Consider the following 67,707-nt stretch of genomic DNA (forward strand, 5'->3'; position numbering starts at 1 on the left):
GGTGTCACTGGAGTCACTGTTTTCACTGGTGTCACTGGAGTCACTGGGGTCACTGGTGTAACTGGTGTCACTGCAGTCACTGGTGTCACTGGAGTCACTGGAGTCACTGGAGACACTGGAGACACTGGAGTCACTGCAGTCACTGGTGTCACTGCAGTCACTGGAGTCACTGGTGTCACTGGAGTCACTGCGTCACTGGAGTCACTGCACTCACTGGAGTCACTGCACTCACTGGAGTTACTGGTGTCACTGGTGTCACTGGAATCACTGGAGACACTGGAGACACTGGAGTCACTGTGTCACTGGAGTCACTGGTGTCACTGGAGACACTGGAGTCACTGCAGTCCCTGGAGACACTGGAAACACTGGAGACACTGGAGTCACTGCAGTCACTGGAGTCACTGGGGTCACTGGAGTCACTGGAGTCACTGGTGTCACTGGAGTCACTGCGTCAATGGAGTCACTGGAGTCACTGGAGTCACTGGTGTCACTGGTGTCACGGGAGTCACTGGTGTCACTGCAGTCACTGGAGTCACTGGTGTCACTGGAGTCACTGTTGTTCACTGGAGTCACTGGTGTCACTGGTGTCACTGGAGTCACTGTTATTCACTGGAGTCACTGGAGTCACTGGTGTCACTGCAGTCACTGGAGTCACTGGAGTCACTGGAGTCACTGGAGTCACTGGTGTCACTGGAGTCACTGGTGTCACCGGAGTCACTGGTGTCACTGGAGACACTGGGGTCACTGGTGTCACTGGAGTCACTGGTGTCAGTGCAGTGACTGGTGTCACTGGTGTCACTGGTGTCACTGGAGTCACTGGTGTCACTGGAGTCACTGGAGTCACTGGAGTCACTGGTGTCACTGCAGTCACTGGAGTCACTGGTGTCACTGGAGTCACGGGAGTCACGGGAGTCACTGGTGTCACTGGAGTCACTGGAGTCACTGGTGTCATTGCAGTCACTGGTGTCACTGGAGTCACTGGTGTCACTGGAGTCACTGGAGTCACTGGTGTCACTGGAGTCACTGCATCACTGCAGTCACTGGAGTCACTGGAGTCACTGGAGTCACTGGTGTCACTGGAGTCACTGGTGTCACTGGAGTCACTGTTGTCACTGGAGTCACTGGAGTCACTGGTGTCACTGGTGTCACTGGAGTCACTGGTGTCACTGGTGTCACTGCAGTCACTGGAGTCACTGGAGTCACTGGAGTCACTGGATTCACTGGAGTCACTGCAGTCACTGGAGTCACTGGAGTCACTGGTGTCATTGCAGTCACTGGAGTCACTGGAGTCACTGGAGTCACTACAGTCACTGGAGTCACTGGAGTCACTGGAGTCACTGGAGTCACTGGAGTAATGGTATCACTGGTGTCACTGGTGTCACTGGAGTCACTGGTGTCACTGGAGACACTGGAGTCACTGCAGTCACTGGAGACACTGGAAACACTGGAGACACTGGAGTCACTGCAGTCACTGGAGTCACTGGAGTCACTGGAGTCACTGGAGTCACTGGTGTCACTGGAGTCACTGCGTCAATGGAGTCACTGGAGTCACTGGAGTCACTGGTGTCACTGGTGTCACTGGAGTAACTGGTGTCACTGCAGTCACTGGTGTCACTGGTGTCACTGGAGTCACTGTTGTTCACTGGAGTCACTGGTGTCACTGGTGTCACTGGAGTCACTGTTGTTCACTGGAGTCACTGGACTCACTGGTGTCACTGCAGTCACTGGAGTCACTGCAGTCACTGGAGTCACTGGTGTCACTGGTGTCACTGGAGTCACTGGAGTCACTGGAGTCACCGGAGTCACTGGTGTCACTGGAGACACTGGGGTCACTGGTGTCACTGGTGTCACTGGTGTCAGTGCAGTGACTGGTGTCACTGGAGTCACTGGTGTCACTGGAGTCACTGGAGTCACTGGAGTCACTGGTGTCACTGGAGTCACTGGAGTCACTGGTGTCACTGCAGTCACTGCAGTCACTGGTGTCACTGGGGTCACTGGAGTCACTGGAGTCACTGGTGTCATTGTAGTCACTGGTGTCACTGGAGTCACTGGTGTCACTGGTGTCACTGGAGTCACTGGTGTCACTGGAGTCACTGCATCACTGCAGTCACTGCAGTCACTGGTGTCACTGGAGTCACTGCGTCACTGGAGTCACTGGTGTCACTGGAGTCACTGTTGTCACTGGAGTCACTGGAGTCACTGGTGTCACTGGTGTCACTGGAGTCACTGGTGTCACTGCAGTCACTGGAGTCACTGGTGTCACTGGAGTCACGGGAGTCACGGGAGTCACTGCAGTCACTGGAGTCACTGGAGTCACTGGTGTCATTGCAGTCACTGGTGTCACTGGAGTCACTGGAGTCACTGGAGTCACTGGAGTAATGGTATCACTGGTGTCACTGGTGTCACTGGAGTCACTGGTGTCACTGGTGTCACTGGTGTCACTGGTGTCACTGGAGTCACTGGAGTCACTGGTGTCACTGGTGTCACTGGAGTCACTGGTGTCATTGCAGTCACTGGTGTCACTGGTGTCACTGGAGTCACTGGAGTCACTGGTGTCACTGGTGTCACTGGAGTCACTGGTGTCATTGCAGTCACTGGAGTCACTGGTGTCACTGGAGTCACTGGAGTCACTGGAGTCACTGGAGTCACTGGTGTCACTGGAGTCACTGGGGTCACTGGAGTCACTGGGGTCACTGGAGTCACTGGTGCCAGTGAAGCAAGTGGAGTCGCTGCTGCCACTGGTGCCACTGGTGTCGCCTTAACGTTGCCGCCTCCGAGTGTGGCCGGGCCCCGCCCACCTGCCCCTCCCCCTCCGCCAGCCCTGCCCCTGTGTCTGCCCCTCCCCCCACGCCTGGGCCCACCGCAGTGTCCCTCCTCTCCCCCTGTCCCGCCCCCTCCCCATGCCCCGCCCCTGCCCCGCCCCCCGGATCCCTCGCACCGCCCCTTTCCCACCCCCTGGTTTTCCCACCCCTCCCCCTTTCCGAAACCATCCCCCATGCCCCGCCCCTCCCCGCCCCGCCCCCATGCCGCATTTCCCCCATGCCCCGCCCCTCCCCCGCCCCTCTCCCCGCCCCGCCCCTTCCCAACCTCCTCCCCTCCTTCCACCCCTCCCCCTTTCCCACCTCCTCCCCGTCTCTCCCCTCCCCGCCCCTCCCCCATGCCGCCCCTCCCCCATGCCCCGCCCCTCCCCCGCCCCTCCCCCGCCCCCCCGATCCCTCGCACCGCCCCTTTCCCACCCCCTCCCCTTTTTCCACCCCCTCCCACTTTCCCATCTTCTCCCTCTCTCCCTCCCTTCCCTGCCCCTCCCCCACACCGCCCCTCCCCCATGCCCCGCCCCTCTCCCATGCCCCGCCCCTCCCCCGCCCCTCGATACTTCGCACCGCCCCTTTCCCACCCCCTCCCCTTTTTCCACCCCCTCCCACTTTCCCAACTTCTCTCTCCCCCTCCCCTCCCCGCCCCTCCCCCATGCCGCCCCTCCCCCATGCCCCGCCCCTCCCCCCGCCCCTCCCCCCGCCCCCCTGGGTCCCTCGCGCCGCCCCTTTCCCACCCCCTCACCCTTTCCCACCCCTTTCCCACTCCCTCCCCGTGTCCCACCCTTCCCTCCCCCTGTCCCTCCCTTCCCCGCCCCTCCCCCACGCCGCCCCTCCCCCATGCCCCGCCCCTCCCCCCGCCCCTCCCCCCGCCCCCCTGGGTCCCTCGCGCCGCCCGTGCCGGCGCCCGGGGGAAGCAGCGGCGGAGGAACCATGTCCTATGTCCCCTTCCGAGGTACCGGTACCGGGGGGGGGGGGGGCTCCGGGAGGGGGGAGGGGCGGCACCGGGTGGGGGAGGGTCGGCAGCGGCCCGGCCTCGCCGCCGGTACCGGGGGAGGGGGGGGGAGGGGGGGGGAAACGGCCCCGGGTGGGGCCGGGATCAGCACCGGGAGGCGGGGGGGGGGGGGAGACGGGGACCGGGACTGGGGGATGCTGGGAGCGGGGGATGGCGGTACTGGGGCGTACTGGTACCGGGGGCGGTGGTACTGGGGGATACTGGTGCCCAGTAATGCCGGTGCTGGGGGAGGATGCTGCTACTGGGAGATGCTGGTACTGGGGGATGCTGGTACTGGGGGATGCCGGTACCGGGGGTGGCGATACTGGGGGGTTACTGGTGCCCAGTAATGCCGGTAGTGGGGGAGGATGCCGGTAGTGGGGGAGGATGCCGGTACTGGGGGATGCTGGTACCGGGGATGGTGATACTGGGGGACAGTGGTGCCGGGGGATGGCGGTACTGGGGGTTACTGGTGCCCAGTAATGCCGGTACTGGGGGAGGATGCCGGTATTGGGGGATGCTGGGAGCGGGGGATGGCGGTACTGGGGGATACTGGTGCCGGGGGATGGCGGTACTGGGGGTTACTGGTGCCCAGTAATGCCGGTGCTGGGGGAGGATGCTGGTATCGGGGGATGGCGGTACTGGGGGATACTGGTACCGGGGATGCCGGTACTGGGGGTTACTGGTGCCCAGTAATGCCGGTACTGGGGGAGGATGCTGCTACTGGGGGAGGATGCTGCTACTGGGGGATACTGGTACTGGGAGAGCCTTGTACTGGGGGATACTGGTACTGGGGGATACTGGTTCTGGGGGATGCCGGTACTGGGGGATACTGGTGCCCAGTAATGCCGGTGCCGAGGGATGCTGGTCCCAGCGGCGGGTTCACCCCCGCGGCCAGGGCCCGATCCTGGGGTGGGGGGTCCGGGGGTGTGGGCGGGGCCGGAGGGGGGGTGTCCCCGGGGACCGGCCTGACCCACTTCGGAAACGGGGCCGGGGCCGCGGGCTGGGGGGGGGGGGGGGGGGGGGCGGGGGGGGACCCCGATATCCGGGGGGGGAGGGGGGACTCAGGCCTCCGGGCCTTCCCCTCCCCCCCCCCGGTACCGGAGCCTTGGGGGGCGCCGGCAGCCGGACTGTGGGGGTGGGGGTGGGGCTGGTTGGTCAGGCCTCACCCCCGGGGGGACCCCAATATTCGCGGGGGGGTGGGGGGATCCCGATGTGGGGGGGGGGGGGCACCCCCAGGCGTCCAGGCCTCGCCCCTCCCCCACCCTCAGCGTGGGAGGCCGAAGGACCCCAATGTCAGCGATGGGGGAGGGGTGGAGGTGGGGGTGAACCCCCATATCCAGGAGGGGTCTCAGGAGTCCGGCTGGGGGGGGTGGGGGTGGGGGTCCTCGCCCACCCTTCCCCAACCCCCCGCCCCTCCCCCCTCTCCGTGGGCTGCGGTTGCCGGAGCAACGCGGGGATGCACCCGGTGGGGGGGGGGGGGGGGGAAGAGGGGGGGGGAAGCAGCGGGATGGGGGGAGGAGGGGTGACCCCAGCGGTGACCCCCCCACCCCTCCCCCACCCCCAGATGTGCGAGGAGCCCCCCTGGCGCGCGGGCCCTACGCCCCCTCCCCCTACGAGCGCCCACCCTGGAACCCCCGATTTTGCATCATCTCCGGGAACCAGCTGCTGATGCTGGATGAGGAGGAGGTGAGGGGGGTGGGGGGGGTTGGGGGGGCGGGGGGGGGGGTCTCCCATTATCTCACTTAACACCCCCACCCCCCCCCACCCCCCCCCCCCCACCCCCCCCAGATCCACCCGCTGCTCATCCGGGACCGCCGGAGCGAACCGTGCCGGAGCAAACTGCTGCGCCGCACCGTCAGCGTCCCGGTGGAGGGGCGCCCCCACCCCGAGCACGGTACGGGGGGGGCAGGGCGGGGGGGAGGCCGGCATCGCCCCCCACCCCCCCGCCTCTCGGGTTGCCATCCCGTAATGCTCGCCGGAGGCACGCAGGGCTGCGCGGCAACCGTTGCTAGGGAACACCCACCCCCCCCCCCCCCCAACACCAGCGGGGGAGGGAGGCGGCTGGTCCTACCCCTCCCCCACCCCGCCCCTCCCCCCACCCCCCCCGAATGTAAAAAAAAAAAAAAAAATTTTTAAAAATTTTAAAAATTAAAAATGGAATTTTTTAAAAAAGTAAAATTTTTTAAAAGGAGAAAAAATAAATTAAAAATGAAAGAGTGAAACTTGGAGGCAACTTTAAAAATGGAGGATCGAAAAGGAAAAAATTGGGACACTAAAAATGGAAAATTAAAGATGGAAAATTAAAGAGTTGAAAAGGAAAAATGGAAAATTAAAGAATTGAAAAGGAAAAAAGGGAAAATTAAAGAGTTGAAAAGGAAAAAATGGAAAATTAAAAATGGAAAATTAAAGATGGAAAATTAAAGAGTTGAAAAGGAAAAAATGGAAAATTAAAAATGGAAAATTAAAGAGTTGAAAAGGAAAAATGGAAAATTAAAAATGGAAAATTAAAGAGTTGAAAAGGAAAAATGGAAAATTTAAAATGGAAAATTAAAGAGTTGAAAAGGAAAAATGGAAAACTAAAAATGGAAAATTAAAGAGTTGAAAAGGAAAAATGGAAAATTAAAAATGGAAAATTAAAGAGTTGAAAAGGAAAAATGGAAAATTAAAAATGGAAAAGAAGAAAGGAAAAATTAAAGAGTTGTAAAGGGAAAAAATGGAAAATTCAAAACGGAAAATTAAAAATTGAAAAGGAAAAAAGGAAACTAAAAATGTGAAAAAGTTAAAAAATGGAAAATTAAAGAATTGAAGATTTAAAATTGAAGATTCAAAGCTGGAAAAAATGCAAAACTGAAAACTGAAAAAAATTGAAAATTAAAAATAAAACGGAAAAATTGGAAAATTAAGAAAGAGAAAAATTGAAAAATGAAAAACTGGAAAATAAAAAAGTAAAAATTTGAAAAGTTAAAAAGTGAAAAATAAAATATTGAAAATTAAGAATTAAAAAATTTTAAAAAATTTTAAAAATTAAAAAAGAAATTAAAAATTTAACAATTTTAAAATCCAAAAAGGGTGGGCTTGACCCTCCCCCCTCACTTCGCCCCTCCCCCCCGGGGTCACCTCTGCCCCTCCCCCCGTGGGGACCCAGGTGTCACCCCTCCCCCCCCAACACCTGGGTCCCCTCGGGGTGGGGGAGGGGCATGGAGGGGACCCAGGTGTGTCCGGGCGCTGCCCCTCCCCCCTCCCCGGCTCCGCGGGTGGGCTCGGGGGGTGGGGGTGGGGCGGGGACACGGGGGGACACGGGGGTGCCCCTCCCCCCCGCCCCTCCCCCACCCCCGGCTCCCTCCCGGCATTTTAAAAAAAGAAATTTTTTAATTTTTTTTTTTTTTTTTTTTTTTGGTTTCCCGGCAAAGTTGGGCTGAAAAACGCGTCGCCACGGCAACGGCGACAGCGCCCCTCCCCCGCCCCCGCCCCCGCCCCGCCCCCGCAGGCTCCGCCCACGCGTGGGGACCGGCCACCGCCACCGTGTCACCGCCACCGTGTCACCGTCGCTGTCACCGTGTCAGTGTCACCGTCACCGTCACCGTGTCACCGTCACCGTGTCACCGTCGCTGTCACCGTGTCATTGTCAGTGTCACCGTGTCACCGTTGCTGTCGCCGTCACCGTCACTGTGTCACTGTCACCGTGTCACCATCGCCGTCGCCATGTCACCATCACTGTCACGTCCGTGTCACCGTGTCACCATCACCGTCACCATGTCACCGTCCGTGCCACCGTGTCACCATTCGCTGTCACCATCGCTGCCACCGTCAGTGTCACCGTGCCACGGCCACCATCACCCTGTCACCATCACTGACACCCTCAGTGTCACTGTGTCACCATCACTGTCACCATGTCACTGTCACCATGTCACTGTCACCGTCACTGTCACTGTGTCACCATCGCCGTCACCGTTGCTGTCACCGTCAGTGTCACCATGTCACCGCCAGTGTCACCGTACCACAACCACTGTCACCACCCCTGTCACCATGTCACCGTCACCGTCAGTGTCACCGTGCCAACACCAGTGTCACCGCCACCGTCTCCAGTGTCACCATCACAGCCACTGTCCCCACCGCTGCCCCCAGCGTCACCACCAGTGCCACCAGTATCACCACGCCACAAACACTGCCACCACCAGTGTCACACCAGTGTCACCATCACTGTCACCAGTGTCACCGTGCCACCACCAGTGTCACACCAGTGTCACCATCACTGTCACCGTGCCACCACCAGTGTCACACCAGCACCACCATCACTGCCACTGTCACACCAGTGCCACCAGTGTCACCACTGCTGTCACCACCACCATTGTCACCACCAGTGCCACAGTGTCCCCATGCCACAGCCACCAGTGCCACCAGTGTCACCACAGCTGCTGCCAGGGTCACCATGCCACCACCAGTGTCACCAGTGTCACCACCAGTGTCACCAGTGCCACAACCACCATCACCCCCGCCACCGTCCCCGGCCACCATCGTCACTGTGACGTCACCAGCGTCACACCCCTCCCTCACTGCTCCTGTCCCTGGTGTCACCAGTGCCACCATCACCAGTGTCCCCGGTGCCACCATCACCAGTGCCACCAGTGTCACCATCCTCACTGCCATGACCACCAACAGTGCCACCAGTGCCACGTCACCAGTGCCACCAGTGTCACTGTCCCCACTGCCACCAGTGTCCCCATCACTGCCACCACCAGTGCCACCAGTGTCACTGTCCCCACTGCCACCAGTGTCCCCATCACCGCCATCACCAGTGCCACCAGTGTCACTGTCCCCACTGCCACCAGTGCCACCAGTGTCACTGTCCCCACTGCCACCAGTGTCCCCATCACCGCCATCACCAGTGCCACCAGTGTCACTGTCCCCACTGCCACCAGTGTCCCCATCACCGCCACCACCAGTGACACCAGTGTCACTGTCCCCACTGCCACCAGTGCCACCAGTGTCACTGTCCCCACTGCCACCAGTGTCCCCATCACCACCACCACCAGTGCCACCAGTGTCACTGTCCCCACTGCCACCAGTGTCCCCATCACCGCCATCACCAGTGCCACCAGTGTCACTGTCCCCACTGCCACCAGTGTCCCCATCACCGCCACCACCAGTGTCACTGCCCCCACTGCCACCAGTGTCCCCATCACCGCCATCACCAGTGCCACCAGTGTCACTGTCCCCACTGCCACCAGTGTCCCCATCACCGCCACCACCAGTGTCACCAGTGTCACCACCAGTGTCACCAGTGCCACAACCACCATCACCCCCGCCACCGTCCCCGGCCACCATCGTCACTGTGACGTCACCAGCGTCACACCCCTCCCTCACTGCTCCTGTCCCTGGTGTCACCAGTGCCACCATCACCAGTGTCCCCGGTGCCACCATCACCAGTGCCACCAGTGTCACCATCCTCACTGCCATGACCACCAACAGTGCCACCAGTGCCACGTCACCAGTGCCACCAGTGTCACTGTCCCCACTGCCACCAGTGTCCCCATCACTGCCACCACCAGTGCCACCAGTGTCACTGTCCCCACTGCCACCAGTGTCCCCATCACCGCCATCACCAGTGCCACCAGTGTCACTGTCCCCACTGCCACCAGTGCCACCAGTGTCACTGTCCCCACTGCCACCAGTGTCCCCATCACCGCCACCACCAGTGACACCAGTGTCACTGTCCCCACTGCCACCAGTGCCACCAGTGTCACTGTCCCCACTGCCACCAGTGTCCCCATCACCACCACCACCAGTGCCACCAGTGTCACTGTCCCCACTGCCACCAGTGTCCCCATCACCGCCATCACCAGTGCCACCAGTGTCACTGTCCCCACTGCCACCAGTGTCCCCATCACCGCCACCACCAGTGTCACTGCCCCCACTGCCACCAGTGTCCCCATCACCGCCATCACCAGTGCCACCAGTGTCACTGTCCCCACTGCCACCAGTGTCCCCATCACCGCCACCACCAGTGACACCAGTGTCACTGTCCCCACTGCCACCAGTGTCCCCATCACCACCACCACCAGTGCCACCAGTGTCACTGTCCCCACTGCCACCAGTGTCCCCATCACCGCCACCACCAGTGACACCAGTGTCACTGTCCCCACTGCCACCAGTGTCCCCATCACCGCCACCACCAGTGACACCAGTGTCACTGTCCCCACTGCCACCAGTGTCCCCATCACCACCACCACCAGTGCCACCAGTGTCACTGTCCCCACTGCCACCAGTGTCCCCATCACCACCACCACCAGTGCCACCAGTGTCACTGTCCCCACTGCCACCAGTGTCCCCATCACCGCCATCACCAGTGCCACCAGTGTCACTGTCCCCACTGCCACCAGTGTCCCCATCACCGCCACCACCAGTGACACCAGTGTCACTGTCCCCACTGCCACCAGTGCCACCAGTGTCACTGTCCCCACTGCCACCAGTGTCCCCATCACCACCACCACCAGTGTCACCAGTGTCACTGTCCCCACTGCCACCAGTGTCCCCATCACCGCCATCACCAGTGCCACCAGTGTCACTGTCCCCACTGCCACCAGTGTCCCCATCACCGCCATCACCAGTGTCACCCCCACCAGTGCCGCCAGTGTCCCCCTGTCCCCCCCACCCGCCACACCCACCAGTGCCACCAGTGCCACTGTCCCGTGATGACCCCGGTGACATCACACGGGTGTCACCGGGGGGGGGGGGGGTCCCCGCGTGTGTCCCCCCCCCGTGTCCCCTCCCCCCCCCATCCCGCAGGTTCCCACGGGGGTGGGGGCGGGGCGGGAGTGGGGGAGGGGGACACACGCGGACGCGAGACCCCGCGTGCGGCGGCGGCGGGGCGTGGCCACGTCTCCCGGGCAACGCCGCCCCGCCCCCTGCCCCGGACCCCGCCCCCCCATTTCCCCCCCACCCCCACCCCCGCTTCAGGGGCGGGGCGGGGCCGCGCGCGCCCGACGTGGGGGGGGGCGGGGCCGGAGGGGGGCGCGCGCGGCGGGGGCGGAGCGTGCGCGCGCGCGGGGCGGTGGCGGCGGCGGGAGCGGGAGCGGCGGGGGGTGAGTGTGCAACGGCGGGGGCGAGTGTGCAACGGGGGGGGCGAGCGTGCAACGGCGGGGGCGAGTGTGCAACGGGGGGGGCGAGTGTGCAACGGGGGGGGCGAGTGTGCAACGGGGGGGGGGGGGGCGTGCAAAGCCGGAGGCGAGTGTGCAGAGCCGGGGGTGAGTGTGCAGAGCCGGGGGTGAGTGTGCAACGGGGGGGCGAGTGTGCAAAGCCGGAGCGATCGTGCACGCTTGCAGGGGTGGGGGGGGGGGGGCGCAGGGCCGGCGGCGAGTGTGCAAGGGTTTTGGGGGGGGCAGAGAGCGTGCAAGGCTGGGGGGTGAGCGTGCAAGGCTCTGGGGGTGACAGCGGGCGTGCAAAGCTCAGGGGTGAGCGTGCAAGGGTTTGGGGGGGGCAGGGAGCAGGCACAGCTCGGAGGGGAGCGCGCAGGGCTTTGGGGGTGACGGGGAGCGTGCAAGGCTCTGGGAGCGACTAGCAAGCGTGCAAGGCTGGCAGTGAGTGTGCAAGGCTCGGGGGTGAGCGTGCAAAGCTCGGGGGGTGACAGGGAGTGTGCAAGGCTCTGGGGGTGAGCGTGCAAAGCTCTGGGGGTGACAGGGAGTGTGCAAGGCTCTGGGGGTGACAAGCAAGCGTGCAGGGCTGGCGGTGAGCATGCAAAGCTCTGGGGGTGAGTGTGCAAAGCTCTGGGGGTGACAGGGAGCGTGCAAAGCTTGGGGGTGAGTGTGCAAAGCTCTGGGGGTGACAGGGAGCGTGCAAAGCTTGGGGGTGAGTGTGCAAAGCTCTGGGGGTGACAGGGAGCATGCAAAGCTCTGGGGGTGAGTGTGCAAAGCTCTGGGGGTGAGGGGGGGCGTGCAGGGCCTGGGGGTGACAACGTGCACGGCTGGGAGTGAGCAGGAGGGCACGGGGGGGAGGTGTGAGTGTGCACGGCCAGAGCGTGCATGGCTTTGCAGGTGAGCGTGGCCGGCTCCGGGGGGGAGCGCGAGTGTGCAAAGCGCCGGCGGTGAGTGTGCAAAGCGCCCGGGGTGAGTGTGGGCATGGCTGGCCGGGCGTGAGCGTGCCCGGCTCGGGGGTAAGAGTGAGTGTGCAGGGCCTGGGGCGAGCGTGCACCGTGCGAGGGTGAGCGTGCATGGCTTGGGGGGCAGGCTATGGCTCAGGGGTGAGTGTGAGCGTGCACGGCCTGGGGTGAGCGTGCAAGGCTCCTGGTGCGAGTGTGCGAGGCTCCTGGTGCGAGTGCGAGCGTGCACAGCCCGGTGCGAGTGTGCACAGCTCCCAGTGTGAGCGTGCACAGCCTGGGGTGAGCGTGCACGGCTCTGGGGGGGTGAGTGTGCACAGCTCCTGGTGCAAGTGCGAGCGTGCAAAGACCAGGGTGAGCGTGCAAGGCCTGGAGTGAGCGTGCACGGCTCCAGGTGCGAGTGTGAGCATGCACGGCCCAGGGTGAGTGTGCAAGGCCTGGGGTGAGCGTGCAAGGCTTGGGGTGAGTGTGCAAGGCTCGGGGAGAGTGTGCAAGGCCCACAACTCCCTGAACCCCCCCCCCCGCCACCGCCGCTGCCCCTCGTGCCCCCCCCGGCCCCGGCGTGCGCCGCGCGGCACACGCGTGTGTGAGGCGTGCGGGGATGCGGCCGGGGGCCCGATCCCCGCCGGGCACCCGCGGGCCTCGCGGGGGGCCCCCGGGGCCGCTCTAGGGTGGGGGAGGCGCCATGTGGGGCCCCCCCCAGCCGGGCCCCCCCTGGGCGCTGAGGGGCACCCTGGGGCCCCCCCCCGGCACCCGCCTCAGCCTCGAGGGCGGCAGCAGGACCGTGGCCGGTAGGAACCGGGGTGGGGGGGTGAGGGGGGGGCTGGGGGGGACCCCAAGATTGGGGATGGAGTTTGGGGGGGGGGCTGGTGGGGGGGGCAGAGTTAAGGGGGTTTGGGGGGGCAAAGTTTTGGGGGGTCCCCAAGGTCAGGGGCAGAGTTAAGGGTACATTGGGGAGGGGTCTGGGGCGGGGGACAGAGTTTGGGGGACCCCAAGGTTGGGGGTGGAGTTTGGGGGGAGGTCTGGGGGGGGCAGAGTTAAGGGGGTTTGGAGGAGGAGAAAGTTTGGGGGACCCCAAGGCTGGGGGCAGAGTTAAGGGTATATTGGGGGGGGACTTGGGGGGGGCAGAGTTTGGGGGACCCCCAAGGTCAGAGTTAAGGGTATATTGTGGGGGGGAGTGTCAGGGTTAAGGCGGTTGGGGGGGGGCAAAGTTGGGGGACCCCAGGGCTGGGGGCAGAGTTGGGGGTATTTGGGCGGGGGGGAAGAGCTTGGGGGGGTCTCGGGGGGAAGATTTGGGGGACCCCAAGGCCAGGGGCAGAGTTAAGGGGCTGTTGGGGAGGGGGCAGAGTTTGGGGGACCCCCGGAGCACAGGGATGTCCCTTGTTTTGGGGGGGTGAGAGGGGGTGACGTCGGGGATGGGGGGAGGGACGGGGGGAGGGGCAGAGGGATGGGGGAGGGGGCGAAGGGACCCCGGGGGCTGCTGGGAGGTGGGGGGTGGGGGGAGGGAGGCCTTCAGGGGCCTCCCGGATACTGGGGTGACCCCATGGTCCCCCCCAAATCCCTCCCAGGTCACCTGGGCCCCCCCAAATCCTCCCTGGATGCCTGGGCTCCCCCAAATCCCACCCAGGTGACCTGGGTCCCCCTCAGGACACCTGGGTCCCCCCCAAATCCCTCCCAGGTCACCTGGATCCCCCTCAGGACACCTGGGTCCCCCCCAAATCCCACCCAGGTGACCTGGATCCCCCTCAGGACACCTGGGTCCCCCCCAAATCCCTCCCAGGTGACCTGGATCCACCCCAGGTCACCTGGGTCCCCCCCAAATACCTGGGTCCCCCCAAAACTTCCCCGGATGCCTGGGCCCGCCCCCCCATAACCTCACAACCCCCACCCCCCCCCACAGCAGATGGATGGGAGGGGGGGTATGTGGGGGTCCCCCTGGGGGGGGGGGGATGTGGGGGTCCCCTCCTTGTCCCCGGTGTCCCCTCAGGCTCGTGTCCCCCCCCCCTCGTCCCCCCCCCAGATTACCACGGCGGCCGCTCCCGCAGGAAGAGCGTCCCCGGGGGGAAGCAGTACAGCATCAACATGGACGCCCCGCCCGCCCCCCCCTTCCGGCCCTCGGTGAGCACACGCCTGTCGTCATGGCAACCGTCGCCCCGCGCGCGCCTGTCACCGCGGTTACCCTCATCCCGCACACGCCTGTCGTCATGGCGACCCTCATCCCGTGCACGCTTGTCGCCGCGGTTACCCTCATCCCGCACGCGCCTCTCGCCGCGGTTACCCTGGCCCGGTGCATGCTTGTTGCCATGGTTACCGTGGACCCGCATGCGCCTGTTGTCATGGCAGCCGTCATCCCGCACATGCCTGTTGTCATGGCAACCATTGCCCCGCACGCGCCTGTCACCGCGGTTACCCTCATCCCGCACACGCCTGTCGTCATGGTTACCCTGGCCCAGTGTGTGCTTGTTGCCGTGGTTACCGTGGTCCCGCACGCGCCTGTCGCCGCGGTCACCCTCATCCCAAACATGCCTGTCGCCGCGGTCACCCTGGTCCCACACGTGTTTGTTGCCATGGTTACCGTGGTCCCACACACGCCTGTCGTCATGGCAACCCTCATCCCGCACATGCTTGTTGCTGTGGTCACTCTGGTGCCGTGCATGCTTGTTGCCGTGGTTACCGTGGTCCCGCACACGCCTGTCGCCGCGGTGGCCCTCATCCCACACGTGTGTGTTGCCATGGTTACGCTCATCCCGTGCACGCCTGTTGCCGTGGTTACCGCGGTCCTGCCCACGCGTGTCCTCACGGTTACCCTGGTCCCGCGCGCGTGTGTTGCCGTGGTTACCCCCGTCCTGCACATGCCTGTTGCCGTGGTTACCCCGGCCCCGCCCCTGCGTGTCGTCACGGCTACCCTGGGCCCGCACACGCCTGTCGCCGCCGTTACCCCGACCCCCTCGTTGCCATGGTTACTGTCACCCCGCCCATGACCTGTCGCCGCGGTGACCTCGCTCCCGTGTCACCGCGCTCCCCTCCCCCCCCCGCACACGCCTGTTGCCATGGTAACCCCGCTCCCTCATCCCCATGGTTACCCCCTACTCCTCCACATTCCCGTTGCCGTGGTAACCCTGGTCCGATGCTCCCTGTTGCCATGGGAACCCCGGTCCTATGTTACCCGTTGCCGTGGTAACCCCGTCCCTACCCCCCCCCCCCATCACCACGGTAACCCCGCGGTCCTATATTACCCGTCGCCATGGTAACCCTGGTCCTATGTTACCTGTTGCCGTGGTAGCCCCGGTCCGATGCTCCCCGTTGCCATGGTAACCCGGCTCCCCATCACCGTGGTTACCCCATCCATCCCCATCGCCCCCGCGGTCCCCCGGTCCCCTTGGATCCCCGTGACCCACCGTGACCCCCCAGGACCACTCCCACCCCGGCCCCCCCCCGCCCCCCCCCGCCCCAGCCCCCCCCCCCCCCCCCCCCGGCCCCCCCGGCCCCCCCTCAGCCGCCTGTACCCCAGCAAGGCTTCCTGAGCCGCCGCCTGAAGAGCTCCATCAAGCGCACCAAGAGCCAGCCCAAGCTCGACCGCACCAGCAGCTTCCGGCAGATCCTGCCCCGCTTCCGCAGCGCCGACCACGACAGGTGGGGACGCGCGGGGACAGCCCGGGGACGCCCCAGGGACACCCTCAGGGCATGCGGGGACGCCCCGGGACACCCTCAGGATGCACGGGGACACCCCAAGGATGCCCCGGGACACCCTGGGGACACCCCAGGGACACCCTCAGGGCATGCAGGGACACTCCGGGACACCCTTGGGACACCCGGGACACCCCAAGGGACACACCGGGACGTGCAGGGACACCCTGGGACATGGCGGGGACACCCCAGGGACACCCTCAGGGCATGTGGGGACACCCCGGGACACCCTCAGGATGCGCGGGGACTCCCCAAGGACACCCTGGGACACCCTGGGGACACCCCAGGGACACCCTCAGGGCATGCGGGGACACGCCGGGACACCCTCAGGATGCGCGGGGACTCCACAAGGACGCCCCGGGACACCCTGGGGACACCCCAGGGACACCCTCAGGGCATGCGGGGACACCCCGGGACATCCTCAGGATGCGCGGGGACTCCCCAAGGACGCCCGGGGACACCCCAGGGACACCCTCAGGGCATGTGGGGACACACTCGGGATGCGCAGGGACACCCTGGGGACACATGTGACTCTCCAGGGACACCCCAGGGACACCCTCAGGGCATGTGGGGACACCCCGGGGTCACCCTTGGGACACCCGGGACACCCCAGGGACACACCGGGACGTGCAGGGACACCCCGGGACAGGCGGGGACACCCCAGGGACACCTGAGGGACACTAAGGGACACCCTGGGGACACCCAGGGACACCCAACTGCGGGGGTGGGCTGGGGTGACGCCGGCTGGGCGTGGGGGTGCTCTGGGTGTGGGGGTGACATGGGGACGGTCCTGCCTGGGTGACACTGGGGTGGGGCTGGGGACAGTCCTGGTCTCAGGGTGTCCCCAGGGTGGACACAGGGATGTCCCTGTTCCCTGAATGTCCCCGCGCTCGGTGTGGGGGTGGCCGGTAAGAGAGACACCGGGACAGCGCAGGTCCCCATGTTCCCAGTATCTCCAGTGTCCCCAGTATCCCCAGTGTCCCCACTGGGGCAGGTCCCCAGTGTCCCCAGTGTCCCCAGTATCCCCAGTGCCCCCACAGGGCTGAGGTCCCCAGTGTCCCCAGTATCCCCAGTATCCCCAGTGCCCCCACAGGGCTGAGGTCCCCAGCGTCCCCAGTATCCCCAGTGCCCCCACAGGGCTGAGGTCCCCAGTGTCCCCAGTATCCCCAGTGCTCCCACAGGGCTGAGGTCCCCAGTGTCCCCAGTATCCCGTGTCCCCAGTGCCCCACAGGGCTGAGGTCCCCAGCGTCCCCAGTATCCCCAGTGCCCCCAGAGGGGTGAGGTCCCCAGCGTCCCCAGTATCCCCAGTGCCCCCAGAGGGGTGAGGTCCCCAGCGTCCCCAGTATCCCCAGTGCCCCCACAGGGGTGAGGTCCCCAGCGTCCCCAGTATCCTCAGTATCCCCAGTGCCCCCACAGGGCTGAGGTCCCCAGTGTCCCCGGTATCCCCAGTGCCCCCACAGGGGTGAGGTCCCCAGCGTCCCCAGTATCCTCAGTATCCCCAGTGCCCCCACAGGGGTGAGGTCCCCAGCGTCCCCAGTATCCCCAGTGCCCCCACAGGGCTGAGGTCCCCAGTGTCCCCAGTATCCCCAGTGCCCCCACAGGGCTGAGGTCCCCAGTGTCCCCAGTGTCCCCAGTGCCCCCACAGGGGCTGAGGTCCCCAGCGTCCCCAGTATCCCCAGTGCCCCCACAGGGGTGAGGTCCCCAGCGTCCCCAGCGTCCCCAGTGTCCCCAGTATCCCCAGTGCCCCACAGGGGTGAGGTCCCCAGCGTCCCCAGCGTCCCCAGTGTCCCCAGTATCCCCAGTGCCCCACAGGGGTGAGGTCCCCAGCGTCCCCAGTATCCTCAGTATCCCCAGTGCCCCACAGGGCTGAGGTCCCCAGCGTCCCCAGTATCCTCAGTATCCCCAGTGCCCCACAGGGCTGAGGTCCCCAGCGTCCCCGGTATCCCCAGTGCCCCCACAGGGGTGAGGTCCCCAGCGTCCCCAGTATCCTCAGTATCCCCAGTGCCCCACAGGGCTGAGGTCCGCAGCGTCCCCAGTATCCCCAGTGCCCCCACAGGGCTGAGGTCCCCAGTGTCCCCAGTATCCCCAGTGCCCCCACAGGGCTGAGGTCCCCAGTGTCCCCAGTGTCCCCAGTGCCCCCACAGGGGCTGAGGTCCCCAGCGTCCCCAGTATCCCCAGTGCCCCCACAGGGCTGAGGTCCCCAGTGTCCCCAGTATCCCCAGTGCCCCCACAGGGCTGAGGTCCCCAGAGTCCCCAGTGCCCCCACAGGGCTGAGGTCCCCAGTATCCCCAGTGCACCCAGTATCCCCAGTGCCCCCACAGGGGCTGAGGTCCCCAGCGTCCCCAGTATCCCCAGTGCCCCCACAGGGGTGAGGTCCCCCCCTCCCCTCAAGCCCCCCCAGTGCCCCCCCCTCGCCCCACTTTGGGGACACGTTGGGGACACGGGCGGGGGGTGGGGGTGGGGTGTCGGGCGGTGCCCTGGCGGGTGGGGGTTGGGTGCGGCGTCACCCTCACGTCACCAGCAATGCCGGGGGGTGCGGCCCCCTGTCCCGAGGGGGGTGGGGTGGGGGTGTCCCCCCCCTTGGGGTGTCCCTGGGGGTGTCCCTTGTCCCCAGGGGTACAAGGTGGGGCACCCGCTCGCCGGGGGGGGGTATTTTTAGCCGCGCCGCCCCCGCCACGCTGGTGCCGGTGACACGGTGCCGGTGACGGGGATTGGGGGGGGCCGGGGGGGGGGGGGGGCTGGGGGGGGGCGGGGGGGGGGGTGGGCGCGACGTTGCTTACGCAGCCCCGGGGCTAAATATAGCGGCCGGGGGCGGCTCAGCTGCGGCGCTGCCGGGCGGGGCCCGACGCCTGCGGCCCCCCGGCTCGGGGGGGCTGGATGTCGGGGTCCCCCTGGTTTTGGGGGGCTGGGTATCTGGGTCCCCCTGGTTTGGGGGTGGCTTGATGTCTGGGTCCCCCTGGTTTTGGGGTCCTGGATGTTGGGGTCCCCCGACTTGGGGGGGACTGGATGTCTGGGTCCCCCCTGTTTTTGGGGGGCTGGGTATCTGGGTCCCCCTGGTTTGGGGGTGGCTTGATGACTGGGTCCCCCTGGTTTTGGGGTCCTGGCTGTTGGGGTCCCCCGACTTGGGGGGGACTGGATGTCTGGGTCCCCCCTGTTTCGGGGGGGCTGGATGTCGGGGTCCCCTGGCTCAGGGGGGGCTGGATGTCGGGGTCCCCCCTGGTTTTGGGACGGCTTGATGTCTGGGTCCCCCCTGTTTTTGGGGGGCTGGGTATCTGGGTCCCCCTGGTTTGGGGGTGGCTTGATGACTGGGTCCCCCTGGTTTTGGGGTCCTGGATGTTGGGGTCCCCCGGCTCGGGGGGGGGCTGGATGTCTGGGTCCCCCCTGTTTTTGAGGGGCTGAATGTCTGGGTCCCCCCTGGTTTTGGGGTGTGTCTGGATGCCTGGGTCGCCCTTGCCTGGGGGGAGCAGATGCCTGGGTGCCCCCTGGTTTTGGGGGGCTGGATGTCAGGGTCCCCTGGCTCGGGGGAGGCTGGATGTCGGGGTCCCCCCGTTTTTTGGGGGTCTGGATGTCTGGGTCCCCCCGTTTTTGGGGGGCTGGATGTCTGAGTCCTTGGGCTCGGGGGGGCTGGATGTTGGGGTCCCCTGGCTCGTGGGGCTGTATGTCTGAGTCTCCCCTGTTTTGGGGGGATGGATGTCTCAGTCCCCCTGTTTTTTGGGGGGCTGGATGTCTGGTTCCCCTCTCGTTTTGGGGGGGGCTGGATGCCTTCATCCCCCCAGTTTTGGGGGGGCTGGATGCCTTGGTCCCTCTATTTTAGGGGTGTCTGGATGAGTCCCCTGATTCTGGGGGTGTCTGGATGTTTCCCCCTGGTTTTGGGGTGTCTGTATGTCTGGGTCCCCCTGATTTTTGAGGGTCTGGATGCCTGTGTTCCCCTGTTTTGGGGGTGCCTGGATCCCCCCGATTTGGGGGGCTGGATGCCTGGGTCCCCCTCTTTTGGGGGACACTGGACGCCTGGGTCTCCCTTTCCTGGAGGGAGCAGATACCTGGGTCCCCCCTGATTTGGGGGGGGGGTTTGGATGCCTGGACCCCCTTGTTTGGTGGGGGGGATCTGACACCTCAGTGCCCTCTGTTTTGGGGGGCCCAGATGCCTGGGTCCCCCTGTTTTGGGGGGACTGGACACCTGCATCCCTCTTGCCTGGGTCCCCTCTGGCTTTGAGGGGGGCTTGGGGGACCCCAGATGCCTGGGTCCCCTCTGTCTTCGGGGTGGGGGGGGTTCCCCGGATGCCTGGGTCCCCTCTGGCTTTGAGGGGGGCTTGGGGGACCCCAGATGCCTGGGTCCCCTCTGTCTTCGGGGTGGGGGTGGGGGCTCCCTGGATGCCTGCTTCCCTCAGGGATGTGACAGTGGGGGTTTTTTGGGGGTGGGTGTGGTGGGTGTCGCTCCTGGGTGCCCCCTCCATGTGTCCACCCCCCTCGCCCCCCCCCCCCCCCGCCCCCCGCGCCCCCTGCCCCCCCCCCCCCCGCCCAGCCCTGACTCTGTCTCTCTCTGTCCGTCCCGACGCCGCGGACGCGTCCCCAGGTCCCGCGCGGATGCCCCAGGTACCCCCACCCCACCCCCCCTCCCCGCCCCCACCCAACCCCCTCCCCCCCGCCCCCCGCACCGCCACCATCACCCCCCGCTCGCATGCCACCACCCCACCTCGGGCACCTTCCCCACTCCCCCCACACCCCCGACCCCCCCACCCCGTCCCCCCACCCCGAGCGTCCCCTCCCCCCGTGTCCCCGCAGGGCCCGGCTGATGCAGAGCTTCAAGGAGTCGCATTCCCACGAGTCCCTGCTGAGCCCCAGCAGCGCGGCCGAGGCGCTGGAGCTCAACCTCGACGAAGACTCCATCATCAAGGCCGTCCACAGCAGCATCCTGGGCCAGGAGTTCTGCTTCGAGGTACGGTGAAAGATCACGGCGTCTCGCCGGCCGTCACCGGGGCGGCCGGTCACCGGTGGTCGTCACCCGCAGGTGACCACGGCCTCCGGGACCAAGTGCTTCGCCTGTCGCTCGGCCGCCGAGAGGGACAAGTGGATCGAGAATCTGCAGAGGGCGGTGAAGCCCAACAAGGTGAGGAGGGTGGTGGCGGTGGAGGGGGGTCAACTGGTGGGGATGGTCAGCTGGTATGGATGGGTCAACTGGTGGTGGTGAGGGTGGTCAACTGTTGGGGATGGAGGTGGTCAATGGGTGGAGATGGTCAGCTGGTATGGATGGGGGTGGTCAGCTGGTGGAGATGGAGGTGGTCAGCTGGTGGGGATGGAGGTGGTCAGCTGGTGGAGATGGTCAGGTGGTATGGATGGGGGTGGTCAACGGGTGGAGATGGAGGTGGTCAGCTGGTGGGGATGGAGGTGGTCAACTGGTGGAGATGGTCAGGTGGTATGGATGGGGGTGGTCAACGGATGGAGATGGTCAGGTGGTGTGGATGGGGGTGGTCAACTGGTGGAGATGGTCAGGTGGTATGGATGGGGGTGGTCAACTGGTGGAGATGGAGGTGGTCAGCTGGTGGGGATGGAGGTGGTCAAGTGGCCGGGATAGGAGTGGTCAACTAGTGGGGATGGGGACAGTCAACTGGTGGGGGTGGCCAGCTGGTAGGCGTGGGGATAGTCAACTGGTATGGTCAACTGGTGGAGGTCAGCTGGTATGGATATGGGTGGTCAAATGGTTGAGATGGAGATGGTCGGCTGCTGGGGGTGGGGGTGGTCAACTGGTGGGGATGGAGATGGACCACTGGTGGGGATGGGGATGGTCAGGTCAACTTGTGGGGTGGAGATGGTCAACTGGTGGAGGTGGTCAGCTGGTATGGATGGGGGTGGTCAACTGGTGGAGATGAAGATGGTCAGCTGGTGGAGGTGGTCAGTTGGTGTGGGTGGGGATGGTCAGGTCAACTGGTGGGGATGGACACGGTCAATTGGTGGAGGTGGTCAGCTGGTGGGGATGGGGATGGTCACCTGGTGCGGCTGCCCCTGGGGTCACCCTGGCCCTTGGGCTCACACTTCCCTGGGGTTGCTGGTCCTGGTGGCCACTCAGCTGGGGTCACCCCTGTGCTGGGGTCACCATCCCCGTCCATCCCCACCCCCAGCTCTCACTGCCCGTGTCCCTCCCACCGCCCTGGACCCCGCTACGCCCCACATCCCAGCTGTCCTCCCCCGCCCCGCCCCCCACCCCCCCCGCGAGCTGTCCCCACGTCCCCCGCTGACCTCCCACCCCTCCTCAGGACAACAGCCGGCGGGTGGACAACGTCCTGAAGCTGTGGGTGATCGAGGCGCGAGACCTTCCCCCCAAGAAACGCTACTACTGCGAGCTGTGCCTGGACGACATGCTCTACGCCCGCACCACCAGCAAGGCGCGCACCGACAACGTCTTCTGGGGAGAACATTTTGAGTTCAACAACCTGCCGGCTGTGCGAACCATCCGCCTACACCTCTACAAGGACACCGACAAGAAACGCAAGAAGGACAAGAGCAATTACGTAGGGATGGTGAGCATCCCCATCGCCAGCGTCACCGGTCGGCACTTCGCCGAGCAGTGGTACCCGCTCAGCCAACCCAGCGGCAGCAAGAGCAAGGCGGGTTGTCCGGCTCTACGCGTCAAAAGCCGCTTCCAGACCATGAGCATCCTCCCCATGGAGCTCTACAAGGAGTTCGCCGAGTACGTCACCAACAATTACCGGATGCTCTGCGCCGTCTTGGAACCCGTGCTCAGCGTCAAGAGCAAGGAGGAGGTGGCCTGCGCCTTGGTGCACATCCTGCAGAGCACCGGCAAGGCTAAGGTGGGGGGCTGGGGGGCAGGGGAAGGGCGCGGGGGGGGGGAGGGAGGGAGGGAGGGAGGGAGGATGGGTGGATGGGTGCAGAATGGATGGATGGATGGATGGAGGGATGGATGGATGGATGGAAGGAAGGATGGATGGATGGATGGATGGAAGGATGGATGGATGGATGGATGGATGGATGCAGGATGGATGGATGGATGGATGGAAGGATGGATGGATGGATGGATGGATGGATGGATGGATGGAAGGATGGATGGATGGATGGATGGATGGATGGATGGATGGATGGATGGATGCAGGATGGATGGATGGATGGATGGAGGGATGGATGGATGGATGGAAGGAAGGATGGATGGATGGGTGGATGCAGGATGGATGGATGGATGGATGGAAGGATGGATGGATGCAGGATGGATGGATGGATGGATGGATGGAAGGATGGATGGATGGATGGAAGGATGGATGGATGGATGGATGGATGGATGCAGGATGGATGGATGGATGGATGGAATGATGGATGGATGCAGGATGGATGGATGGATGGAAGGATGGATGGATGGATGGATGCATGGATGGATGGATGGATGGATGGATGGATGGATGGATGGATGGATGGAAGGATGGATGGATGGATGGATGCATGGATGGATGGATGGATGGATGGATGGATGGATGGATGGATGCAGGATGGATGGATGGATGGATGGAGGCTGGCTGGAAGATGGATGGATGGACGCAGGATGGATGGATGGATGGGTGCAGGATGGATGGATGGATGGATGGATGGATGGACGCAGGATGGATGGATGGATGGATGGATGCAGGATGGATGGATGGATGGATGCAGGATGGATGGATGGATGGATGGAGGCTGGCTGGAAGATGGATGGATGGACGCAGGATGGATGGATGGATGGATGGATGGATGGATGGATGGAGGCTGGCTGGAAGATGGATGGATGGACGCAGGATGGATGGATGCAGGATGGATGGATGGATGGAAGGAGGATGGATGGATGGATGGATGCTGGAGTGGTGGAGGAGAGATGGATGGATGGAGGGTGGAAGGAGGGAGGAAGGCTGGATGGAGCAGGATGGCCAGACAGATGGGAGACAGGTAGAAGATGGAGAATGGATGGAGGGTTGGAGAGAGGGTTGGGTGGAGGATTGGCTGGATGGAGGACAGACACATGGAGGACGGATGGATGAAGGGAAGGAGGATGGATGGAGAAGAACGGACAGGCAGAAGGGGGCAGATGGGTGGATGGCGAACAGATGGAGGAGGGTTGGAGGACAGATGGAGCATGCCTGGATGGGTGGAGGATGGATGGATGGATGGACGGACGGACAGACAGAAGATGGAGGCAGGACACAAGGATGCACGGAGGGTGGGCTGGGCCAGCGTGGCCGGGCTGCTGGGGCGCAGGCAAGGCATTGGGCTGCCCTGACGGCCGTGGGCAGGACTTCCTGTCGGACATGGCCATGACGGAGGTGGATCGCTTCATGGACCGGGAGCACCTGATCTTCCGGGAAAACACCCTCGCCACGAAAGCCATAGAGGAGTACCTGAAACTCATCGGCCAGAAATACCTCAAGGATGCCATTGGTGAGCTCCACCGGCACCAGGGGGTCCCCATCATGGCCAGGGGACCCCATTGCGGCCAGGACCCCCGTGGCGTGGCTGTGGGACAGTGGGTGGTCCCCACACGTGGTTGTGTCCCCGTTGGCGTGGCTGTGGGATGGTGGGTGGTGTCCTCACATGGATGTGTCCATGTTGGTATGGCCGTGGGATGTTGGGTGGTCCCTTCTTGTGGCCGTGGGACAGTTAGGTGGTCCCCTGTCATGGCTGTACCCACATTGTTATGGTCATGGGACGGTTGGGTGGTCCCTTCTCATGGCCATGTCCCCATTAGGGTACAATTGGGTGGTTCCCAGTCCCTGCTCATAGCCAGGCCCTCATGGTCATGGCCATGGGATGTTGGATGGTACCTTCTCGTGGCCGTGGGACAGTTAGGTGGTCCCCCTCATGGCTGTCCCCGCATTGTTATGGCCATGGGATGGTTGGGTGGTCCCTTCTCATGGCCATGGCCTCCTTTGGGTACAACTGGGTGGTCTCCAATAGCCAACTCCTCGTGGGCATGGCCACGGGATGGTTGGGTGGTCCCTTCTCATGGCCATGTCCCCACGGAGGTGGCCTGGCTATGGGACAGTTGGGTCGTCCCCAGCCCCGGTTCACTTCCAGGTCCCCATTGGCATGGTCATGAGGTGGTTGGGTGGTCCCTTCTCATGGCCACGTCCCCATCGTGTTGGCCTGGCCTTGGGAGAGGGGGGTGGTCCTCGGTGCCCTCTGACGTCCCTGTCCCCGCGCAGGCGAGTTCATCCGGGCGCTGTACGAGTCGGAGGAGAACTGCGAGGTCGACCCCATGAAGTGCTCGGCCTCCACCTTGGCTGATCACCAGGCCAACCTCCGCATGTGCTGCGAGCTCGCCCTCTGCAAGGTGGTCAACTCGCACTGGTGAGTCCTCGGGGCTGGGGACATCCCCCGGCGTCCCCACCGCGGGTCCCTGACCACGTGCGTGTGTGTCCCCCCACCACCACACGCAGCGTGTTCCCACGGGAGCTGAAGGAGGTCTTCGCCTCGTGGCGGCTGCGATGCGCCGAGCGGGGCCGCGAGGACATCGCCGACCGGTTGATCAGCGCCTCGCTCTTCCTGCGGTTCCTCTGCCCCGCCGTGATGTCCCCCAGCCTCTTCGGCCTCATGCAGGAGTACCCCGACGAGCAGACCGCCCGCACCCTCACCCTCATCGCCAAGGTCATCCAGAACCTGGCCAACTTCACCAAGTGAGCGCCCGGCCTGGAGGAGGGGGGTGGGGGGTGGTGGATGACGGTGGTTGGACGGAGGGATGGGGGGGGCCGGGGAGGAGAACGGGGGGATGGTGGAGGGAAGGCGGATCTGTAGGTGCATGGGTGGATGGAGTTTGGATGGATGGGTGGATTCACGTGAGGGTAGTTGGATGGGTGAGTTGATGGATGGACAGAAGATGGAAGGATGGAGAGAAAATGGATGAGTTGATGGGTGGAAGATGGAAGGATGGAGAGAAAATGGATGTGTTGATGGGCAGAAGGTGGAAGGATGGACAGAAAATGGATGGATGGACAGAAAATGGATGAGTTGATGGGCAGAAGATGGAAGGATGGACAGAAGGTGGAAGGATGAGTTGATGGGCAGAAGATGGAAGGATGGACAGAAAATGGATGGATGGACAGAAAATGGATGAGTTGATGGGCGGAAGATGGAAGGATGGACAGAAGGTGGAAGGATGAGTTGATGGGCAGAAGATGGAAGGATGGACAGAAAATGGATGAGTTGATGGGCAGAAGATGGAAGGACAGACAGAAGGTAGAAGGATGAGTTGATGGGCAGAAGATGGAAGGATGGACAGAAGGTGGAAGGATGAGTTGATGGGCAGAAGATGGAAGGATGGACAGAAAATGGATGAGTTGATGGGCAGAAGATGGAAGGATGGACAGAAAATGGATGAGTTGATGGGCAGAAGATGGATAGATGACCAGAAGGCAGGTGGATGATGGGTGGAAGATGGATGAATAAGTTGACATGGACATCCCCGGAAAGGTGATGGAGCAGTTCGTCCTGGAGGTCATCTCCAGGCACGGAGAGGACAAGAAGGTTACCAGAAGTAGCCAACATGGAGTCACCAAGGGGAGATCGGGCTTGACCAACCTGAGAGCCTTCTGTGGTGGCGTGACTGGCTGGGGAGATGAAGGGAGAGCGGTGGGTGTTGTTGCCCTCGACTTCAGGAAGGCTTTTGACGCTGTCTCCTGTAAGACCCTCACGGACAAGCCGAGGAAGCGTGGGGTGGACGAGAGGACCATGGCATGGCTTGAGAACTGGCCAACAACAGAGCTCAGAGGGTCGTGATCGGTGCATCCCCAGGAGGGAGAAGGTAGGCAGAGGAGCCAGGAGACCCGCGTGGACGAGCAAAGAGCTTCTAGAGGAACTCAAGTGGAAGAGGGAGGTTCACAGTACGTGGAAAAAGGGACTGGCCACGTGGGAGGAATACAGGAGCGTTGCCAGGGTGTGCGGAGACGCGACGAGGAAGGCCAAGGCCCACTTGGAATTGAATCTGGTGAGGGATGTCAACAAGAAGGGCTTCTCCAAACGCATCAGCAGTAAAAGGAAGAGTGGGGATGCGGTGAGCCCGCTGCTGAACGAGGTGGGTGCCCTGGTGTCGCAGAGCACAGAGAAGGCGGAGTTACTGAATGCCTTCTTCGTCCCGGTCTTTACTGCTCAGGCTGGCCCTCAGGCGTCCCAGCCCCCACAGAAAAGAGGACAAATTGCGACAAAGGAAGACTTATTGGCTGAGAAATACTGGGTCAGAGATCACCTGGGCAAGCTGGACCCTCGCAAATCCATGGGCCCCGATGGGGTGGACCCGCGAGTGCTGAGGGAGCTGGCGGATGTTCTTGCTGAGCCACTCGCCATCATCTCTGACAGGTTGTGGGGGACAGGAGAGGTGCCCGAGGGCTGGAGAACAGCAAATGTCACTCCAGTCTTCAAAAAGGGCAAGAAGGAGGACCTGGGGAACTATAGGCTAATCAGCCTCACCTCCATCCCCGGAAAGGTGATGGAGCAGTTCGTCCTGGAGGTCATCTCCAGGCATGGAGAGGACAAGAAGGTTAGAAGTAGTCAACATGGAGTCACCAGGGGAGATCGGGCTTCACCAACCTGAGAGCCTTCTACGATGTTGTGACTGGCTGGGTCGACGACGGGAGAGCAGGGGCTGTTGTTGCCCTCGACTCCAGGAAGGCGTTGGACACCGTCCCCCGTAACGCCCTCACGGACAAGCCGGGGAAGCGTGGGGTGGACGAGAGGAGGGTGACGTGGACAGAGAAGTGGCTCAACAACAGGGCTCAGAGGGTCGGGGGCAGCGGGGCAGGGCCTGGCGGAGCCCGTCCCTCGCGGTGCTCCCCAGGGGGGCTGCGCTGGGGCCAGCCCTGGCCAACGGCGTCACCGGAGTGAGTCGATAGGTGACGGGTGGAAGATGGACAGATGAGTTGATGGGTGAGGGGCAGAAGATGGATGGATGAGTTGGTGGGTACGTGGAAGATGGCTAGACGGACAGAAGATGGATGGATGAGTGGGTGGATGGGCAGAAGATAGGAAATGGATGGGTGAGTTGATGGATAGATGAGTGTAGAAGATGCACAGAAGATGGACGAGTTGATGGATGACGAGTGGAAGATGAGTGAGTTGATGGGTTGGTGAGGTGTTGGATGAAGATGGAGGAACAGATGGATGGAAGCTGGGGGGATGAGTTGACAGGTATAAGATGGATGGATGAGTTGGATGGACAGAAGATGGACAGAGAAGTTGGTGGGTGGATGAGTTGGGCAGAAGGATGGGTGGAAGGATGGAAGGAAGGAAGGTGGGTGGAAGGAAGGAAGATGGATGGATGAGTTGGCGGGTGGATGGATGGATGGAGAACGAATGGGTGGCAGAGCTGGATGAAGGCCAGAAGTGGCTTTATGAAGACACACCTGGAAGCTTGAGGAACAGAAGGTTCAAAGGGTGGCAGACGAGGTCCAGTGGGGTGGGGGTGGGGGGGCACAACAGCCAGTTGGGGGCCCAGTGGGGACCCCGCTGAGCACCCGCCCTCAGGTTTGGCAGCAAGGAGGAGTACATGGCCTTCATGAACGAGTTCCTGGAGCTGGAGTGGACCAGCATGCAGCAGTTCCTCTACGAGATCTCCAACCTGGACACCCTCACCAACAGCACCAGCTTCGAGGGCTACATCGACCTGGGCCGCGAGCTCTCCACCCTCCACGCCCTCCTCTGGGAGGTCATGTCCCAGCTCAGCAAGGTACCCCCGTCTCCTGGGACCCCCAGGGTGGGGGTGGGGTCACCTGGACCCCTGGGTCCTCTCCCAGGTGGTGATCAGAGGCCTGGATGTTCTCCCTGGGGGAGGTTTTGGCATCCTGGACATCTGGGTGCCCCTGGAGGGGCATTTTTGGGGTCCCGTCCACCCCAGTCCCCCAAGGGGAGGTCATTGGGGTCCCATCCCCACCATGTCTCACCGTGGGAGGTCACTGGGGTCCCGTCCACCCCAGTCCCCCAAGGGGAGGTCATTGGGGTCCCATCCCCACCATGTCTCACCGTGGGAGGTCACTGGGGTCCCATCCACCCCAGTCCCCCAATGGGAGGTCACTGGGGTCCCATCCACCCATATCCCATCAGGGGAGGTCATTGGGGTCCTGTCTACCCCTGACCCCTATGGGGGGGGTCATTGGGGTCCCATCCACCCATATCCCACCAGGGAAGGTCACTGGAGTCCCAGCCACCCCAGTCCCCCAAGGGGAGGTCATTGGGGTCCCATCCCCACCATGTCTCACCGTAGGAAGTCACTGGGGTCCCATCCACCCCAGTCCCCCAATGGGAGGTCACTGGGGTCCCATCCACCCATATCCCACCAGGGGAGGTCATTGGGGTCCTGTCTACCCCTGACCTTCACAGGGAGGTCATTGGGGTCCCAGCCCCTTGTGTCACACCGTGGGTGGTCATTGGGTCCCATCCACTCATGCGCCTCCAGGAGAGGTTACTGGGGTGCCAGGGGGGTGGTGGGGACACATGGCTGACCCACCCCACCCCCCTCAGGAGGCCCTGCTGAAGCTGGGCCCACTGCCCCGGCTGCTGACGGACATCAGCGTGGCCCTGCGCAACCCCCACCTGCAGCGGCAGCCGAGCCAGGGGGAGCGGCTGCCCCCCAAGGGGCTGGTGCTGCGGGGACCCTCGGCCGACCTCCAGCCCTACCTCGTCCGCGACCTCAACAGGTGGGGACCCCCGAGAACCCCCCTGTGTCACCCCCACGTCCCCGTGGTACCCCCTCATCCCCGTGGTACCCCCTCATCCCCGTGGTACCTCCATCCCTGTGGTACCTCCTGACGGTTTCCTACATCCCACCCCCATGTCTCCCCCACTGTGTGTCCCCCCCCATGTCACCGTGGTGCCCCCCCGTGTCACCCCGGTGGCCCTCGGTCTCACCTGGGGGCTCCCCCCGGGCCGCGGATCGCTGTGGTCACCCCCTTTTTTGCCCCCGCAGCTCCGTTGACCTCCAGTCCTACATGGTGCGGGGCCTCAACAGGTGGGTGACGGGGACGGGGTGAGGATGAGGATGGGTGGGATGGGGATGGGGATGGGGATGGTTTGGGGATGGAGATTGGGATGGGATGAGGATGAGGACGGAGACAGGACTGGGATGGAGGCGGAGGTTGGGATGGGATGGGGACAGAGATGGGGATGGAGGTTGGGATGAGGATGAGGATGAGGAGGATGAGGATGGGGAGGCGGATAAAGACAGGGACGGAGATGGGGATGGGATGGGAATGAGGATGGGGATGGGACTGGGATGGAGACAGAGACAGGGATGGGGATGGAGATTGGGATGAGGATGGGGATGGGGATGGGGATGAGGATGAGGATGGGACTGGGCTGGACACGGGGGTCAGGATGGGATGGGGATGGAGACCGGGGCGGGGATGGAGATGGGAATGGGATGAAGATGGGGCCGAGGCCAGCGTGGAGTCCAATCTCCGGCATCACCCTGCCGGAGATCCCCCACCCCACCCTGACCCCCACCCCCCGCAGCTCCATGGAGGTGCCCCGCCTGCCCTCCCCGCCGCAGGAGAAGGGGCCGCAGGAGGTGCTGGTGCTGAGCCGTCCCCCCCTGGCCCGCTCCTCCCCCGCCTACTGCACCAGCAGCTCCGACCTGACGGAGCCCGAGGGGGGCCGGGGGGCTCTGGGGGTGGGCAAGAGCGTCTCCATGCTGGACCTTCAAGACGGCCGTGTTGACAGCGTCCCTAGTTTGCCCGCCGAGCTGCTCGCCGCCGGCGGTCCAGCCCCGGGGGGGGCCGGAGGGGGGCTGCGTCCCGGCCGCCTCTCGCAGGGCAGCGCCTCCAGCCTGGCCCCCCCTCGCCTGGGGGTACCCGAGCCAGGGGGGCCGCAGTTGCGGGTCCCCCTCTCCTTCCAGAACCCCCTTTTTCATTTGGCGGCCGACGGACCCTTGCGGGGACCCGAGCCGGGGGGTGAGGGGCCCTTCGCCCCCCCCCTGCACGGGTACAGCAAGAGCGAGGAGCTGGCGGCGCCCCCCCCCAAGCACATCACCCACAGCCACAGCTACAGCGACGAGTTCGCCCGGCCGGGGGGGGACTTCGGCCGGCGGCAGCTCTCCCTGCAGGACACCCTGGCCCCCCCCCAGATCACCATCGGGGCCCCCCCTCCCCCCACCCCTCGGGGGGCTCGGGCGGGGAAAGGTGGGGGGCCGGGGCCGTCGGCCTTGGGGGTGCCCCCCAAACCGCGGCCGGCCAGCGGGAACCTGCTGGCGTCCCCCGAACCGTCTTACGGACCCCCCCGCTCCCGGCAACCCTCCCTGGCCAAGGAGGCGTCGGTGGCCGGGATGAAGCCGCCGGTCACCAAGCAGGTGGGGGGACACATGGGGGACGTGGGGGTGGGGGACATGGCGGGGGCGTGGTGGAGGTGGGGGACAGGGCGGGGACACGGGGCCTATGTGGGGGATGGAGGATATGGGGGGCATGGGGCGTGGCGGGGGCGGAGGGGCATGGTAGGGATGGAGGACGGGGTGGAGACGGAGAACTGGTGGAGATGGAGGATATCGTAGGATGGAGGATGTGGTGGAGATGGAGGACATGGTAGGGCTGGAGGATGTAGAGATGGAGGACGTGGTGGAGATGGAGGACATGGTAGGGCTGGAGGATGTAGAGATGGAGGACGTGGTGGAGATGGAGGACATGGTAGGGCTGGAGGATGTAGAGATGGAGGACGTGGTGGAGATGGAGGACGTCGTAGGGCTGGAGGATGTAGAGATGGAGGACGTGGTGGAGATGGAGGACGTCGTAGGGCTGGAGAATGTGGTGGAGATGGAGGACGTGGTGGAGATGGAGGACATGGTAGGGCTGGAGAATGTGGTGGAGATGGAGGACGTGGTGGAGATGGAGGACATGGTAGGGCTGGAGGATGTAGAGATGGAGGACGTGGTGGAGATGGAGGACGTGGTGGAGATGGAGGACGTCGTAGGGCTGGAGGATGTAGAGATGGAGGACGTGGTGGAGATGGAGGACATGGTGGAGATGGAGGACATGGTAGGGCTGGAGGATGTAGAGATGGAGGACGTGGTGGAGATGGAGGACGTGGTGGAGATGGAGGACGTCGTAGGGCTGGAGGATGTAGAGATGGAGGACGTGGTGGAGATGGAGGACGTGGTGGAGATGGAGGACGTGGTGGAGATGGAGGACGTCGTAGGGCTGGAGGATGTAGAGATGGAGGACGTGGTGGAGATGGAGGACGTCGTAGGGCTGGAGGATGTAGAGATGGAGGACGTGGTGGAGATGGAGGACGTGGTGGAGATGGAGGACATGGTAGGGCTGGAGGACATAGAGATGGAGGATGTGGTAGGGCTGAAGGACATGGTGGGGATGGGGGACATGGTAGAGATGGAGGATCTTGTGGAGGTGGAGAATGTGGGTGGAATGGAGATCATGTTGGAGATGGAGGATGTTGTAGGGCTGGAGGGCATGGGAGGGCTGGAGGATATGGGGACGTGGTGGGGATGGAGGACATGGGGGATATGGGGGGGCATGGTGGGGATGGGGACACAGAGGGCCATGGGTGGCGGGACACGGTGGAGATGGAAGGCCATGGCTTGACATGGTGGGGATGAGGGGACATGGGAACACGGGACACAGCAGGGCTGATGTGGGGACAACCTGTGGGGACGAGAGGGACCAAGCCCGGCCCTGTGCCCCTCCCCCCCGTCCCCGCAGGCCTCGCAGACGCCATCGACGCTGAACCCGGTGATGCCGGCGGCGGAGCGCACGGTGGCCTGGGTGTCCAACATGCCGCACCTCTCGGCCGACATCGAGAGCTCCCACATCGAGCGCGAGGAGTACAAGCTCAAGGAGTACTCCAAGTCCATGGACGAGAGCCGGCTGGACCGGGTAGGGACCACCGTCGGACCCAGATGTCTAGGGCTGGGGGGGACAGGGGTCCTCGGGACCCAGACCCCAGGAGATGACCCTGATGGAGCCCAGGTCCCACGGTCTCAGGTGTCCAGATCCAAGGAGGTGACCCTGATGGACTCCAGGTCCCAGGGTCTTGGGTGTCTAGGCCCAAGGAGATGACCACGATGGATGCAGCTCCTGATGGACCCAGGTGTCCAGACCCCAGCAGATGACCCTGATGGACCCAGGTGTCCAGACCCCAGCAGGTGACCCTGATGGAGCCCAGGTCCCAGGGTTTCAGGTGTCCATGCCCCAGGCGATGACCCTGATGGACCCAGGTGTCCAGACCCCAGCAGATGACCCTGATGGACCCAGGTGTCCAGACCCCAGGAGATGGCCCTGATGGACCCAGGTGTCCAGACCCCAGCAGGTGACCCTGATGGACCCAGGTGTCCAGACCCCAGCAGGTGACCCTGATGGAGCCCAGGTCCCAGGGTTTCAGGTGTCCATGCCCCAGGCGATGACCCTGATGGACCCAGGTGTCCAGACCCCAGCAGATGACCCTGATGGACCCAGGTGTCCAGACCCCAGGAGATGGCCCTGATGGACCCAGGTGTCCAGGCATCACTATGGTGGGAACCCAGGTGTTCGGGCATCACCGTGGCGGGCATCCAGGTGTCGGTGTCACCACAGGGGCGGGCATCCAGGTCTCTGGGCGCCACCACGGTGGGGTCCCCGGTCTCTGGGCACCACCATCGGGGGAACCGCGGTCGTGGTGGGGCCGGGGCGATGCCTCCGGCGCCCTGCAGTGTGGGCTGTGGCAGGTGAAGGAGTACGAGGAGGAGATCCACTCGCTGAAGGAGCGGCTGCACATGTCCAACCGCAAGCTGGAGGAGTACGAGCGGCGCCTGGTGTCGCAGGAGGAGCAGACGAGCCGCATCCTGCTGCAGTACCAGCACCGCCTGGAGCAGAGCGAGAAGCGCCTGCGGCAGCAGCAGGCGGAGAAGGACTCCCAGATCAAGAGCATCATCGGCAGGTGAGGGAGGGACCCGGCCCCGGGGACAGCGAGGGGACGCCGGGGACGCTGGGGGAGGGGTTAGGGAGGGAGGGGGGATGGAGGCGGGGTGAGGGGACTTGGGGGTGGGGGGGCGTGGAGGGATGTGGGGACAAGAAGGACATGAGGGACGTAGTGGGATGTGGGGACACGGAAGGACATGGGGACATAGAGGGGCATGGAGGACATAGAGGGACGTGGAGGACATGGGGACACGGCAGGACATGGGGACACAGAGGGACATGGAGGACATGGGGACACGGCAGGACATGGGGACACAGAGGGACATGGAGGACATGGGGACATAGAGGGACATGGGGACATAGAGGGACATGGAGGACATGGGGACACGGCAGGACATGGGGACATGGGGACATGGAGGACATGGGGACATAGAGGGACATGGGGACATGGAGGGACATGGGGACATAGAGGGACATGGAGGACATGGGGACGTGGAAGGACATGGGGACATAGAGGGACATGGGGACATAGAGGAACATGGGGACATAGAGGGACATGGAGGACATGGGGACGTGGAAGGACATGGGGACACGGCAGGACATGGGGACATGGAGGGACATGGGGACATAGAGGGACATGGAGGACATGGGGACACGGCAGGACATGGGGACACAGAGGGACGTGGAGGACATGGGATTGCGGCAGGACATGGGGACACAGAGGGACAGGGAGGACATGGGGACGCGGCAGGACATGGGGACACAGAGGGACATGGAGGACATGGGGACACAGCAGGACATGGGGACACGGCAGGACATGGGGACATAGAGGGACATGGAGGACATGGGGACACGGCAGGACATGGGGACACAGAGGGACATGGAGGACATGGGGACACAGCAGGACATGGGGACACGGCAGGACATGGGGACATAGAGGGACATGGGGACATAGAGGGACATGGGGACATGGGGACACGGCAGGACATGGGGACATAGAGGGACATGGGGATATGGCAGGACATGGGGACATGGAAGGACATGATGCAGAGGAACATGGAGGACATGGGGACATAGTGGGTCACGGGGACAGAAGGACATGGGGACATGGAGGAACACAGAGGACATGGGGACATAGAGGGACATGGAGGACATGGGGACATGGAGGACATGGGGACATAGAGGGACATGGAGGACATAAAAGGACATGGAAGATATGGGGATGGAGAAGGACATGGGGACATGGAGGGACATGGGGACATAAAGGGAGAGGGAGGACATGGGGACGTGAGGGACTTGGGGGCACAGAGGGACATGGAGGATAGAGGGACACAAAGGGGCACATGGGACATGGGGACGCAGAGGGACATGGGGACACAGGGGGACACGGGGACGTAGAGGGACATGGAGGTACCTGGGCATGGTGGGAGGTGGGGGTGTCCCCAGGGAAGGTGTCCCCATGGCACCCCTGCCAGTGGCAGTTTGTCCCTGTGGAGTGTCCCCGTGTCTGTGGGTGTCCCCAGGGGTGTCCGTGTGTCCCTGGGGGGTGTCCCTAGGGGTGTTCCCATGACCTGGGATGTCCCAGGGGTGTCCCTGTGGGTGTCCCCCTGTCCCTGGGTGTCCCCGGGATGTCCTGGGGTGTCCCCAGGGCTGGCCTCGTGACCTGGGGTGTCCCTGGGGGTCCCTGGGAGTGGCAGCATGTGCCTGAGTGACATCCCAGGGGGTGTCCCCATGACCTGGGGTGTCCCCATGACCCCAGTGAAATCTGGCCCCATGACCCGAGGTGTCCCTAGGGGTGTCAGGGTGTCCCTGGGGGCCATCTTCAGGGGCATCCCCATGACCTGGGGTGATCCTGGGTCCCTGAGGTGTCCCCAGGGTGTCCCCATGACCCAGGGTGTCCCTAGGGGCATCAGGGTGACCCTGGGGACCATCTTCAGGGGTGTCCCCATCACCTGGGGTGTCTCTGGAGGTGTCCCCTTGAGCTGGAGTGTCCTTGGGGGGTGTCCCCATAATCTGGGGCTGTCCCTGGGGTGCCCCTAGGGGTGTCCCCATACCCAGGGTGTCCCTAGAGTGTCCCTAGGGGTGTCAGGGTGACCCTGGGGCCCACCTTCAGGGGTGTCCCCATGACCTGGAGTGTCCTTTGGGGGGTGTCCCCATACCCAGGGTGTCCCTAGGGGTGTCAGGGTGACCCAGGGGACCATCTTCAGGGGTGTCCCCATGACCTGGAGTGTCCTTTGGGGGGTGTCCCCATACCCAGGGTGTCCCTAGGGTGTCCCTAGGGGTGTCAGGGTGACCCTGGGGACCACCTTCAGGGGTGTCCCCATGACCTGGAGTGTCCTTTGGGGGGTGTCCCCATACCCAGGGTGTCCCTAGGGTGTCCCTAGGGGTGTCAGGGCGACCCGGGGGACCACCTTCAGGGGTGTCCCCATGACCTGGAGTGTCCTTTGGGGGGTGTCCCCATACCCAGGGTGTCCCTAGGGTGTCCCTAGAGGTGTCAGGGCGACCCGGGGGACCACCTTCAGGGGTGTCCCCATGACCTGGAGTGTCCTTTGGGGGGTGTCCCCATACCCAGGGTGTCCCTAGGGTGTCCCTAGGGGTGTCAGGGCGACCCTGGGGACCATCTTCAGGGGTGTCCCCATGACCTGGAGTGCCCTTGGGAGGGTGTCCCCATAAGCCGGGGTTGTCCCTGGGGTGTCCCCGTACCCCCGGTGAAGCCTGGCCCCGGGATGGGGTGTCCCCGTGGGTGGCAGCGGGACCCCGGGGGGTGTCCCCGTGTCCCCGGGGTGCCCCCCCGGGGGTGGCAGCGTGACCCCGGTGAAGCCTGGCCCCGCAGGCTGATGCTGGTGGAGCAGGAGCTGCGCAGGGATCACTTGGGCGCCCACGACCCCCCCGAGGGCCGGCGGCGGCTGCTCGACGCTCAGGTGGAAATTACAATGTCATTGCTCTGCTCCGTGTGACATCGGCCATCCCACGCCGCGCTGGGGGCGGGGCCCGGGTGGGGGGGGAGGGGGCACCCTCTGGGGGGGGGGCGGCACCCATGGGTGGTGGTGTGGGAGGGCATGGGCACCCATGGGTGGGGGTATGGGCGCCCCTTGGGGGGGATACGGGCACCCTAGGGGAGCTATGGGCACCCTGGGGGGGGTGGGTATGGGCACCCATGGGGGGTTATTGCACCCCTGGAGGGGGGGGTGGGCACCCATGGGTTGGGGTATGGGCGCCCACTGCGGGGGGGGGGGGGGGGGGCTGGGCATCCCTGGAGGGGGGGTATGGGTGCCCTGGGGGGGCTTATGGGCATCCATGGTGGGGGAGGGGAATGGGGACCCTTTGGGGGGGTCTATGGGCATCCCTAAGGGGGGGTACGGGCACCCATGGGTGGGATATGGGCCCTCTTGTGGGGGGGGTATGGGCCCCTTAGGCATGTACTGGGGGGGGGATCTACAGGCACCCCTGGGGGGGTATTGGGAGTACTGGCACCCCTGGGGGCTATGAGGGGGGGCTATGGGCACCCCAGGTTGGGTTATTGGCACCCGGGGGGGGGCAGTGGCACCGCTGGAGGGGGTTGGTGACCTACTGGGGGGGGTCTGGTGACCTATGGGGGGTGTAGGAGGGACAGGGCCATCCCTAGAGGGGACATGGGGGTGCCTGGGGGGGGGGGACATGGTGGCCGCTGGGGGCGGGGGGGGAGGTGTGTGTCTATGGTCATGCTTGGGGGGTGGGGGGCACAAGGGGACAGAGCCATCCCTAGGGGGGACAAGGGGACCTTGGGGGGAGGGGGGGAACATGGGGAGCCATAGGGGGATGTGAGGGGGAGAGGGCCACCCCTGGGGGGGACATAGGGACCTCAGGGGGGACACAGCCACCCCTGGGGGGGGGGACAGAGCCACGCCCAGTGGGGACCTGGTGACCCCCAGGGGGATGTGGGGGCGACAGGGCCACCCCAAGGGGGACACGGTCACCCCTGGAGGGGGACAGGGCCACCCCCAGTGGGGACGAGGCCACCTCTGGGGGGGACATGGGGACCCCTCTGGGGGACAGAGCCACCCCTGGGGGGACATTGTCACCCCTGCAGTGGGGTCAAGGCCACCCCTGGGGGGACAAAGTGACCCCCCCCGGGGGAACAGGGCCACTTCTGGGGGGACATGGTCACCCCCAGGGGGGACAGGGCCACCTCTAGGGAGGACACTAGAGGGACATTGGGGAGGTGACAGAAGCTCACCCCCCCCCAGCCTAAGGACAGGGCCACCAGCGTGTCCCCAAGGCCACCTTCCCCCTCCCCAAGTGACGGAGACGGTGACGGACCCCCTCCTTGGGTTGGGGTCACACCCAGCCATCTCAGGGCCAACCCCCCTCACCCCCAAAATGCCACCACAGGGACACAACGTGTCCTCAAGTCCCCTCCCCGCGACCCAGACCCCCCCCACCCCGCCGCGGGGACGAGCGTGTCCCCCCGCGGTGGCCCTGACCCCCGTGTCTCTCTTCGTCCTAGCTGTCCGTCAGGTAGCGCGGGCCAGCCCTGCCTTTGTCACGGGACCCTCGGCCTCCGGTGACACGCCAGGTGGGTCCTCCCATCCCCGTCCCCGTCCCCATCCCCCTCCTCCTAGGTAGAGCCCAGGGGACATCGGGGAACCCTTGGGGACACGGTGCTGAGGTGTCCCCGTGTCCTTCAGGGTCAATGGGAACCCTTGGGGACATGGAACAGGGGTGTCCCTGAGACACTCCTGTGTCCCCATGTGCCTCAGGGACACTGGGAACCCTTGGGGACATGGATCCAGGTGTCCCCAAGACCCTCCTGTGTCCCCATGTCCCCCAGGGACAGTGGGAACCCTTGGGGACATGGATCCAGGTGTCCCCGAGACCCTCCTGTGTCCCCATGTCCCCCAGGGACAGTGGGAACCCTTGGGGACATGGATCCAGGTGTCCCCGAGACCCTCCTGTGTCCCCATGTCCCTCAGGGACACTGGGAACCCTTGGGGACATGGATCCAGGTGTCCCCGAGACCCTCCTGTGTCCCCATGTCCCCCAGGGACAGTGGGAACCCTTGGGGACATGGATCCAGGTGTCCCCGAGACCCTCCTGTGTCCCCATGTCCCCCAGGGACAGTGGGAACCCTTGGGGACATGGATCCAGGTGTCCCCGAGACCCTCCTGTGTCCCCATGTCCCTCAGGGACACTGGGAACCCTTGGGGACATGGATCCAGGTGTCCCCGAGACCCTCCTGTGTCCCCATGTCCCCCAGGGACAGTGGGAACCCTTGGGGACATGGATCCAGGTGTCCCCGAGACCCTCCTGTGTCCCCATGTCCCCCAGGGACAGTGGGAACCCTTGGGGACATGGATCCGGGTGTCCCCGAGACCCTCCTGTGTCCCCATGTCCCTCAGGGACACTGGGAACGCTTGGGGACATGGATCCGGGTGTCCCCAAGACCCTCCTGTGTCCCCATGTCCCTCAGGGACACTGGGAACCCTTGGGGACATGGATCCAGGTGTCCCCGAGACCCTCCTGTGTCCCCATGTCCCTCAGGGACACTGGGAACCCTTGGGGACATGGATCCAGGTGTCCCCGAGACCCTCCTGTGTCCCCATGTCCCCCAGGGACAGTGGGAACCCTTGGGGACATGGATCCAGGTGTCCCCAAGACCCTCCTGTGTCCCCATGTCCGTCAGGGACAGTGGGAACCCTTGGGGACATGGATCCAGGTGTCCCCAAGACCCTCCTGTGTCCCCATGTCCCTCAGGGACAGTGGGAACCCTTGGGGACATGGATCCAGGTGTCCCCAAGACCCTCCTGTGTCCCCATGTCCCTCAGGGACACTGGGAACCCTTGGGGACATGGATCCAGGTGTCCCCAAGACCCTCCTGTGTCCCCATGTCCCCCAGGGACACTGGGAACCCTTGGGGACATGGATCCAGGTGTCTCCAAGACCCTCCTGTGTCCCCATGTCCCTCAGGGACACTGGGAACCCTTGGGGACATGGATCCAGGTGTCCCCGAGACCCTTCTCTGTCCCCATGTCCCTCAGGGACACTGGGAACCCTTGGGGACATGGATCCAGGTGTCCCCAAGACCCTCCTGTGTCCCCATGTCCCCCAGGGACAGTGGGAACCCTTGGGGACATGGATCCAGGTGTCCCCGAGACCCTCCTTTGTCCCCATGTCCCTCAGGGACACTGGGAACCCTTGGGGACATGGATCCAGGTGTCCCCAAGACCCTCCTGTGTCCCCATGTCCCTCAGGGACAGTGGGAACCCTTGGGGACATGGATCCAGGTGTCCCCGAGACCCTCCTGTGGCCCCTGGGACACTGGGAACCGCTGGGGACATGGATCCAGGTGTCCCCGAGACCCTCCTGTGGCCCCTGGGACAGTGGGAACCCTTGGGGACATGGATCCAGGTGTCCCCGAGACCCTCCTCTGTCCCCATGTCCCTCAGGGACACTGGGAACCCTTGGGGACATGGATCCGGGTGTCCCCAAGACCCTCCTGTGTCCCCATGTCCCTCAGGGACAGTGGGAACCCTTGGGGACATGGATCCGGGTGTCCCCAAGACCCTCCTGTGTCCCCATGTCCCCCAGGGACACTGGGAACCCTTGGGGACATGGATCCGGGTGTCCCCGAGACCCTCCTGTGTCCCCATGTCCCCCAGGGACAGTGGGAACCCTTGGGGACATGGATCCAGGTGTCCCCAAGACCCTCCTGTGTCCCCATGTCCCCCAGGGACAGTGGGAACCCTTGGGGACATGGATCCGGGTGTCCCCAACACCCTCCTGTGGCCCCATGTCCCTCAGGGACACTGGGAACCCTTGGGGACATGGATCCAGGTGTCCCCAAGACCCTCCTGTGGCCCCATGTCCCCCAGGGACAGTGGGAACCTTTGGGGACATGGATCCGGGTGTCCCCGAGACCCTCCTGTGTCCCCATGTCCCCCAGGGACAGTGGGAACCCTTGGGGACATGGATCCGGGTGTCCCCATGTCCCTGTGTCCCCGGGGACACGTCCCCCAGGTGTGCCCAAGACCCTCCTGTGCCCTGGCAGGACCTTGTCCCCTCCTTGCCACCCCCCATCCCGATCCGCCCCGGGGACACGGACTCGGGATGTCCCCGTGTCCCCCCAGCATCTGGTGACACAGATCCGGGGTGTCCCTGTGCCTCCCGTGCCATGACCAGGACATGCCACGGGGACATCCTTGTCCCCTCCTGGTGTCCTTTGTCTCTTGTCCATCTCAGAGGACATGGATCTGGGTGTCCCCATGTCCCCCAGGGACACTGGAACCCCTTGGGGACCTAGATCCGGGTGTCCCCATGTCCATCCTGTGTCCCCATGTCCCCCAGGGACACTGGGGATCCTTGGGGACCTAGATCCGGGTGTCCCCATGTCCATCCTGTGTCCCCATGTCCCCCAGGGACACTGGGGATCCCTGGGGACATGGATCTGGGTGTCCTTATGTCCATCCTGTGTCCCCATGTCCCCCAGGGACACTGGGGATCCCTGGGGACATGGATCTGGGTGTCCTTATGTCCATCCTGTGTCTCCATGTCCCTCAGGGACACTGGGAACCCTTGGGGACATGGATCTGGGTGTCCCCAAGACCCTCCTGTGTCCCCCTGGGACACTGGGATCCCTTGGGGACAGGGATCCAGGTGACCCTGTGTCCCTTCTGCACCTCCATGTCCCTCTTGTGTCCCCATGTCCCCCTGGGGATATGGATCCAGGGTGTCCCCATGTCCCTTGGGACACCAGTGAGTCTTGGGGACATGGATCCGGGTGTCCCCATGTCCCTCCTGTGTCCCTCAGGGACACTGGGAACCCTTGGGGACATGGATCCAGGTGTCCCCTTGTCCCTCCCATGTCCCCATGTCCCTCGGGATGCTGGGAGCCGTTGGAGACATGAAACTGGGATGTCCCCATGTCCCTCCTGTGTCCCCCAGGGACACTGGGAACCCTTGGGGACACGGATCCAGGTGTCCCCATGTCCCTCCTGTGTCCCCATGTCCCCCAGGGACAGTGGGAACCCTTGGGGACATGGATCCGGGTGTCCCCAAGACCCTCCCATGTCCCCGTGTCCCCATGAGGGACATGGTTCTGGGGTGTCCCCATGTCCCCTTGGGGCCCACCAAGGAGCCCTTGGGTGGGGGACACAGCTCTGGGCTGTCCCTGTTTCCCCTCCCCTGACGTCCCCCATGGAGGGGTGACAACGGTGTCACCGTCCCCTCTGGGGGTGGCTGGGTTTGGGGGGGGGGTGGGGGGCCACCCACCGTCCCCCAGCGCTGGTGCCCGCCGTCACCCGCCTCGTCTCCATCCTCGTGTCTCGTGTCCGTCCCCATCTCACCTCACCCGGGGGGGGGGCGGGGGGGGGGGGGTGACACGCACGTCCCTGTGCCATGTCCTGTCTTGGGGGGGGGGGGGGGGAAATGGGACATGGGGGGGGGGGGCGAACTGGGGGGAGGGGTCCTGCCAGCACCGGAGGGTCCCACCGAGCCACCGCAGGTGAGTCCCGCGCCGCGTCGTGGGGGGGGGGTGGTGGTGGTGGGGGGGGGGTGTGGAAAAGGGGGGGTGGTGGGGTGGCTTGGGGGGGGGGACACTTATTTGGGGGGGGGGAGGGGGGACGGGGGGGTGAATGAGCCCCCTCGGTGCCTTGCAGGAGAGGCAGCTTTCCGCCGTGGGTGCAGCAGACCCGGGTGTGAGCTGGGCCGGGGGGGTCCCCGTGCGGCCCCCGCCTCCGCCCCCGCCACCCCCGATCACGGCCAACGGCGAGCTGCGCGGCCCCGCTGCTGAGCACTAGCCCCCGCCCCGGGGGTCACCGGGACCCCCCAACCCCCCGCCCCGGGGCTGGCGGCGGCCCCCGGCGACCCCCGGGGAAGAAGAGGCACGGGGTGGGGGGGGGGGTGGGGGTGAGGAAGGACACCCCTCCCTCCCTGGCCTCGTGCGACACGGGGAGGCCCTCGTGCGAGGGGAGAGGGGAGGCCTTGTGCGACGGCGCCTCGTGCAAGGGCTTCTCCTCGTGCAAGGGCTCCCCGTGCAAGGGCTCCTCGTGTGAAAGGAGCAGGAAGGCCTCGTGCAAGGGCTCCTCGTGCGACGGGAGCAGGGAGGTGTCGTGCAAGGGCTCCTCATGCAACAGGAGCAAAGAGGCCTTGTGCAAGGGCTCCTCCTCGTGCAACAGGAGCAGGAAGGCCTCATGCAAGGGCTCCTCCTCGTGCAACGGCTCCTCGTGCAGCGGCTCCGTGTGCGAGGGCTCCCCGTGCAACAGGAGCAGGGAGGCCTCGTGCAACAGTTCCTTGTGCCACGGCTCCTCGTGCAACAGGAGTGGGGAGGCCTCGTGCAAGGGCTCTTAACGCAACAGCTCCTCGTGCAACAGGAGCAGGGAGGCCTTGTGTGATGGCTCCTTGTGCAACGACTCCTCGTGCAACGGAATCTCAGGCAAGGGGAGCAGGGAGGTTTCGTGCAACAGCTCCTCGTGCACCAGGATTGGGGGAGGCCTCGTGCAACAGCTCCTCGTGTGATGGGAACAAGGAGGCCTCGTGCAATGGCTCCTCGTGCACCGGGACAGGGGTGGCCTTGTGCAACGGCTCCTCGTGCATTGGGTCCTTGTGCAATGGGGGTGGGGAGGCCTCGTGCACTGGCTCCTCGTGCAACAGCTCCTCGTGCACCAGGACTGGGGCGACCTTGTGCACCGGGAGCGGGATGGCTTCGTGCACCAGGACTGGGTTGGCCTCGTGCATCGGCTCCTCGTGCACCAGCATCAGGCCAGCCCTTGTGCACCGGGACCGGGGCAGCCTCGTGCATCGACTCCTCGTGCAACGAGACTGGGGCGGGGCAGCGTGGGGTGGGGGGGGTGGGCCCCTTGTGCATCAGGATCACGGTGGCCTCGTGCAACGGGATTGGGGCGGCCTCGTGCAACGGCTTCTTGTGCTCCAGGACCGGGCATCCCTTGTGCAACACCTCCCTGTGCACCAGGACTGGAGCTCCCCGTGCATCACCTCCCCATGCACCAGGACCAGGCCAGCCCCCCCCCTCCCCCCCCCGCTAACCCCCCCACCCCCCCACACTTTCTCCTTGTGCATCACCTTCCTTGCACCAGGACCGGACCTTCCCTCGTGCATCACCTCCTCGTGCATCACCACCCCTCGTGCACCACCACCCCTCGTGCACCAGCCTCCCAGCGCACCAGGCCCGGACCTTCTCCTCGTGCATCACATCACCTCGCACCGGGCGACCCTCGTGCGTCACCTCCTCGTGCACCGGGACCGGACCTTCTCCTCGTGCATCACGTTTCCCCCACCCCCGTGTGCACCAACATCCTCGTGCACCGGGATCAGACCTTCCCTCGTGCATCACCTTCGTGCACCAGCCTCTTTTTCTCCAGCACCAGGACCGGAGCGACCCGTGCAACACCTCCTCGTGCAACAGCACCACCCCCTTTTGCCCCGTGCACGATGCCGGGGATCCCCCGCCCCCCCCCCCCCCCTTTTTATTTTTTCCTCTCTCTCCCTCGTGCATCGTCTCTCGTGCATCGCACCCCGTCACCCCACCCTGTGCACCAGGAGCTGCAGGACCCTCCCCCGCCCCCCCCAAACCCTGCGCGTCCAGCTCCGTCGTGCAACAGCCTCGCCGGGCACCGCGATCGGGGCGTCACCGTGCACCACGAACGGGGTGTCACCGTGCACCAGGATCGGGGCGTCACCGTGCACCAGGACTGTCACCGTGCACCAGGACTGGGGTGTCACCGTGCACCAGGACTGTCACCGTGCACCAGGATCGGGGTGTCACCGTGCACCAGGATCGGGGTGTCACCGTGCACCAGGACTGTCACCGTGCACCACGAACGGGGTGTCACCGTGCACCAGGATCGGGGCGTCACCGTGCACCAGGACTGTCACCGTGCACCAGGACTGGGGTGTCACCGTGCACCACAACTGGGGTGTCACTGTGCACCGTGACCGTCACCGTGCACCAGGACTGGGGTGTCACCGTGCACCAGGACTGTCACCGTGCACCAGGATCGGGGTGTCACCGTGCACCAGGATCAGGGTGTCACCGTGCACCACGACCGGGGTGTCACCGTGCACCAGGACTGTCACCGTGCACCAGGACTGGGGTGTCACCGTGCACCAGGATCGGGGTGTCACCGTGCACCGTGACCGTCACCGTGCACCACGACCGGGGTGTCACCGTGCACCAGGACTGTCACCGTGCACCAGGACTGGGGCGTCACCGTGCACCAGGATCAGGGTGTCACCGTGCACCAGGACTGGGGCGTCACCGTGCACCAGGATCGGGGTGTCACCGTGCACCGTGACCGTCACCGTGCACCACGACCGGGGTGTCACCGTGCACCAGGACTGTCACCGTGCACCAGGACTGGGGCGTCACCGTGCACCAGGATCAGGGTGTCACCGTGCACCAGGACTGGGGCGTCACCGTGCACCAGGATCAGGGTGTCACCGTGCACCAGGACTGGGGCGTCACCGTGCACCAGGATCAGGGTGTCACCGTGCACCACGACCGGGGTGTCACCGTGCACCACGACCGGGGTGTCACCGTGCACCGTGACCGTCACCGTGCACCAGGACCGGGGTGTCACCGTGCACCAGGACTGTCACCGTGCACCAGGACTGGGGCGTCACCGTGCACCAGGATCAGGGTGTCACCGTGCACCACGACCGGGGTGTCACCGTGCACCAGGACTGTCACCGTGCACCATGACCGGGGTGTCACCGTGCACTGTCACCGTCACCGTGCACCACGACCGGGGCGTCACCGTGCACCGTGCCCGTCATCGTGCACCGCCATCGGGGTGTCACCGTGCATCGGGGTGGGGGGGTGGGGGGGTCCCTGTGCACCACCAGCCTCATGCACCAGGACCTGCGGGGGGGTGGGGGTGGGGTCCGCGTGCACCATCCTCTGCTCCCCCCCCCCCCCCCTTTTGCATCCCGGGCTGGGGTCACCTCGTGCATTGCGTGTGTGTCCGTCCCCCCCCCGCGGCCCCGCCATGTGCCACCGGCCCCGGGGAGCTGGGGAGGGGGGGACACCCCTCAAAATGCATTCGGACCCCTCCCCCCCAAAATGCACTGCGTTCCCCCTCCCTGTGTACTGGGACCCCCCAATGCACCGGGACCCCCCCACACACTCCCCCAATGCACCGGGACCCCCCAGTCCACCGGGACCCCTCATTCACTGGACACCCCCCCCAATGCACCGGGACCCCCTCAATGCACCGGGACCCCCCCCCCCCGTTGCACAGGGACACCCCCACCCCCCCCCCCGTGCACTAGGACCCCCTCAATGCACCGGGACCCCCCCCCCGTTGCACAGGGACACCCCCACCCACCCCCCCGTGCACCAGGACACCCCCCCCCCCAATGCACCGGGACCCCCCCCTCCCCCCGTGCACCGGGACACCCACCCCCCCCCCGCTTCACGGCCCCCCCGTTGCGCGGCCCCCGGCGCCCCCCGCGCCCGCCGCAGCCCCGACAATCCGCCGCCCGCGGGCGGCCCCAGGGCGGGTCTGGGCTGGCTCCAACCCCCGCCGGGGCCGCCGCTGCCCGCGGAGCCTTTAATAAACTCGGATCGGTCTTGTAGCCCCGCCTACCGGGGGCGGGGCCTGCGGGGGGACGGGCCTACGGCGGGGCGGGAGGGCGGGGCGGCGGAGGAGGGAGGCGGGGGCATCCCGGGGTGGGGCGGGGCTTGGGGCGGGGTTTCCCCAAGGGTGGGGCGGGGGGGTCGTAAAGGCAAAGCATGGGAAGGGGCGGGGTTTGGGAGGGGGCGGAGCTTCGCTGGGGTTGGAGGAGGTGGGGCTTGGAAGAGGCGGGGCTTCTGGGGTTCAGAGGGAAGGAGCTTGGAGGGGTGGGGCTGCTGGGGTTCAGAGGGGAGGAGCTTGGAGGGGTGGGGCTGCTGGGGTTCAGAGGGGAGGAGCTTGGAGGGGTGGGGCTGCTGGGGTTCAGAGGGGAGGAGCTTGGAGGGGTGGGGCTGCTGGGGTTCAGAGGGGAGGAGCTTGGAGGGGTGGGGCTCCTGGGGGTTTAGAGGGGGCGAGGCTTGAGGGGGCGGGGCTTCCAGGGGGCTAGGGGGAACTTGGAAGGGGCGGGGCTCCTGGAGGTTCGGAGGGGCGGGGCCTGGGAGGGGCGGGGCTTCCCTGGGATACAGGGGGAGTGGAGCTTGGAAAGGGCGGGGCCTCACGTGGCCCGGGGCGGGGCTTGGGAGGGGCGGGGTTTCCAGGGAGTTCAGAGGGGGTGGGGCTTCCATGGGGTTCAGAGGGGGTGGGGTTGGAAGGGGGCGGGGCTTCCAGGGGGGTCGGGGTAGCGCGGGAGGGAGCGCGAAGAAAGGCGCCTCGCGGAGGGGGTGGGCGGGGATTTCCCGGTGACGTCACCGCTCTGCCCGCTAGGCACGGGCGGGGCTTTGGCGATGACGTCATCGCTCGGAGGCGCCGGCGGCGGCCGGGGGTGAGCGCGGGGCGCGCGGTCACGTGATGGGAACGGAGAGCGGGGGGGGGTTCCCGGGGGTGCGGGGGGTTCCCGGGGGTGCGGGGGGAGGGTGGCCTTGTGGGGTTGGGGGGCAGCGATGGAGCGAACCGGGGGGAGGCGGGGGCGGGGCCGGTGGGGGACAGCGGGGCGGCCCCGGGGTGACAGGACCCTCCCGCCTCCCCCGGGGCAGGGGGGCACCCCAAGGGGCACCAGGGTGTCCTCGGAGGGGGGGTGGAACGGGGCACCCCATGGGGTGATGGAATGGTTCAGGGGGCAACCGGGCACCCAAGGGGGGGGGTCCGAAATAACCCCATTGGGCAACCAGGCACCCAAGGAGGGCAACTGGGCACCCAAGGAGGGCAACCAGGCATCCAAGGGGGGCTACCAGGCACCCAAGGGGGGGGGTCCGAAAGAACCCCACGGGGCAACCAGGCACCCAAGGGGGGCAACTGGACATCCAAGGGGGACAACTGGGCACCCAAGGGGGTCCTAAAGAACCCCACGGGGCAACTGGGCACCCAAGGAGGGCAACCAGGCACCCAAGGAGAGCAACTGGGCACCCAAGAGGGTCCTAAAGAACCCCACGGGGCAACCAGGCACCCAAGGAGGGCAACTGGGCACCCAAGGGGGTCCTAAAGAACCCCACGGGGCAACCAGGCACCCAAGGAGGGCAACCGGGCACCCAAGGGGGTCCTAAAGAACCCCACGGGGCAACCAGGCACCCAAGGAGGGCAACTGGGCACCCAAGGGGGGAAACCAGGCACCCACAGGGATCCTAAAGAACCCCACGGGGCAACTGGGCACCCAAGGGGGGCAACCAGGCACCCAAGGGGGTCCTAAAGAACCCCACGGGGCAACTGTACACCCAAGGACGGCAACCGGGCACCCAAGGGGGGCAACCAGGCACCCAAGGAGAGCAACTGGGCACCCAAGAGGGTCCTAAAGAACCCCACGGGGCAACTGGGCACCCAAGGAGGGCAACTGGGCAACCAGGCACCCAAGGAGGGCAACCAGGCACCCAAGGGGGTCCTAAAGAACCCCACAGGGCAACTGGGCACCCAAGGAGGGCAACCAGGCACCCAAGGGAGGGAAACCAGGCACCCAAGGGGGGCAACCAGGCACCCAAGGGAGGGAAACCAGGCACCCAAGGGGGGCAACCAGGCACCCAAGGAGGGCAACAAGGCACCCAAGGGAGGGAATCCAGGCACCCAAGGGGGGCAACCAGGCACCCAAGGAGGGCAACCAGGCATCCAAGGGGGGCAACCAGGCATCCAAGGGGGGGAAAACGGGCACCCAAGGGGGGAAACCAGGCACCCAAGGGGATCCTAAAGAACCCCACGGGGCAACTGGACACCCAAGGAGGGCAGCCAGGCACCCAAGGGGGGCAACCAAGCACCCAAGGGGATCCTAAAGAACCCCATGGGGCAACCGGACACCCCAGGGGGCAACCGGGCACCCAAGGGGGCAACCGGGCACCCAAGGGGGTCCTAAAGAACCCCACGGGGCAACAGGGCACCCCCATAGCTCAGTAGAACATTTATTTGGGCAACTGGGTGTCTGAGGGGGCAACAGGGTCCCCGAGGGGTCAGTAGAGCAGTTCATGGGGCAACTGGGCACACAGGGGAGCAACAGGGCACCCAGTGGGTCAGTAGAATGTTTATTGGGCAACTGGGCACCCATTGGGGCAACTGGATGCCCCCAGAGCTCAGTAGAACATTCAGCTGGGCAACTGGGTGTCCAAGGGGGCAACAGGGTGTCTGAGGGGTCAGTAGAGCACTTCAAGGGGCAGCTGGGCACCCAAGGGGGTCCTAAAATATCCTGTGGGGCAACAGGGCACCTTATAGGGCAACCAGTCACCCAGGGGGGCAACTGAGCATCCCCATGGGTCAGTAGAGCAGTTCATGGGGCAACTGCATGTCCAAGGGGGCTTAAAGCATCCCATGGATCAGTAGAGCAGTTCATGGGGCAACTGGGCACCTGAGGGGGCAACTGGACACCCAAGGGGCAACAGAATGTTCATTGGGCAACTGGACACACGAGGGGGCAACTGGGCACCCCCATAGCTCAGTAGAACATTCAGTTGGGCAAGTGGGTGTCCAGTGGGTCAGTAAGATGTTTATTGGGCAGCTGGGTGCCCAAAGGGGCAACAGGGTGCCCAAGGGGTCCGTAGAGCAGTTCATGGGGCAACTGGGCACCTGAGGGGGCAACTGGGCACCCAAGGGGGCAACAGAATGTTCATTGGACAACTGGGCACACGAGGGAGCAACTGGGCACCCAGTGGGTCAGTAGAATGTTCATTGGGCAACTGGGCACCCAAGGGGGGCAACTGGTTGCCCCCTGTCCCGTGTGACAGACCTGTCCCCACAGACTCGTCGCGGGGAGGATGGCGGCGGAGGGGGGCCGGGTGCAGATCTCCTTCCCCCAGCACGCGGCGGCGCTGCTGGAATCCCTCAACCGCCTACGGTTGGAAGGGAAGTTCTGCGACGTGGCCGTCCACGTGGGCGGCCGGATCTTCCCGGCCCACAAGAGCGTCCTGGCCGCCGCGTCACCTTTCTTCCACGACAAGCTGCTGCTGCAGGATGGGGGGCGCTTGCTGCTGCCCCCCGCCATCGACCCCGATGCCTTTGAGGGGCTCCTTCATCTCATCTACTCGGGACGCTTGTCGTTGCTGTTGGAGGCCCTGCCTGGTCATCTCTTGGTGGCCAGCGGTCTCCAGATGTGGCACGTGGTGGATCAGTGCTCGGAGATCCTGAGGGAATTGGAGGGTGGGGTGTGTCGGTGGGCTGGGCGGGGCAGCGAAGTGACGTCGTCATCATCATCGATTGGCCGCGGCGGTGAGGCTTCATCATCATGGACCACCCGTGGTGGAGATGGGTCTTCATCATCATCCTGGACCATCCGTGGTGGAGACGGGTCTACGTGTACCACTCATGGTGGAGATGGAGCGTCGTCGTGGACCAACCGTGGGGATGGATCTTCGTGTAGCACCCACGGTGGAGACGGAGCGTCGTCGTGGCCCACCCGTGGTGGAGATGGGTCATCATGTCCCACCCGCGGTGGTGACGGAGCGTCATCGTGGCCCACCCGCGGTGGCGATGGGTCTTCGTCATCCTCGTGGACCGCGCGCGGTGGCGACGGCTCGTCGTGTCCCACCCGCGCTGGTGATGGAGGATCCTCGTGGTCCACCCGTGGTGGTGACGGCTCTTCGTCGTCCTCATCATCGTGGCCTGCGCGCGGTGGTGACGGCTCTTCGTGGGTCACCCGTGGTGGCGACGCAGCGACGCCATCTTTCGCCAAGGAGGGGGGTGAGGAGGTCCTCAAAATCCGCGTGGCCGCTGACATGACGCCAGCGGCGACGTCGTCCCTCAGCTCCCTCCTGAAGGACGCCGGCGAGGAGGTCCTCAAAATCTGCGTGGAGGAGGAGGAAGAAGAAGAAGAAGAGGAGGAAGAAGAGGGCGGGCACCAACGCCGTCACCGCCCCACCGACGCCCTCCAAATCGTGCTGGAGGAAGAGGAAGAGGAAGACGGGGCGCCCGGAGACGCCCATGAGCCACCCAAAATCTTCTACATCAAGCAGGAGGCGGGTGACGCCGCCGCCGCCGTTGAGGGCCTCCTGCCGGCGGCGGAGTTGGCGGGCGGCTTCGTGCCGGCGGAGGTGAGCTACGTCATCCCATCAGGCGGCAGCGGGACGACGGTGACGACCGGCGGTACGATGATGACAACCGGTGGGTCGGCTGTCTTCCCGCAACCATCTTGGAAGCCGGTGGACCTTCACGGGAATGAGATCCTGGGCCGAGGTCAAGCCCTCCACGCCCCGGTGAAGTTAGGAGCGGCTCCGGACGGTAAACGTTTCGGTTGCCTGTGCGGTAAACGGTTTGCCGTCAAACCCAAGCGGGATCGACACATCATGTTGACCTTCAGCTTGCGTCCCTTCGCCTGCGCCGCCTGTCACAAGCGGTTTAAGCTGAAACATCATTTGACGGAGCACATGAAGACCCACGACGGCGCCGGGCGGGCCTGCGAGCGCTGTGGCCGGCGCTTCCGCCTGCGGAGCGGTTTGGCTAAACATCGGCCGCTCTGTCAGGGGGCTCGTTGGGGAGGGGGGTGCTGGGCCTGCGAGTGAGGGGGGGAGGGTAGAGGGGTGTGGGAGGGGCGGGGAATGGTTTAGGGTCTGGCCCAGATGACGCTCTGGTCTCAGTTCAGGGCCCTAGGCCCCAGTTCACCTCCCAGCTGAGCTCAGGGCTCTGGCCCCAGTTCAGGGCTCTAGGCGCTGCTCAAGTCCCAGCCCAGCTTAGGCTCTGGCCCAGATCAGGGCTCTGGCCTGTTTAGAGCTCTAGGTGCAGCTCAGCTCCCAGCCCAGATCAGGTCCTGGCCCCAGTTCAGGGCTCTAGGCACAGTTAAAGTCCCAGTCCAGCTTAGGCTCTGGCCCAGATCAGGTCCTGGCCCAGTTCAGGGCTCTTGGCCCTCTTAAGGTTCTGGCCCATTTCAGTGCTTGGCCCATATCAGGGCTCTAGGCACAGCTCAAGTCCCAGCCCAGCTTAGGCTCTGGCCCCAGTTTAGGGCTCTAGGTGCAGCTCAGCTCCCAGCCCAGATCAGGTCCTGGCCCAGTTCAGGGCTCTTGGCCCAGCTCCAAGGCTCTGGCCCAATTCAGGGCTCTTGGCCCCTTTTAAGGTCCTGGCCCAGTTCAGGCTCTGGCCCAGCTCAGGGCTCTAGGCCCAGCTCAGGCTCTGGCCCTCTTAAGACTGGCCCAGCTCAGTTCCTGACCCAGTTCAGCTCCCAGGCCAGGTGACAACTCTGTTCCAGCTCAGGGCCCTAGGCCTGGCTCAGGGCTCTGGACCCGGCTCAGGGCTCTGTTCTAGTTTAAGGTACTTTCCCAGTTTGGGCCCAGCTCCCAGTTAAGAGCATGGCCTCCCCCTCCGCCCCCCGCCCAAATTTGGGCTCCAGTCCCCGCCCTACTCTCACTTCCGCTTCCGGTGCAAGATGGGCCAATCAGCACACATGGGGATGAGGGCGGCAGCCAATAGCAGTGCGTGGGGCGGGGCAGGCGTTGCCCTGCGTCACCCTGGCAACGGGAGCGGCCGCCCCCGGGTCCCTCTGCCCGCCCGCAGCCACCCCTGGGAACACCCTGTCCCCTTGGGGGGCCCCAGTGTCCCCCCCACCCCCCCCTGGGGACACCCCCATCCCCTTGGGGTCCCCAGTGTCTGTCCCCCCTCTCCTGGGGAGCCCCCTGTCCCCTTGGGGGGCCCCAGTGTCCCCCCCAGCCCCTCCTGGGGACACCCCCATCCCCTTGGGGTCCCCAGTGTCTGTCCCCCCTCTCCTGGGGAGCCCCCTGTCCCCTTGGGGGGCCCCAGTGTCCCCCCCAGCCCCTCCTGGGGACACTCCTATCCCCTTGGGGGGCTCCTGTGTCCCCCCAGGACCCTCCTGTCCTTGGGGACATCCCCCTCCCCAATAGCAGGGACACTGGTGTCCCCAAGTGCCACCCCCCCGACAGGACACACTGCCACCGGTGATGTCACCGCACGAGCTTTAATGGGCTGAAATGGGGCGGAAAAGGGGCAAAGCTGTAAAAAGAAATAAAGCGTTGGGTCACTGGGACGGGGAGAACCAGTAAGTGACTGGGCTAAACTGGGATGGCTCTGCCACCTGGCGGGTGACATGGGAGGGTCCCACCAGTGTGGGACTGGTCCATACTGGGATGGTCCTGTAACATATAGGGTGACACGGGGGGAAGTGGGGTCCCACCAGTGCCAAACTGGGATGGCACTGCCCCCTGGGAAGTGACACAGGGTGATGTGGGGTCCCACCAGTGTGGTACTGGGCTAAACTGGGGTGGTACTGTCACCTATATGGTGCCACGGAGGTACACCAGTGCGAAACTGGGCCAAACTGGGACAGCACTGCCATCGACGGGGTGACACATGGAGACATGGCCTCCCACCAGGGCCAAACTGGGCCAGCACTGTCATCTACGGAGTAACACATAGAGATATGGGGTCCCACCAGGGCCAAACTGGGCCGGCACTGTCATTTACAGGGTGACACATGGAGACATGGCCTCCCACCAGGGCCAAACTGGGCCGGCACTGTCATCCACGGGGTGACACATGGAGACATGGGGTCCCACCAGGGCCAAACTGGGCCAGCACTGTCATCTACAGGGTGACACATGGAGACATGGCCTCCCACCAGGGCCAAACTGGGCCGGCACTGTCATCTACAGGGTGACACATGGAGAGATGGCCTCCCACCAGGGCCAAACTGGGCCAAACTGGGCTGGCACTGTCATCTACATGGTGACACACGGAGACATGTCCTCCCACCAGGGCCAAACTGGGCCAGCACTGTCATCTACGGGGTAACACATGGAGATATGGGGTCCAACCAGTGCCAAACTGGGCCAAACTGGGCCGGCACTGTCATCTACAGGGTGACACATGGAGACATGGCCTCCCACCAGGGCCAAACTGGGCCAGCACTGTCATCTACGGGGTAACACATGGAGATATGGGGTCCAACCAGTGCCAAACTGGGCCGGCACTGTCATCTACATGGTGACACATGGAGACATGGCCTCCCACCAGGGCCAAACTGGGCCAGCACTGTCATCTACGGGGTAACACATGGAGATATGGGGTCCAACCAGTGCCAAACTGGGCCAAACTGGGCCGGCACTGTCATCTACGGGGTGACACATGGAGACATGGCCTCCCACCAGGGCCAAACTGGGCCAGCACTGTCATCGACGGGGTGACACATGGAGACATGGCCTCCCACCAGGGCCAAACTGGGCCGGCACTGTCATCTACGGGGTAACACATGGAGATATGGGGTCCAACCAGTGCCAAACTGGGCTGGCACTGTCATCTACATGGTGACACATGGAGACATGACCTCCCACCAGGGCCAAACTGGGCCGGCACTGTCATCTACGGGGTAACACATGGAGATATGGGGTCCAACCAGTGCCAAACTGGGCCAAACTGGGCCGGCACTGTCATCTACAGGGTGACACATGGCCTCCCACCAGGGCCAAACTGGGCCGGCACTGTCATTTACGAGGTGACACATGGAGACATGGCCTCCCACCAGGGCCAAACTGGGCCAGCACTGTCATCTACGGGGTAACACATGGAGATATGGGGTCCAACCAGTGCCAAACTGGGCCAAACTGGGCCAGCACTGTCATTTACAGGGTGACACATGGAGACATGGGGTCCAACCAGTGCCAAACTGGGCCGGCATTGTCATCTACATGGTGACACATGGAGACATGGCCTCCCACCAGGGCCAAACTGGGCCGGCACTGTCATCTATGAGGTGACACATGGAGACATGGCCTCCCACCAGGGCCAAACTGGGCCGGCACTGTCATCTACAGGGTGACACATGGAGACATGGCCTCCCACCAGGGCCAAACTGGGCCAGCACTGTCATCTACATGGTGACACATGGAGACATGGCCTCCCACCAGGGCCAAACTGGCCGGCACTGTCATCTACAGGGTGACACATGGAGAGATGGCCTCCCACCAGGGCCAAACTGGGCCGGCACTGTCATCTACAGGGTGACACATGGAGACATGGCCTCCCACCAGGGCCAAACTGGGCCAGCACTGTCATCTACGAGGTGACACATGGAGACATGGCCTCCCACCAGGGCCAAACTGGGCCGGCACTGTCATCTACGAGGTGACATATGGAGACATGGCCTCCCACCAGTGCCAAACTGGACCGGCACTGTCATCTACGGGGTAACACATGGAGATATGGGGTACAACCAGTGCCAAACTGGGCCAAACTGGGCCGGCACTGTCATCTACAGGGTGACACATGGAGACATGGCCTCCCACCAGGGCCAAACTGGGCCGGCACTGTCATCTACAGGGTGACACATGGAGACATGGCCTCCCACCAGGGCCAAACTGGGCCGGCACTGTCATCTACGGGGTAACACATGGAGATATGGGGTCCAACCAGTGCCAAACTGGGCCGGCACTGTCATTTACAGGGTGATACATGGAGACATGGGGTCCCTCCAGGGCCAAACTGGGCCGGCACTGTCATCTACATGGTGACACATGGAGACATGGCCTCCCACCAGGGCCAAACTGGGCCGGCACTGTCATCTACGGGGTAACACATGGAGATATGGGGTCCAACCAGTGCCAAACTGGGCCAAACTGGGCCGGCACTGTCATCTACAGGGTGACACATGGAGACATGGCCTCCCACCAGGGCCAAACTGGGCCAGCACCGTCATCTACAGGGTGACACATGGAGACATGGGGTCCCACCAGGGCCAAACTGGGCCAGCACTGCCATCTACAGGGTGACACATGGAGACATGGCCTCCCACCAGGGCCAAACTGGGCCAGCACTGTCATCTACATGGTGACACATGGAGACATGGCCTCCCACCAGGGCCAAACTGGGCCGGCACTGTCATCTACAGGGTGACACATGGAGACATGGCCTCCCACCAGGGCCAAACTGGGCCGGCACTGTCATCTACACGGTGTCACATGTCATCTACATGGTGGGAACCGCGTGTTGACACCTCGGTTCCGACCACCCCGCTGGTGGGTTCTGGGTACGTCGGGTCCCTGTATCGACGTCACTAACTGGGACATGATGGGCTAACTGGACTTCCTTGCTTATCCACCAAGATTTCTGTGAGGGAACGCCAGATTTCCCCACGGGAGCGTTAGGATTGTCCATCGCGTGAAGGTTCTTGCCTTTTTAGATGTCCTCCACATCTTCTCCGGTGGCAACACCTCAACGGGTGTTAACGAAGCGCTCGGGAAACGCTCGCTGCGCTTCCGAGGGGGGCATTTTCCGTAGGATGAAGGTTCACGGACAGTTTTTCCACTAGTTCATCCAGGAAATCAATGATTTCGAGGGAGGAAGACCAAGGTCTTGGGTCACGTGGAAGCCTCAGGAAGGAGCCATCTTGGTCCCGCCGTTCCCCATGTTCCCCTCCCTCAAAAGTGCGTTTTCCCACCCGGCGTTTCCGGAGGGATGGGTTTTGATTCCTTGCCCGTTCTCCTGGTTGCCCGGAGGTGATCAAACCATCCTCCTGGTGTCAGGTCAGCTCACGGACCTCTCTCCGGTGGGACTACGCGTAGGAGCCTGCCGTGAGTTCAAGGCTTGTACGGTCACCCGTGAGTCCCTCCCCTCATCAGCATCGTTTTGCCGTTTAACGCTGTTGTTTAATCAACGCCTTCCGGCTTTCCGCCACGCTTCCACCTTCCTCAGAGCGCCGTAGGGTTTCGGAGTCCGCTTAAGTCCATGATCAAGCCACCGTTGTTCTATTTTTAAAAGTTGAGCCATTATCTGTGGCGTCGGGTCCGCACCAAACCTGCCGCGGTGCCTGGAGGATAAAACGTTACCCAAACTCGTTACTCCTCCAACTCCAGTCACCATAAATCATCCGTCAGAGGTTGGTGTCACGAGCGGGGGGAGATAGACTCAATTTATCAAGCGTCCTAAAGGGCTTTCCCTTCCCGAAGCGGTTGACTTCTGATAACTCCTACCACTACCAAATCCACGGGTGGGGTCACTGGTGGGACTGCTTGTTGCGTAGAGCTTGGCCAACACGGTCTTGCTGCAGGGTGACGGCAGGTCCGCCTGTCCCCGCCATTCACGAAGCCGTTCAACCATCCGATAAAAGAAAACCCTGTCACGCTTCTACCACTGGTTGCCCGTATCGGTCCATCCGGCCACCCGATTGGTCCTTTTCCAGCCTGCGACTCCATGCCCTGTAGCAGTAGGACAGGATTTGGTCTTTTTGTTCCCAATATTTTCTTCACCGTACGTCTCCGTTCCCCAACGGCCCGTTGAGTTTTGCCCAATTTCCTCACCGTTGCGTAGCACGTCCTAGAACGCTGCTGGTCGAGCAGAACCTTCTACTTGCTCCGTTACCGCGAGTCCATCAGCCACAGACCCAGCAGCAGCCGTTCCTTGCCTTCACCCGATGTTTTCTGAGCGCTCCTATCAGTAAGACACCATCTGGTTGGTGGGGATCGAGTTCAGGAGCAACCCAGGGAGGAGAATTTGGAGGTGGGGGAGTCACCAACCCTGGAGGGGTTCGAACAACGTGTAGATGTGGCACTTCGGGTCATGGAGACGCGGTAGCGTTAGGTTGACGGTTGGACATGATGATCTTAGAGGTCTTTTCTAACCCTAATGATTATGATTCAGCAACTTTCTTCTCCTTAGCCAAGCCACCTGTGATGGACACACAGTCCCACCTCTGTACGGTGGTCTTAGGTGCTACACCTAAAGGCGGTGGTTTCCCACCAAGAACAGGTTTAAGAGGAGATATTGGCATGTGGAACGTTAAGCTTCTTCCCTGAGTTGAGGCGTCGGTTGTTCCCAACCCTCCGTAAGCTGCCAGAAGCTCTTCAAAGGTTGAGGAATTGTGCTGAGCATTGAACCGTGACTTGGAGCTCCTCAGAGGTCCTTGTTGCCGTAGTCCCACCAATCTCTCCCACCTGGCTCTGCAACAAGAGGGGCTGCATAGGGTGGAAGGGTCTCAAAGACTGGCACACATTCATGGTGGCCTTTAGAAGCTCCAGGGCTGCTTCACGGGGTGGAGTCCATGCCCAGACTGCATTTTAATTGAGTCAAGTTATAGAACGGTCACGTTATTTTATGAAATATGGAACACGTGTGCTCCAAAATCCTCAAATCCCCGTCACATCACCTAACTCCTTTATTTGCAGGGCTGGATAACCCCTGGATTTCTCGTAGGACCTCAGCAGGAGCCATTTTCCTTCCACCTCTCCATCTGACTCCCCAGAATGTCACTTCTTGGCCAGGTCCTTATTTGTCTCCTTCCTCTACCTCAATTAACTCTCGGTGCGTTATAATCAGCTCCACAACCTGTTCCACAGCTTCTGCTGGGCGTCCACCTACTAAAACATCTAGATGTTAAGTCTCCACTTGCCGTTAGGTTTCTTTACTGGTCATACTGGAGAGCTGGGGCGGGCGATGAGACTTGAAAACCTTCTTCCAGCCCTTTTATCATCCCAGAAAGAGGACGATTAACATCAGAAGGTTAATTTGGATGGTGGAATATTAACTAGCTTGTTGTGGGGTAGAGGAGCAGCAGTTGGCAGCATATTTGTAACTCCGCAGGTGTCCTCATCTACCATCGATATTTGGTTGACTCCTGCGTCAATGAGGAACGTTGTACGGTGGCAATCATTAACCACGACTGTCGCCTCAGGACTTGGATCCTCAGCGGTGGGAGCAGCGGCCGCGAGCGCTTCCGCTGAACCGAGCCCCGACCCTGGTTTCCTCTAGATTCCCAGTCTAGGTTTAGTCCCGATAGATTCGGGTCTATCTCCAAGCTCACATCCTCTGGCAGAAGAAACCAAGGGACTTCAGCCGCTCCTTGTATGGTTTCCCCTCTAAACCCTTCACCAGCTTCGTGGCCCTCCTCTAGATGCTTTCCGGTAGCTTTATACCCTTAATGAACTGTTGCGCCCAAAACTGCCCAGGGAACTCTGAGGCGAGGCCGTCCCAGCACGGGGTAGAGCGGGACAATCCCCTCCCTCGCCCGGCTGCGATGCAGGGCTCGGTGCCCCCCCAGGGCACGATTGACCCTCTTGGCTACCAGGGCACGCTGGTGGCTCATGTTCAACTTGCCGTTGACCAGAACCCCCAGATCCTTCTCCGCGGAGCCGCTCCCCAGCCCCTCGTTCCCCGGCCTGTCTGTACAGCCAGGGCTGCCGCGCCCCAGGGGCAAAACCCGCTGCTTGCCCTTGTTTAACTCCCTATGGTTGGTGATTTCCCGGCTCTCTTAATTTGTCCGGATCCCTCCGCAGGGCCTCTCTGCCCTCGGGAGTGTCAACAGCTCCTCCCAGTTTTGTGTCGCCAGCAAACTCCATTAGCGTTCTCCTTCCAGCCCTGCATCCAAGTCGTTAACAGAGAGACGAAAGAGCGCCGGCCCCACGACGGCTCCCTGCGGAGCCCCGCTAGCGACCGGCCGCCAGCCCGACGTAACCCCGTTTTCCCTGACCCTGTGAGCCCGACCCGCCAGCCAACGGCTCACCCAACGTAACACAAACAAAACACAAGGGAACGAAGGGATCCGAAGGGAATCCGAAGGGAAGAGAACGGTGGAACTGGTTATCAAATCTATTTCCTTCTATTCCCCCAACAGTGAGACAATTTATCAGTTTGATATTGAAAATATTAGGAGTTTTACTCGGTTTAGGGATCACTATTCGGCTGGTTTACTCAAACCTACTCGACTTGGCTCGCTCAAATTCACGGACACAAACATTCTGCTCCAAAGTCCGCACGAAACAAAAGGAGGGAACGTTACACCAGAAAAAGCTCCGAGGTAAAGATGGCTTCAAAGAGCTGCCCAAAAGAGCTTGACCAAGAGCGATCTCGCCTCTACAAGCGGGTCTGCTGTCAAGAAGAAACCAAAACGGGCCGAAAGCAGCAAAGTTACAACAAAATAGCGCAAATTCAGCTAAGAAACACGCATTAAGCGCCTTTTCACGAGGCGCGGGCGTGAACAAGTGCTCCAAAGTGGACGGCAACAAGCGACGTCGTGGAAAAACGAGTATCTGAGTGGTCTGAAAATTGGATATAAGGAATTGAGAGCGAAACACGGGGTCCTTCTCGGGGCTCCCAGTTGAGAGGCACCTTATTCCCAGCAATAAAAGGTATTTTAGCTCCCGCCTGCTTCTGCTGCCTCCCCTCCGCTGCCCGCGGAGGAATTACATGAGAAGAAAATAGGAGCCAGTCCTTTTCACGAACGCCGGGAGAGATCCCGCTTCCGCCGCCGCTAAAACATCACGGTCCGTTTGGATCGCTCAAAATTAAACTTTACGCGCTCGTTAAGAAATATAACGAACCAACAAGGGCTCAATCCCCCTTTGCACGGAGTAGTTTATCACCTGAATTTGCTCATTCACCGAATTTGTGAGGTTCCATCGATTATAACTCGTTAATTTGTGTATCTACGAGTAAAACGAGCTGCCCGGGTGATGACGCGAGCGCTTCTCCGTCCTCCGGCGTGGAACCGGTGCTCCCCGTGTCCCCTCGTGTCCCTCCGTATCCCGCCGCGTCCCCTCCCCCGGGACGCACGGCACGAGCTGCATTAGCCATAAACCTGAGCAGGAGCTGAATGACGTCTGGGAAGTGACGTGTGGGTCACACCAGTGCTGCACTGGGCCAAACTGGTCTCCTCCCCGCTGGCTGGGGTCAGAAGGGGTCACCGTTGTCCCCATCGTCCCCGAGGATGGCGGCACCCAGGGCCTGCAGCTGCATCACAAGGGAGCCCAGTGCCGCTGCGGGAGGACACGGAGGGACATTGGGGGACACTGGGGACACAAAGGGACATTGGGAACTGGGGTGGGGGGGGAAACTGGGGAGACACTGGGGACATTGGAGGGCTGGGGGTACGTGGGGGGAACATTAGGAGGACATGGGGGGGCCACTGGGGGACATTTGGGGGCTGGGGGGACACTGGGGGCACCCAGGGTGTCACAGGACACTGGGGGGGACAAGGGGACATGGGGGGGGACACCAGGGGGGACATGGGGACACCCAGAGGTGCCACATGGGCCACACCTACCTCTGCCTGGGGAAGGGCCGGTCCTGCCTCCATGGGGGGTGACCTGCGGGTGACATGAGGGGTGACACAAGGACAGCAGCCACCCCTGTCCCCAAGTGCCCTCCCACACCGGTGTCCCTCCCTTGTCACCCCCTCCCCATGCCCCTTGTCTCCTCCCATCTCCAGCCACCCCCCACCATGTCCCCTGTGTCCCCACGTCCGCACCCGTGTCCCCAAAACACCTCACCTTGCCCCGCGCCACCTCGTCCTGCATCACGTCGTCCTTTGTCACCTGGCCGTGCGTCACCTCCGCCTCCACCCGCAAGGGCACCACTGCGGGGACAGGGACAGGCCGTGGTGGGGACAGGGAAGCCACCACTCACCCGCAGCGTGGCACTGGGTCTCCAACACGTCCCCTCGCGTCCCACCGGTGACATCCGCTGCCCAGCGTCCTCCCCACGAAGGGTGGCCCTAAAGTGTTGTGTTAACAGAGGTGTGGCCAGCAGGGGCCGGGCAGGGATGGGGCCCCTGTGCTCGGCCCTGGGGAGGCCCCACCTCGAGTGCTGGGCTCAGGTTTGGGCCCCTCGGGACAAGAAGGGCCTTGAGGGGCTGGAGCGTGTCCAGAGAAGGGCAGCGGGGCTGGGGCAGGGTCTGGAGCACAAGTGTGCTGGGGGGCGGCTGAGGGGGCTGGGGGGGTTTAGCCTGGAGAAGGGGGGGCTGAGGGGAGCCCTTCTCGCTCTCTGCAGCTGCCTGAGAGGGGCTGGAGTGAGGGGGGGGCTGGTCTCTGCTCCCAGGTCACCAGTGACAGGGCGAGAGGGAACGGCCTCAGGCTGCATCAGGGGAGGTTTAGGTTGGAGATTAGGAACAATGCCTTCCCTGCCAGAGGGGTCAGGCCCTGGCACAGGCTGCCCCGAGAGGTGGGGGAGTCACCGTCCCTGGGGGGGTTCAAAAACATGTAGACGTGGCGCTTGGGGACATGGTTTGGGAGGGATGGTGGTGTTGCATTGGTGGTTGGACTCGATGATCCTCGAGGCCTTTTCCAACCTTAATTCTACAATTCCACTCTATGTTGGGTTGATGGTTGGACTCAATGATCCTCAAGGCCTTTTCCAACCTTAATAATTCTACAATTCCACTCTATGTTGGGTTGATGGTTGGACTCAATGATCCTTGAGGCTTTTCCAACCTTAACAATTCAACAATTCTACGATTCTAGTCTATGTTGGGTTGATGGTTGGACTCGATGATCCTCGAGGCCTTTTCCAACCTTAATCATTCTACAATTCCACTCTATGTTGGGTTGATGGTTGGACTCAATGGTCCTCGAGGTCTTTTCCAACCTTAATGATTCAATAATTCTACGATTCTAGTCTATGTTGGGTTGATGGCTGGACTCAATGATCTTTGAGGTCTTTTCCAACCTTAATGATTCCACGATTCTATTAGTCTAATCGTGCCCAATAACCCTTCACGACCAGATTCAACATCAGCGAAATACAGGTTCCTGTTGGTCCACGAGGGACTCGCTAACAGGTCGATCACTTTTAGCCCCGCCGTGCCCAAGGGCGGTTCACGGCCAGATTCACTTATCGAAGCAACAGAAACAGAGGTTCGTGTCGGCACGCCGGCGACAAACACCGCCTGCAAAGCACGTGCAAGTATAAAGCGCTAAAACACAAAATAACGAGCTGCTTCTCTAAATTTCCGCTCGGAGGCGGGTAACTTTGGGAGGGAGGGGTGTATTTTAGTATTCTAACGAGGTGATAATGAGCAAAAGTTCACCCTCAGGGCACGACGGCCGGGCATGGTTCCATCCAGCCCCCAGATCTGCAGGGATTTATGGATGAGTTTGGCCACGAAGCCTTCGCTTCACTTCCCTCCCCCAGTTATCTCCCTTAGATCAGCACACCGAGCTCCCTCGGTGTTCCTCGCACCTACAAGCGCAGGTGGTGTCGCGTAGGCGACAACCGCTCCACCGATTTCCCGCCCGCCAACCGCATTCCACTCCGGAAGTTAACTTTTATGAAATACGGATATAACTTTAGCCTCGATGACGTCAACCTCAATAATCTCACCCCCCAATAATCGTTCCCCGCGTATCCCCACTCACCGCTTTGCCGGAGCCTGGCTGTCGTCCCTGCGAGATGATGTGTGTTGCCTGTCACCTCGGCCACCGGGCTGGGGACAACATCACCGTGTCACCCCTGGTCCCAGACGTGGGTCAGGGCCAGCAGGGTGGGGACGGTGCCACCGCGTTACAAGTCCCCGAAAGCAGGGATGGGGCGTCTCCTGCCACCCCTGCGGTCCCAAATTTACTCTTAGGGTCCCAATATCCCCCCCCCACAGTGTCCCCACCCCACCTTTGGGGTCCCAATGTCACCCTCACGGTCCCCCTCAACACCCCCCAAAGTGGACCCAGGTATCTGGGCCCTTCCCCCATCACTCACTCGTCCCCCGCCGCGTCCTGCTGCCACCGTGGCCGGTCCAAGGCCACCGCCGGAGCCACCAGCCCTGGGGACAGGGGACAGGGTGACACCGGGGTCACCAGCCTTGGGGACAGGGTGAGTCCAGGGCCACCCACTGCGGAGGAGGGGTGACGGTGGCATCGGGGCCATCCTGTTCCTGTCCTCATGCCTGGCCTGTCCCCATGTCTGTCCCCACGTACCTGTCCCTGTGTCCCTGTCCCCATGTCCCCCTCCTTGACCTCATGTCCCACTCCCTGTGTCCCCTTTCTTGTGTCCTTGTGTCCCCATCCCTTCCCTGTCCCCCTCCCTGTCCCCATGCCCCCCCCTTGTCTCCTTGTTTCTGTGTCCCCCTCCCCTCCTCACCTCTGTGCCCTCTGTCCCCCTCCCTGTCCCCCATGTCCCCCTCCTTGCCCCTATGTCCCCGCCTGCCCCTATGTCCCCCTCCGTGCCCCCTGTCCTCCTCCCTGTCCCTGTGTCCCCCGTCCCCCATGTCCCCCCAGCCCTATGTCCCCTGCCCCCCTCCCTGTCCCCCTCCCTGCCCCTATGTCCCCTTCCCTGTCCCCCGTCTCCCCCCCAACCCCCATGTCCCCCCGACCCCCCATCCCCCTCCCTGTCCCTGTGTCCCCATGCCCCCCTCCCCTGTCCCCATACCCTGGAGGACGCGGAGCCGCTGTCCCGCGCGGCGCAGGCGGGCGCTGAGGGTCACCATGGTCCCGGTGGCTGCCGTCACCTCAGCCTCACGAGCTGTCACCACCCCGGCCAGCCTGAGGGACACGGGGCACGTGGGGATGGCACGGGGGACGTGGGGACAGGGACACACACGCAGGGACAGGAGCAGCAGGGATGGGACAATGGTGACACAGGGGGACAAGGACCCTGGTGACCTCTCAGTGTCCCCATCCCAGTCCCCTCCCGCCCCCCAGAGGCCTCTCAGTTCCTTCCCAGTCCCCTTCCAGTGTCTCCAGTGCCTCCCAGTAACCCCCAGGCCCCTATCCCAGTCCCCCCCAGCTCTTCCCAGTGCCCCCCCCAGTCCCTTCCAGTTGCCCCCCCCCAGTTTCTTCCCCGTTCCCTCTCATCCCTCCCTGTGCCCAGTTCCCCCCCAGTCCTTCTTAGTGCTCCTCCAGTCCCCCCCCCAGTCCCTCCCAGTGTCCCCTGTCCCTCCAGTTCCTCCCAGTACCTGGCAGCCGCCTGGGCCAGTCCCCCCAGTGCCTCCTCAGCCGCCTCTGCCCGTCCCCGCTGCCGCGTCACCTCCTGCGCCAGGCGCTGGGACAAGAGCCACCGTGTCCCCACCCTGTCCCCAAAACCTCCCGTGTCCCCAGCATGTCCCTACTCCAGGCCACCTCCCCAGCCAGGTACTGGGACACAGCCCACTGGTCACCAGTGTCCCCAGCATGTCCCCAACACCTCCCCACGTGGCCCCCCGTGATGTCCCATGAGGGCCCCCAACCCATCCCCATGGCCCGAACATGTCACTCTGTGTCCCCGTGTCCCCAGTGTGGCTCTTTGTGTCCTCAGTGTGTCCCCCCTTTTTCTAGGCATGCCCCCCACAGATCCCCATGTCCCCAGCAGGTCCCCATACGTCCCATGTCCCCAGCACATCCCCATATGTCCCATGTGTGTCCCCATGTGGCCCCAGCAGGTCCCCATATGTCCCACGTGTGTCCCCATGTCCCCAGTAGGTCCCCGTTTCCCCAGCAGGTCCCCAACACGTCCCATGTGTGTCTCCCGTGTCCCCAGCAGGTCCCCATATGTCCCGTGTGTCCCCCTTGTGTCCCCAGCAGGTCCCCATATGTCCCACGTGTCCCCCTTGTGTCCCCAGCAGGTCCCCATATGTCCCCACATGTCCCACGTGTCCCTGCCGTGTCCCTGCTGACCTCGGTGTCCCGACGATGCAGTTTGGCGGTGGCTGCCCTCTCACGCAGGCTCAGCTCCAGCCGCGTCACCCGGCGCGTCCCCGCTGCCACCGCCGCCCCCAGCGCCCCGACCTGAGGGACCCAGGCGTCCGGGAGCCTCCCAGGAGGGAACCAGGCACCCAGGAGCCCCCCGAGAAGGAAACAGGTGACCCCTGGGAGGGACTCAGGCATCTGGGAACCCCCCCCCACCCCCCTAGAAGGGACTTGGGAACACCCCCGGGAGGGACCCAGGTGTCCATGCACCCCCCAACCCCCCTAGATGGGACCCAGGTGCCCCCCTAGGAGGGACCCAGGCATCCAGGAAGCCCCCCACCCCCCTAGAAGGGACTTGGGAACACCCCTAGGAGGGACCCAGGTGTCTGGGCACCCCCCAACCCCTTAGATGGGACCCAGGTGCCCCCCCAAGGAGGGTCCCAGGAGCCCCCCCAGAGGGAAACAGGTGACCCCCGGGAGGGACCCAGGTGTCAAAGCACCCCCCAAGCCCCCCAGGAGGGACCCAGGTGTCTGGGCACCCCTTAAACCCCCCCAGATGGGACCCAGGTGCCCCCTCAGGAGGGACCCAGGCACCCAGGAACCCCCAAGAGGGACACAGGTGACCCCTGGGAGGGACCCAGGCACCTGGGAGCCCCCCCCAGAAGGAAACAGGTGACCCCCAGGAGGGACTCAGGCATCCAGGCACACCCCAACCCCCCTAGATGGGACCCAGGTGCCACCCCCAGGAGGGACCCAGGTGTCTAAGCACCCCCTAAACACCCCCCAGATGGGACCTGGGTGCCTGGACACCCCCTAACCCCCTCAATGGGACCCAGATGCCACCCCCAGGAGGGACCCAGGCATCTGAGCACCCCCCAACCCCACCAGTGAGGACCCAGGCACCCCCCCAGAAGGAACCCAGAGGTCTGGACACCCCCTAAATCCCCCCCAGATGCCACCCACGCATCCAGGCGCCCCCCAAACCCCCAATGGGATGCAGATGCCACCCTCAGGAGGGACTCAGGTGTCTGAGCACCCCCAAACTCCCCACCAGGAGGGACCCAGGCACCCCTCAGGAGGGACCCAGGACTCTGGGTGCCCCCCAAGCCCCCAAGATGGGACCCAGGCACGCCCACCTACGAGTGACCCAGGACTCTGGGTGCCCCCGAGTCTCCCCAGATGGGACCCAGGTGCCACCCTGAGATGGGACCCAGGAATCCAGGTGTCCCCCAAGCCCCCCAGATGGCACCCAGGACACTGGGTGTCCCCCAAGCCTCCAAGATGGGACCCAGGCACCCTCTCGAGAGGGACCCAGAAGTTGGGGTGCCCCCTCAGGAGGGACCCACGACCACCCCCTCACCCCCAAGATGGGACCCAGACATCCAAGCACCCACCTGCGCCTGCAGCACCCGCTGCGTCTCCTCCTGCACCCGCAGCTGCACCAGGAGGGCGAAGACCTTCTCCCGCCAGCACCCCAAAAGTGCCTGCAGCCGGGGGGGGGCCACCGCCATGGGGACCTCGGGGGGGGGCAGCTTCAGGGGTAGGAGGGGAGTTGTGAGTGTCTCAGGGCACCCAAGACCCCCTCAGCACCCCCAGAACCTCCCCGTTGCACATCAGCTTCCCCCCAACACCCTAAAAGCCCCTGCCCAGTGGCACCTTATGGCACCGCAGGGGTGCCCCAACCCCTCCCCTCCCTGAGTACCCCAACCCCCCCCCAGCATCCTGTGCCTCCAGGACACCCCCGTGGCCCCCCAGGCCCCCCCGTGGCCCCCCAGGGCCCCCTGTGGCACCCCAGAGTCTACCAGATGAACCCCCAAGCACCCCTGTGCCCCCCCAGCACTTCAGAAGCCCCCGGACCCCCCCAGAGCACCCCTACAGCTTCCCCCCCCATCTCCTCATGTTGACCAATTGCCCCCCAGGACCACTGTGGCACCCCAGAGCTCCCCCATTGCCCCCCAAGGGCACCTCACAACACCCTAGGGCTCCTCCAGCACCCCCAAAAAAACACCAGCGGCACCCTATTGGAGCCCCAAACACCTCCAAAGCACCCCAGGCCCACCCCAGCCTCCCCCCAGAGTACCCCAGGACCCTCCCATTGCCACCCAGCACACAAGTGACCCCTCCCAGCACCCCAAAGGGCCCCTAGAGGCCTCCTATGTCCCCCTCTGCCCCCAAAAGTCCCCCCAAGAGCACCCTACTGGAGCCCCAAAGACCCCCACAGCACCCCAGCACCTCCTCAGCCCACCCCTGAGCACCCCAGGACCCTCTCATTGCCCTGCCCAGGGCAACCCCTGGCACCCAACTGAACCCTCCCAGCACCCAAAAGGACACCCTATGTGCCCCCCTGCCCCCAAAAGCCCTCCCAAGGACACCCTAGTGGAGTTCCAAACACCTCCACAGCACCCCAGCACCCCTTCACTGCCTCCCCAGAGCACCCCAGGACCCTCCCATTGCCCCCCAGGGCAACCCCCAGCACTCATGTGACCCCTCCCAGGACTCCAAAGGGTCCCCAGGGGCACCCTATGTCCCTCCCTGCCCCCAAAAGCCCCCCAGGGGCACCCTGGGGCCCTCCCCAGCCCCACCTCACGGCCCAGTTCACGCTCCTGCAGGGTCAGGATGTGGCCGAGGGCGCTGAGCCGGGCCTGGAGCAGTACCGTGGCCTGGCACTGCGGGAATGGGGACAGTGTGGGGACGCTGCAGGGACAGGGGGACACCCTGGGGACACTGCAGGGACAGGGAGACACCCTGGGGACACTGCAGGGACAGGGAGACACCCTGGGGACAGGGGGATGCCTCAGGGACACTGCAGGGACAGGGGGACACCTTGGGGCCACCGCAGGGGCAGGGGGACGCCATGGGGACAGGGGGACACCTCGGGAACACTACGGGGA

The 67,707-nt window shown here is 63.8% G+C and overlaps 4 protein-coding genes and 3 long non-coding RNA genes across 28 annotated transcripts in view; 4 read left to right on the forward strand and 3 right to left on the reverse strand.

Moving 5' to 3' along the window:
* The first annotated feature begins 3,683 nt into the window (after nt 1-3,683).
* SYNGAP1 (synaptic Ras GTPase activating protein 1) lies at nt 3,684-42,216 on the forward strand. 13 transcript variants are annotated; one of them, XM_064473868.1, is made up of 19 exons: nt 3,684-3,765; nt 5,372-5,493; nt 5,596-5,701; nt 13,920-14,017; nt 15,411-15,532; nt 20,369-20,522; nt 20,595-20,693; nt 21,838-22,392; nt 23,854-23,998; nt 24,763-24,907; nt 24,997-25,233; nt 28,073-28,274; nt 29,066-29,241; nt 29,511-29,552; nt 30,056-30,887; nt 32,248-32,421; nt 33,255-33,460; nt 36,275-36,362; nt 42,075-42,216. In XM_064473868.1, the coding sequence occupies exons 1-19, from the start codon at nt 3,744-3,746 to the stop codon at nt 42,213-42,215; spliced, it is 3,666 nt and encodes a 1,221-aa protein (XP_064329938.1). In that variant the 5' UTR covers nt 3,684-3,743; the 3' UTR covers nt 42,216. The 13 variants fall into 13 exon arrangements, 12 of the variants coding, with proteins under 12 accessions (XP_064329938.1, XP_064329931.1, XP_064329928.1 ...); XM_064473858.1 differs by lacking the exons at nt 3,684-3,765; nt 5,372-5,493; nt 5,596-5,701 and adding exons at nt 11,159-12,690; nt 37,928-37,996 and having other exon boundaries at nt 36,262-36,362; XM_064473857.1 differs by lacking the exons at nt 3,684-3,765; nt 5,372-5,493; nt 5,596-5,701 and adding exons at nt 11,160-12,690; nt 37,928-37,996 and having other exon boundaries at nt 33,249-33,460; nt 36,262-36,362.
* LOC135317570 (mucin-2-like) lies at nt 7,409-10,557 on the forward strand. Its single transcript, XM_064473869.1, has one exon. It carries the CDS (start codon nt 7,510-7,512, stop codon nt 10,498-10,500), a length of 2,991 nt encoding a protein of 996 aa, XP_064329939.1. The 5' UTR covers nt 7,409-7,509; the 3' UTR covers nt 10,501-10,557.
* Nucleotides 42,217-46,791: 4,575 nt separating the features above from the next.
* Nucleotides 46,792-51,032, forward strand: ZBTB9 (zinc finger and BTB domain containing 9). Its single transcript, XM_064473838.1, has 2 exons — nt 46,792-46,869; nt 49,258-51,032. The coding sequence occupies exons 1-2, from the start codon at nt 46,832-46,834 to the stop codon at nt 51,011-51,013; spliced, it is 1,794 nt and encodes a 597-aa protein (XP_064329908.1). The 5' UTR covers nt 46,792-46,831; the 3' UTR covers nt 51,014-51,032.
* On the reverse strand, nt 49,013-49,272 carry LOC135317557 (uncharacterized). The gene is made up of 2 exons (XR_010376375.1): nt 49,197-49,272; nt 49,013-49,097 (listed from the first exon to the last, which is right to left on the reverse strand). It is a non-coding gene; the product is annotated as an uncharacterized LOC135317557 (long non-coding RNA).
* A 145-nt stretch (nt 51,033-51,177) lies between the features above and the next one.
* Nucleotides 51,178-52,483, forward strand: LOC135317556 (uncharacterized). Its single transcript, XR_010376374.1, has 2 exons — nt 51,178-51,255; nt 51,504-52,483. It is a non-coding gene; the product is annotated as an uncharacterized LOC135317556 (long non-coding RNA).
* LOC135317558 (uncharacterized) lies at nt 52,398-53,895 on the reverse strand. Its single transcript, XR_010376376.1, has 2 exons — nt 53,211-53,895; nt 52,398-53,024 (listed from the first exon to the last, which is right to left on the reverse strand). It is a non-coding gene; the product is annotated as an uncharacterized LOC135317558 (long non-coding RNA).
* Nucleotides 53,896-59,081: 5,186 nt separating this feature from the next.
* LOC135317612 (coiled-coil alpha-helical rod protein 1-like) overlaps nt 59,082-67,707 on the reverse strand; it is a 12,448-nt gene continuing 3,822 nt past the window's right edge. For 5 of the 10 annotated variants that reach the window (XM_064473986.1, XM_064473987.1, XM_064473980.1 and 2 more), the window contains 10 exons: nt 67,399-67,482; nt 66,211-66,348; nt 64,805-64,915; nt 64,108-64,193; nt 63,582-63,694; nt 62,913-63,045; nt 62,576-62,643; nt 60,713-60,798; nt 60,487-60,529; nt 59,082-60,199 (listed from right to left, as the gene is read on the reverse strand). In XM_064473986.1, coding sequence (XP_064330056.1) covers nt 60,114-60,199; nt 60,487-60,529; nt 60,713-60,798; nt 62,576-62,643; nt 62,913-63,045; nt 63,582-63,694; nt 64,108-64,193; nt 64,805-64,915; nt 66,211-66,348; nt 67,399-67,482 — 948 coding nt within the window. In that variant the 3' untranslated portion in view covers nt 59,082-60,113. Of the gene's footprint in view, nt 60,200-60,486; nt 60,530-60,712; nt 60,799-61,357; nt 62,107-62,575; nt 62,644-62,912; nt 63,046-63,581; nt 63,695-64,107; nt 64,194-64,804; nt 64,916-66,210; nt 66,349-67,398; nt 67,483-67,707 lie in introns of those variants that run through there. The other 5 variants (XM_064473981.1, XM_064473984.1, XR_010376391.1 and 2 more) reach the window with 5 other exon arrangements.

This window comes from Phalacrocorax carbo, chromosome 26 (assembly GCF_963921805.1).
Source record: "Phalacrocorax carbo chromosome 26, bPhaCar2.1, whole genome shotgun sequence".
NCBI classification, from domain to species: domain Eukaryota; kingdom Metazoa; phylum Chordata; class Aves; order Suliformes; family Phalacrocoracidae; genus Phalacrocorax; species Phalacrocorax carbo.

Coding starts and splice junctions, on each gene's coding strand:
- SYNGAP1 (XM_064473868.1), top strand. CDS start 3,744: ATGTCCTATGTCCCCTTCCGAG. Junction 22,393..23,853: donor AGAGCACCGGCAAGGCTAAG/GTGGGGGGCTGG, acceptor GGCCGTGGGCAG/GACTTCCTGTCGGACATGGC. Junction 25,234..28,072: donor AACCTGGCCAACTTCACCAA/GTGAGCGCCCGG, acceptor ACCCGCCCTCAG/GTTTGGCAGCAAGGAGGAGT.
- LOC135317570 (XM_064473869.1), top strand. CDS start 7,510: ATGTCACCATCACTGTCACGTCCGTGTCACCGTGTCACCATCACCGTC.
- ZBTB9 (XM_064473838.1), top strand. CDS start 46,832: ATGACGTCATCGCTCGGAGGCGCCGGCGGCGGCCGGGG. Junction 46,870..49,257: donor GGCGCCGGCGGCGGCCGGGG/GTGAGCGCGGGG, acceptor CTGTCCCCACAG/ACTCGTCGCGGGGAGGATGG.